The 60,500-nt window shown below is 48.1% G+C and overlaps 1 protein-coding gene across 1 annotated transcript; it reads left to right on the top strand.

Annotated features, from left to right (window-relative positions):
• Positions 1-8,051: 8,051 nt before the first annotated feature.
• On the top strand, positions 8,052-57,767 carry LOC144611800 (growth hormone receptor-like). The gene is made up of 11 exons (XM_078431060.1): positions 8,052-8,173; positions 10,356-10,510; positions 12,106-12,278; positions 17,982-18,144; positions 21,317-21,446; positions 29,193-29,362; positions 41,052-41,230; positions 43,080-43,233; positions 47,670-47,760; positions 51,778-51,847; positions 55,137-57,767. The coding sequence occupies exons 2-11, from the start codon at positions 10,390-10,392 to the stop codon at positions 56,052-56,054; spliced, it is 2,169 nt and encodes a 722-aa protein (XP_078287186.1). The 5' UTR covers positions 8,052-8,173; positions 10,356-10,389; the 3' UTR covers positions 56,055-57,767.
• Positions 57,768-60,500: the final 2,733 nt, after the last annotated feature.

The following is a 60,500-nucleotide window of genomic DNA, read 5'->3' as shown; positions in this document are numbered from 1 at the left end:
CAGAGATGCTGCCTGTCCCGCAGAGTTACTCCAGCATTTTGTGTCTGTCTTCTATACAATGCTCAGCATGGATTCAACAGGAAAACCTTTTACCTTTTATGGAAAACCAATCAATCCTTTGTCGAGGCAACAGAGAGTGGGCTCGGCTAATGTAATACATATAAACCATGTGGATTTTCAAAATATACTCGCATGCAGATAAATAAATCATCACAGAATGTGGAGTCGGGAGAAATTGCGGGATGAATGAATGAATTGCCAGTGGCATCAAGAGAGATAATATCTAGTGTACTGCCGTTGTGTAATAGTGTGCTGAGATCATGACACACAGTGCCAGCATTAGGACATTTGGCCCATCAGGTCCACTCCACTATTCGATTACGGCTGGTCTATTAAACAGGCTATTAAACACTACGACCTCCAAATAAGCTCTGAACTACATAGATGTGGGGGCCATTGGTTTTGTCTTTTTGCAATATTATTGTGTATGTGTCTGTCTATGTGTGTGTGTATATATATATATATATATTATATATATATATATATATATATAGCCAAAACATTATGACCACTGACAGGCAAAGTGAATAACATTGATTATCTTGTTACAATGGCACCTGTCAAGGGGTGGGGTATATTAGGCAGCAAGTGAACAGTAGGAAATGGCTCGATAGTAAGCATGTATTGACTTTCCGCTGACTGGATAGGAGCAGAATTAGGCCATTTGGCCCATCAAATCTACTCCGCCATTCAATCATAGCCGATATATCTCTTCCCTCCTAACCCCTCCTAAGTACCCAACAAAAGCTTTCCACTGTACCTCGGTATGTAGTTTTTTTGTATTTTGTGTAAGACGTTGGTGAGACCACATTTAGAATATTGTGTTCAGTTCTGGGCACTATGTTATAGGAAAGACTAGACCAAGCGGACCCATTGGGCCCAAACCTCTCCTGCATTGGTGCAGCACCCTCTCCTCCCCCCGCCCTCTCCCCTCCCCTCTTGCCCCCTTCACCCCTCCCTCTCCCTCCTTCCATCCCCCCTCCCCCTCCCCCCACCCTCATATATATAAGATAACAACAGTAATCTTAAATCACTATTGTTACCAAGGACTTCCACAGCAACTTCACTGACTAGTGGTGTGCCATTGAATAACTATTCATGCACTTTAGACTCCACAGCTCATGGTTTATAGCGATGTGTAGTTAACTAATAGTCAAACAAGACCACGTGATTTTTGTTTTTCACTGTAAATACTGCATCGCACTTGTTCTGTAAACACCCTTTAATGCACATCCTTTCTCCCCTCTTTCTTCCCTCTCTCTCCCCCCTCTTGACTTACTGATCAAGAACCTCCCATTGTCTGCCATAAAAATACCCAGTGACTTGACCTCCACAGCCACCTGTGGCAATGAATTCCAGATTCACCACCATCTGGCCACAGAGATATTGGAGAGGATCCAGGGAGGGGCCGGAACTGTTTACTATATATTAATGATTTGGAAGAGGGAATTAGAAGCAACACTAGCAAGTTTGCGGATGACACAAAGCTGGGTGGCAGTGTGAACTGTGAAGAGGATGTTAGGAGATTGCAGGGTGACCTGGACAGGTTGAGTGAGTGGGCAGGTGCGTGGCAGATGCAGTATAATATAGATAAATGTGAGGTTATCCATTTTGGCGGCAGAAACAAGGAGGCAGATTATTATCTCAGTGGAGTTAGGTTAGGTAAGGGGAGGTGCAGTGAGTCCTGGGTGTCCTTGTACACCAGTCACTGAAAGTTGGCGTGCAGGTACAGCAGGCAGTGAAGGAAGATAATAGAATGTTGGCCTTCATAACAAGAGGATTTCAGTATAGGAGTAAAGAGGTTCTTCTGCAGTTGGATAGGGCAGTTGTAAGACCACATCTGCAGTTGTAAGACCACATCTGGAGTATTGTGTACAGTTTGGTCTCCTAATTTGAGGAAGGACATCCTTGTAATTGAGGCAGCGTAGGTTCACGAGATTGATCCCTGGGATGGCGGGACTGACATATGAGGAAAGATTGAAAAGACAAGGCTTGTAGTCATGGATTAGTGAGTGGTGGACCTCATTACACTGGGAAGGATTAGTATAGATGCTTCTGAGGAGAAGGAAGGCAAGTTTATGAGGAGGAAGGGAACAGATAAACGAAGAAAGGCCCAGGTAGAACATGATGCCACCGTGCTCAGGGTGGCTGAATGGCCTATTTTGGCCATGTATATGCTAGATAATGGCACAGTTGCCTTCATCGGTCGGGGTTACACACAAAAAGCTGGAGTACCCCGGCGGGTCAGACAGCATCTCTGGAGAAAAGGATCACGTGATGTTTTGAGTCAAGACCCTTCTTCAGAATGAGAGTCGGGGTCGGGGTTTTGAACATGAGAGTTGGTTAGGCCACATTTGGAGTATTGTGTGCAGTTCTGATCACCTCCATTATGGGAAGGATGTGGAGGCTTTGGAGAGGGTGAAAAAGAGGTTCACCAGGATGTTGCTTGGATTAGACAATATCAGCTGGAGGAAGACGTTGGACTAACTTGAATTCTGTGCATTCAACCTGTCTATCCCCTCACGATTGTATACACTTCTATAAGATCACGGTGGCGCAACGGTAGAGTTGCTGCCTTACAGCGCTTGCAGCGCCGGAGACCCGGGTTCCATCCTGACTACGGGTGCTGTCTGTACGGAGTTTGTACGTTCTCCCCGTGACCTGCGTGGGTTTTCTCCGGGATCTTCGGTTTCCTCCCACACTCCAAAGATGTACAGGTTTGTAGGTTAATTGGCTTGGTAAATATAAAAAATTGTCCCTAGTGGGGGCAGGATAGTGTTAACGTGCGGGGATTGCTGGTCGGCGCAGACCCGGTGGGCCGAAGGGCCTGTTTCCGCGCTGTATCTCAAATGTAAACTAAAGTAAATCCCTCTGCCTCCTGTGCTCCAAGGGATAAAGTCTTGCTGACACAAGGAACTGCAGAAGCTGGTTCACCAATGGTTCAATGGTGCTTTGTTATCTCATGTGCCTAGGTGCAGTGAAATTCCCTTTATGCACACGGCTCAGTCACAATCTAGCTGGGCATCAGGCACAATCATACTTAAGTACAAGAGTGTAAGATTGTGGAAAAAGCTGCCCCTCCTGCTCCCATTACATCTTTCCACTTTCACCTTAAACCCATACCCTCTAGTTCTTGATTTCCCCTGCTCTGGCTAAAAGATTCTGTGTGTTCAACTTATCTATTCCCCTCATGATTTTATACACTTCGATAAGATCACCCTTCCTCCTCCTGCTCTCCAAGGAATAGAGTCGCAGCCTGCTCAACCTCTCCCTATAGCTCAGGCCCTCGAGTCCTGAGAGTATCATAGAAACATAGAAAATAGGTGCAGGAGGAGGCCATTTGGCCCTTTGAGCCAGCACCGCCATTCATTATGATCATGGCTGATCATCCACAATCAGTAACCCGTGCCTGCCTTCTCCCCATATCCCTTGATTCCACTGCCCCCCAGAGCTCTATCTAACTCTCTTTTAAATTCATCCAGTGATTTGGCCTCCACTGCCCTCTTGGGCAGAGAATTCCACAAATTCACAACTCTTTGGGTGAAAAAGGTGATACTAAGTTGGGGGTAGTGTGAATTGTGAGGAAGATGCAATAAGGCTGCAGGGTGACTTGGACAGGTTGTGTGAGTGGGCGGATACATGGCAGATGCAGTTTAATGTAGATAAGTGTGAGGTTATTCACTTTGGAAGTAAGAATAGAAAGGCAAATTATTATCTGAATGGTGTCAAGTTAGGACGAGGGGGAGTTCAACGAGATCTGGGTGTCCTAGTGCATCAGTCAATGAAAGGAAGCATGCAGGTACAGCAGGCAGTGAAGAAAGCCAATGGAATGTTGGCCTTCGTAACAAGAGGAGTTGAGTATAGGAGCAAAGAGGTCCTTCTACAGTTGTACCGGGCCCTGGTGAGACCGCACCTGGAGTACTGTGTGCAGTTTTGGTCTCCAAATTTGAGGAAGGATATTCTTGCTATGGAGGGCGTGCAGCGTAGGTTCACTAGGTTAATTCCCGGAATGGCGGGACTGTCGTATGTTGAAAGGCTGGAGCGATTGGGCTTGTATACACTGGAATTTAGAAGGATGAGGGGGGATCTTATTGAAACATATAAGATAATTAGGGGATTGGACACATTAGAGGCAGATAACATGTTCCCAATGTTGGGGGAGTCCAGAACAAGGGGCCACAGTTTAAGAATAAGGGGTAGGCCATTTAGAACGGAGATGAGGAAGAACTTTTTCAGTCAGAGGGTGGTGAAGGTGTGGAATTCTCTGCCTCAGAAGGCAGTGGAGGCCAGTTCGTTGGATGCTTTCAAGAGAGAGCTGGATAGAGCTCTTAAGGATAGCGGAGTGAGGGGGTATGGGGAGAAGGCAGGAACGGGGTACTGATTGAGAGTGATCAGCCATGATCGCATTGAATGGCGGTGCTGGCTCGAAGGGCTGAATGGCCTACTCCTGCACCTATTGTCTATTGTCTATTGTCTATTGTTTTAAATGGCCTCCCCTTTATTCTAAGACTGTGGCCCCTGGTTCTGGACTCCCCCAACATTGGGAACATTTTCTTGCATCTAGCTTGTCCAGTCCTTTTATAATTTTATAGGTCTCTATAAGATCCCCTCTCATCCTTCTAAACTCCAGTGAATACAAGCCCAGTCTTTTCAATCTTTCCTCATATGTCAGTCCCGCCATCCCAGGGATCAATCTCATGAACCTGCGCTGCACTGCCTCAATTACATGGATGTCCTTCCTAAATTAGGAGACCAAAACTGTAACACAATATTCCAGATGTGGTCTTACCAGGGCCCTATACAACTGCAGAAGAACCTCAAATGTGGCCGTCGCAACTTTGCGCTTAGCTGTAACATGTTGTCCTAACTCCTTTACTCATTACTCCGACCAAAGAAGCAAGCCTGCCAAACGCCTTCTTCACCACCTTGTCCGCCTGTGTCACCACTTTCATTAAACTATGAGCCTGTACTCCTGGGTTCTGCGATACTCCACAGGGCCCCAACCATTTACTGCCTGGTTTTGTCCACCAAAATGCAACAAAACACATCTCTCCGACCACCCCACAGACTGACCGCACTGCAGAGCCACATGTACCAACACTGCAGCAGCATGCAGCATCCCTCCACGCAGGTAATCTGCCCCTCTCCATCGGGGACCTGGGGTGGAGGGTATCGCACCGAGGAGTCCCTTGCAACTTGTCTCTCTAACGGTTCACAGACTCGCCGGCCACCTGCCACTGATGTGGACTGGAAGAGTCTGTGTACCACGTGTACATGGAGTGTGTGAGTCTGTGTACCACGTGTACATGGAGTGTGTGAGTCTGTGTACCACGTGTACATGGAGTGTGTGTCTGTGTACCACGTGTACATGGAGTGTGTGAGTCTGTGTGCCATGTGTACATGGAGTGTGTGAGTCTGTGTACCATGTGTACATGGAGTGTGTGAGTCTGTGTACCACGTGTACATGGAGTGTGTGAGTCTGTGTACCACGTGTACATGGAGTGTGTGAGTCTGTGTACCACGTGTACATGGAGTGTGTGTCTGTGTACCACGTGTACATGGAGTGTGTGAGTCTGTGTGCCATGTGTACATGGAGTGTGTGAGTCTGTGTACCACGTGTACATGGAGTGTGTGAGTCTGTGTACCACGTGTACATGGAGTGTGTGAGTCTGTGTACCACGTGTACATGGAGTGTGTGAGTCTGTGTACCACGTGTACATGGAGTGTGTGAGTCTGTGTACCACGTGTGCATGGAGTGTGTGAGTCTGTGTACCATGTGTACATGGAGTGTGTGAGTCTGTGTACCACGTGTACATGGAGCGTGTGAGGTTGCAGCCCCTGTTCCAATATACAGAGGGGCTGCTCCTTGCCTTCTGGCTGCACTTCGCACCCACCACCCTCTCTCTGGAGACCCTGTGCATAGGGGTGGGGGTAGTGCCGAGGATGTCCTGGTTGGGTTGCTCCTGGGCCTGGCCAAGCTGGCCATCCGTGAGTCACGGCGCCAGGCGGAAGAGGGCTCTGGCCGGCTGCCTGCCCCTTTTCCGGGGATACGTCCGCGCCCGGGTGGTGTTGGAGAGGGACAGAGTTGTATCGTAGTTATTTAGTACATTTGTAAAGATTGTAACAGAGTTGTTTGAAAATGTAATATCCAGTTAATGTGGTGGTCTTGTACTGTGGAGGTGGGCTTGTTACCACGGGTTTGTTTTGTATCGTGGTCGTAATTAAATAAATTATTTTTTGATACAAAAAAAAACACTGCACCAACTCAACACCAGCGTGGTTTAGTTTAGAGGTACAGCGTGGAAACGGGCCCTTCGTCCCACCGAGCCCGCACTGACCAGCTCAGTCACAATCTAACTGTACATTAGGCACAATCATACTTAAGTACAAGAGTGTAAGATGGTAGACTGAGGCAGTGCACAAGAGTTTAGTTTAGTTTAGTTTAGTTTAGAGATTAAGCGCGGAAACAGGCTCCGGCCCACCGGGTCCGCACCGACCAGTGATCCCCGGAATTATCCCCACACACTAGGGATAATTTTAACATTTACCAAGCCAATTAACCTACATACCTGTACATCTTTGGAGTGTGGGAGGAAACCAAAGATCTCGGATAAAACCTACGCGGGTCACGGGGAGAACGTACAAACTCCATACAGACAGCACCCGTAGTCAGGATGGAACCCGGGTCTCCGGCGCTGCATTCGTTGTAAGGCAGTAACTCTACCGCTACGCCACCGTGACGCCCACGTTATCATGTTTCTGCCACTGTTTTGCACCCTTCAAGTTCAGAATTGTTAAAAATTTTAGAGTCTTAGCTTGACAGCTCGTTCCATATACCCACCGCCTTCTGTGTGAAAACAGCTGCCCCTCAGGTTCCTGTTAGATCATTCCCCTTTCACCTTACACCTGTGGTTCTTGATTTCCCCTACCCTATATAGTCCAGGCCTGCCCAACCTCTACCCTATAGCTCAGGCCCTCGAGTACTGGCAACATCCTTGTAAATCTTCTCTGCACACTTCCCAACTTAATGACATCCTTCCGACAGCAGGGTGACCAACACTGAACACATTACTCCAAATGCTGCTTCACCAACGTCTTGTACAACCAACGTCTTCTCACTTTGGGAGGTTGGATTTAAGGGGAGAGTAAGACTCTCAAAGGCATTGTTGTACAGAGGGATCTTGGGCTCCAAGTTCCATGACATTGTTAATATTTCCCTGACTGATGAAAGGCAGCGTGCCAAAAGGCAGGGTGGCTCAGCGGTAGTGTTGCTGCCTCACAGCACCAGAGACCCGGGTTCCATCCCGACTATGGGTGCTGTCTATACGGAGTTTGTACGTTCTCCCCGTGACCTGCGTGGGTTTCCTCTTCTTCAGTTTCTACTTCCCACACTCCAAAGACGTGCAGGTTTGTAGGTTAATTGGCAAAATTGTAAATTGTTCCTTGTGTGTGTAGGGTAATGCTAGTTTAGTTTAGTTTAGTTCAGAGAAACAGGCCCATCGAGTCCACGCCGACCAGCGATCCCTGCACATTAACACTATCTTATATCCACTAGGGACAATTTTTACATTTACCAAGCCAATTAACCTACAAACCTGTACGTCTTTGGAGTGTGGGAGGAAACCGAAAATCTCGGAAAAAACCCACGCAGGTCACGGGGAGAAGGTACAAACAGCACCCGTAGTCAGGATAGAACCCGGGTCTCTGAAGCTGCATTCACTGTAAGGCAGCAACACTACCGCTGCACCCCCTGCTAGTGTACGTGATCGGTGGTCGGTGTGGACTCGGCGGGCTGAAGAACTTGTTCCGCACTGTAGTCTCTAAAAGCCTTCTTCCTCGCCCTTTCTACCAGTGCCGCCTCTTTCATGGAACTCTGCCCTTGTCTCCTAGAGTGTAGTCCTGTGCAAGTATTTGGGAAGTCAGAGATGAGTTGCAGCTGATCTCTTCCCTTTGCAGCACACCACCAAACCTCTCCTTTCTCCTCACCTTCCAAAGGGCCTCGGATCACAGAATGCCGCTCGTCGGAACAGGAAACCTTCTCGTGCAGCTGGAGCGCCGGACACGGGGTGAACCTGACTGACAGCGTACGGCTGAAGTTCTTCTACACAGAGGGGTAGGAGCTGCCGACGTCCACTCCCCGCCCGCCATGATTGTTTAGAATGAATTAATGATACTTTATTGTCACATGCGACAAGTTACGGTGATATTGGTTTGCATACCCTAGATATGCCGACAAAGTATCCCGTTTTAACACAAATAATTTTTAACATATTCCATTTGTGTTTAACGTATTCCCTTGGTTCTCGCCGGTTCCCCCACACCAGGTGCCCTTTGTTTAGTTTAGTTTAGTTTAGAGATACAGCACGGAAACAGGCCCTTCAGCCCACCGAGTCACATCCTCAATAACCTGGGATACATCCATCAAGTCCTGGGAATTTATCCAATTTAATGCTCTTGAAGAAATCCAGCACCACTTTCTCCTTAATCTCAAACTGCACATTACTGATCTAGTTTAGTTTAGAGATACAGCGTGGAAATAGGCCCTTTTGGCCCACTGGGTCCGCACCAACCAGCAATCCCCGCATACATTAACACTATTCTACACCCATTAGGGACATTTTATACCAAGCCAAGCAACCTACATACCCGTACGTCTTTGGAATGTGCGAGGAAACCGAAGATCTCGGAGAAAAGCCACACGGTCACGGGGAGTGATTTTGGCATTCGCTGTAAGGCAGTAACTCTACCGCTCCATCACCATGACCACCTTATCCTTCTCCTTGGTCAATGCAGATGCCACGTACTCATTCTCATTTGGTACATCGCTGACATCCGCACATTCCAAGCAAACACTCTCCCCTTTATCCTCCAGCTTTTGCCCTGGCCATCCATCCAAAATGTATGTATTTGAAGAGATTATTTGTTTGCATGGGTTTGGTTAACTTTTGACCTAGCATTTAGAATTTAAATTCACTTTGATCTTGTAGTTTATTTCACAATATCAGTCAGCAATAACCATGATACTGGCTCATTGCATTTGGACAATTAAGTTGGTGGTAATTATTGCTTGGAGGTCTGCATAGCTATCACCAGGATAATGCTTGTGTGTAATACTACTTCTCCAGAGTTTAGTTTAGTTTAGTTTAGTTTAGTTTAGAGATACAGTGTGGTAACAGGCCCTTCAGCCCACCGAGTCCGCACCGACCAGCGATCCCTGCGCATTAACACTACCTACACGCACTAGGGACAATTTTTAAAAACATTTATACATTTATACCAAGCCAATTAACCTACGAGTGTGGGAGGAAACCAAAGATCTCGGAGAAAACCCACGCAGGTGTGAAGGTACAAACTCCGTACAGACAGCACCCGTAGTCAGGATCGAACCCGGGTCTCTGGCGCTGTAAGGCAGTAGCTCTACTGCTGAGCCACCGGGCGGCCCAAACAGTACAGAAGCCAGCACTTTAATTAGTGGGAGGATTTAGTGAAGCAGGGAAAGTACAACTCAGGTACAAGTACTGACTTGACAGGCAGCGAACAATAAATTGCAAAAACTAGAATAGAGAGAATTTTTACAAAAGGTAACTGGAGTGAAAGGGGAGGTTCATAAATGATGGAGCAATGTAAGAGCAAGTCAAGAAGGTAACCATCAGCAAGACCAAACATAGACTGGGCGATCGCTTCGCTTAGTCCACCTGGGCCTTCCTGATCTCCCGGTTGCCAAACACTTTAATTCCCCCTCCCATTCCCACACTGACCTTTCTGTCCTGGGCCTCCTCCATTGTCAGAGTGAGGCCAAATGCAAATTGGAGGAACAGCACCTCATATTTCGCTTGGGCAGCTTACATCCCAGCGGTATGAACATTGACTTCTCTAACTTCAAGTAACCTTTGCATCTCCACTCTCTCTGTCACTCCCCCACCCTAATCCTTGAACCAGCTTCACTGTCGTCCTGGTGAGTCTCATTGTCTGTAACTCGTTTTCACCTAGCCCACAGCTAATAATGGCCTGTTTCCTTTATCATCGTAACTTTTTTGCCTATCTATCATTCATTAGTTCTACATCTCTTTACATCACCGCCTATATCTCTCGTTTCCCTTTCCCCTGACTCTCAGTTTGAAGAAGGGTCTTGACCCGAAACGTCACCCATTCCTTCTCTCCAGAGATGCTGCCTGACCTGCTGAGTTATTCTAGCTTTTTGTGTCTACCTAACCAGCGTTGCACTTAACTCAAGGGATCATTATTTGTTGATTTGTCTGAAGACTGGTGACGACTGATGGTTATTTTCTGTTCAGGAAAAGTGCCAGCTGGAGGGAATGTCCAGAGTATATGGCCAGAGAAAACTGCTGCTACTTCAATCAATCCCACACCTCCGAGACCGAATACTGTGTCCAACTAAAGTTGGACAACATCACACATGACCATCGCTGCTTTGTACTTGCTGAAATTGGTAAATATGCCACAAGTTCATGATGTTCATAAAAGATAGGAGCAGAGTTGTGCCATTCGGCCCATCAAGTCCACCCCACCATTCAATCATGGCTGATCTATCTCTCCCTCTCAACCCCATTCTCCTGCCTTCTCTACATAACCCCTACTCATCAAGAATTCTTCATCTCTGCCTTAAATACATCCACAGCCGTCTGTGGCAATGAATTCCACAGATTCACCACCCTCTGGCTAAAGAAATTCCCCCTCATCTCCTTCCTAAAGGAACGTCCTTTAATTCTGAGGCTGTGACCTCTGATCCTGGACTCTCCCACTAGTGGAAATATCCTCTCCACATCCACTCTATCCAGGCCTTTCACTATTCGGTAACACGTGATGAATTAGGGAATGCTCTTTTGCAGTATGCGAGACAAAATGGTTATCATGCGATTTTGATTGGGAACTGGAGGACCACTTAAAAGTTACTTTGGTAATTGGCTGGGGGAAAAGGCTGTCTTGGAAAAACAAACAGTCCGGTGGGGGAGAAAATTGTTTCCATGTAACCTCCCCACAGCAATCAGGCGGCATTGCCTCTTACTAGGTTAATTCCCGGAATGGCGGGACTGTCTTGTATACTAGGCTTGCGGCTAGGCTTGTATACACTGGAATTTAGAAGGATGAGAGGGGATCTTATCGAAACGTATAAGATTATTAAGGGGTTGGACACGTTAGAGGCAGGAAAGATGTTCCCAATTTTGGGGGAGTCCAGAACCAGGGGCCACAGTTTAAGAATAAGGGGTAGGCCATTTAGAACGGAGATGAGGAAGAACTTTTTCAGTCAGAGAGTGGTGAAGGTGTGGATGCTTTGGATGCTTTCAAGAGAGATCTGGATAGAGCTCTTAAGGATAGCGGAGTGAGGGGGTATGGGGAGAAGGCAGGAACGGGGTACTGATTGAGAGTGATCAGCCATGATCGCATTGAATGGCGGTGCTGGCTCAAAGGGCTGAATGGCCTACTCCTGCACCTATTGTCTATTGTCTATTGTCTATTGACTATTGTCAATTGTCTATTAAGAACACAGTCTGTCAGCTTCGCTTTGGGGATCATTGAAATTGACAGGCGATTGCTTCTATTGACACGTGCAATGATACAATGATAATCAATGTAACATGCAGCCTTGGTATTTCAGGCCTACAGTAACAAAAATAAACTTATTATTAACCAGAGCTTTATTTTTAATATATAACTTACTGGTTTTCACTGTAACGTGAGCAAATTACAAAGTGCCGGAGGTTCTCAGTGAGTCAGGCAGCATCTGTGGAGGGAATGAACAGTCGATGTGGTGAGCCATGTACAAAGTGCCGGAGGTTCTCAGCGAGTCAGGCAGCATCTGTGGAGGGAATGAACAGTCGATGTGGTGAGCCATGTACAAAGTGCCGGAGGTTCTCAGTGAGTCAGGCAGCATCTGTGGAGGGAATGGGCAGTAGCTGTTGTCTGTTCATGACATGCTGAGTTCCTCCGGCACTTTGTATTCTGCTCCAGATTCCAGCATCTGCTGGCAGCCTGTTGTGTTTCCATTTCACTGTAACATTCAGTATTATTTTCTCATTCTTGCAGTAAAGCCAGACACCCCAATCTCCTTGAACTGGTCGCTCTTGAACATCAGCCAGTCGGGGTTGTTGATGGACATACAGCTGTGGTGGGAAGTCTCAGCTGAGCTAGATGCCAGCACTGGCCGCTGTCAATTTGAAATCCAGTACAAGCCCAGCGACACAGAGCACTGGAATGTGGTACGTATCTCCAGTCAGGCCTATGTAAGGGAACAGATGCTTTACTTTGGGCCGTATAGTTTACAGATTCAGCATGGAAACAGGCCCACCAAGTCCACACCGACCATCGATCACTTGTTCACACACTGGTTCTCCGGTACCTCACGCTGCCTCGGCAAGGCCAGCAGCATCATCAAGGACCAGTCTCACCCTGGCCACTCCCTCTTCTCCCCTCTCCCATCAGGCAAGAGGTACAGAAGTGTGAAAACGCACACCTCCAGATTCAGGGACAGTTTCTTCCCAGCTGTTATCAGGCAACTGAACCATCCTACCACAACCAGAGAGCAGTCCTGAACTACTATCCACCTCATTGATGACCCTCGGACTAGCCTAGATCGGACTTTGCTGGCTTTACCTTGCACTAAACGTTATTCCCTTATCATGTATCTGTACACTGTAAATCGATCAATTGTAATCGCGTGTGAGAAGGAACTGCAGATGCTGGTTTAAACCGAAGACAGACACAAAATGCTGGAGTAACTCAGCGGGACAGGCAGCATCTCTGGAGAGAAGGAATGGGTGACGTTTCAGGTCGAGACCCTTCTTCAGACTGGTTAGGGATAAGGGAATCAAGAGATATAGACGGTGATTGATTCCTGGGATGGCAGGACTTTCATATGAAGAAAGACTGGATAGACTCGGCTTGTACTCGCTGGAATTTAGAAGATTGAGGGGGGATCTTATAGAAACTTACAAAATTCTTAAGGGGTTGGACAGGCTGGATGCAGGAAGATTGTTCCCGATGTTGGGGAAGTCCAGAACAAGGGGTCACAGTTTAAGGATAAGGGGAAGTCTTTTAGGACCGAGATGAGAAAGTTTTTTTTCACACAGAGAGTGGTGAATCTGTGGAATTCTCTGCCACAGAAGGTAGTTGAGGCCAGTTCATTGGCTATATTTAAGAGGGAGTTAGATGTGGCCCTTGTGGCTAAAGGGATCAGGGGGTATGGAGAGAAGGCAGGTACAGGATACTGAGTTGGATGATCAGCCATGATCATATTGAATGGCGGTGCAGGCTCGAAGGGCCGAATGGCCTACTCCTGCACCTATTTTCTATGTTTCTATGTGATGTGGAGAAATAAAGAACAATGAATGAAAGATATGCAAAAAAAGTAATGATGATAAAGGGATTTATTCACAAAATGCTGGAGTAACTCAGCAGGTCAGGCAGCATCTTGGGAGAGAAGGAATGGGTGACGTTTCGGGCCGAGACCCTTCTTCAGACTGATGTCGGTGGTGGGACAAAGGAAGGATATAGGTGGAGACAGGAATATAGAGGGAGGAGGGGAAGGGAGGGACAGAGGAGCTATCTGAAGTTGGAGAAGTCGACGTTCATACCACCGGGCTGCAAACTGCCCAGGCGAAATATGAGGTGCTGCTCCTCCAATTTCCGGCGGGCCTCACTATGCCACTGGAGGAGGCCCATGACAGAGAGGTCAGACTGGGAATGGGAGGGGGAGTTAAAGTGCTGGGCCACCGGGAGATCAGTTGCGTTAATGCGGACCGAGCGCAGGTGTTCAGCGAAGCGATCGCCGAGCCTGCGCTTGGTTTCGCCGATATAAATAAATTGACATCTAGAGCAGCGGATGCAATAGATGAGGTTGGAGGAGGTGCAGGTGAACCTCTGTCTCACCTGGAAAGACTGTTTGGGTCCTTTGATGGAGTTGAGGGGGGAGGTAAAGGGACAGGTGTTGCATCTCGTGCGGTTGCAAGGGAAAGTGCCTGGGGTTGGGGTGGTTTGGGTAGGAAGGGACGAGTGGACCAGGGAGTTACGGAGGGAACGGTCTCTGCGGAACGCAGAGAGGGGAGGGGATGGGAAGATATGGCTAGTGGTGGGGTCCCGTTGTAGGTGACGGAAATGTTGGTGGATGATATGTTGGATCCGCTGGCTGGTGGGGTGGAAGGTGAGAACGAGGGGGATCCTGTCCTTGTTGCGAGTGGGGGGAGGTGTGCGTTTTCACACTTCTGTACCTCTTGCCTGATGGGAGAGGGGAGAAGAGGGAGTGGCCAGGGTGAGACTGTTCCTTGATGATGCTGCTGGCCTTGCCGAGGCATCCTGCCCTTTCCATCCTGCCCTTAAATATACCTGGACTATCTCTGACATCTCCCTCCCGTTTCTGGACCTCACCATCTCCATCACAGGAGACAGACTAGTGATGGACATTTACTACAAGCCCACCGACTCGCACAGCTATCTGGACTACACTTCTTCCCACTCGGTCCCCTGCAAAAAGTCTATCCCCTACTCCCAATTCCTCCGTCTACGCCGCATCTGCGCCCGGGATGAGGTGTTTCAGACTAGGGCTTCCGAGATGTCCTCGTTCTTCAGAAAACGGGGCTTCCCCTCCTCCATTATAGATGAGGCTCTCACTAGGGTCTCTTCTACATCTCATCCTATGATGATAAAGGGAACAGGCCATTGTAAGCTGTTTGTGGGGTGAAAATGAGAAGCTGGTGCGACTTGGGTGGGGGAGGGATAGAGAGAGAGGGAATGCTGGGGCTACCTGGAGAGGTCAATATTCATATCACTGGGCTCTAAGCTGTCCAAGCCAAATATGAGATGCTGCTCCTCCAACTTGCGTTTAGCCGCACTGACAATGGAGGAAACCTGGGACAGAAAGGTCAGGGTAGGAATGGGAAGGAGAATTAAAGTGTCCAGCAACCGGGAGATCAGGTTGGTTCAGGCGGGCTGTAATCGTGTATTGTGTTTCTGCTGACTGGATAGGTCGCGACCAAAGCTTTTCACTGTACCTCGGTATACGTGACAATACACTAAACTAAAGACTAAGTCCCACTTTCTCATCCACTCTCTGCACACGAGGGGGAAATTAACCTGCAAACCCGCACGTCTTTGGGATGTGGGAGGAGACTGGAGCAGTGAAAGCCACGCGGTCACAGGGAGAACGTGCAAACTCCACACAGGCAGCACCAGAGGACAGGATTGAACCGGGTCTCTGGCGCTGTGAGGCAGCGGCTCGACCAGCTGTGTCACTCTGCCGCCTCTAGTCATTCCAAAGGAATGGCTGTGAAAGTATCAGGACTGGGAGGGTCACCACTCATAATGGTGTTGAGCGAGTGATGGAGACTTGCTCAGAACAAGTACTGAAGAAGGGTTTCGACCCAAAACGTCACCCATTCCCTCTCTCCTAGATGCTGCCTGACCCGCTGAGTTACTCCAGCATTTTGTGATACCTGTGATACCTCAGAACGTGATCTGTGTGGAAGAGAAGGGAGCGAGAGGGAGGACAGTGGCAGAAATGGAGGTTTTGAATCGGAAAGCCAGGCATCGCGGATGCTCCAGAGTTCTTCAGTGCCTGGTTCCCACAGTCCATACTCGGGAATTTCCTCCCTGTCCTTGAGGCCACCACAACCCGGGGGACCGATCCTGCAGCACCCCGTCCACACAGCGTTCAATGTTCCAACTACTGTGCTGTGGAGGAACATGCTGTCAATGTTGAAACCAATTACAGCCTGTTAACGTCTGGGATTAGAAATGTGGACCAATGTTTAACATCCTGCAGAGAACCAGTTATAATCATCACCATCAGCTTCACCGTATAATGGGCAGAGGCAGCACTTTTTCTGTAGACAAATTGTTCTTGTGTGTGTGTAATGTATATATATATATATATGTGTGTGTGTGTGTATGTGTGTGTGTACATACTGTATGTGTGTGTGTGTGCGTGTGTGTGTGCATATGTGTGTGTATATGTGGTGTATGTGTGTGTGTGTATGTGTGTAGATATGTGTATGTGTGCATATGTGTGTGTATACGTGTGTGTGTGTGTGTGTGTGTGTAGATATGTGTGTGTGTATATGTATGTATGTGTGTATGCATGTGTGATACCTGTGATACCTCAGAACGTGATCTGTGTGGAAGAGAAGGGAGCGAGAGGGAGGATAGTGGCAGAAATGGAGGTTTTGAATCGGAAAGCCAGGCATCGCGGATGCTCCAGAGTTCTTCAGTGCCTGGTTCCCACAGTCCATACTCTGGCCATATGTATGTGTATATGTGTGTGTGTGTGTGTGTGTGTATGTGTGTGTGTGCATATGTGTGTGTATATGTGTGTGTGTGCATATGTGTGTGTAAATGTGGTGTATATGTGCCTGTGTGTGTATATGTGTGTATGTGTGTGTATATGTGTGGGTGTGTGTATGTGTGTGTGTAGATATGTGTGTATATATGTATGTGTGTATGTATCTGCGCATATGTGTGTGTGTGTGTGTGTGTATGCGTGTGTGCATATGTGTGTATGTGTGTGCATATGTGTGTATATATGTGTGTGTACATGTGTGTGTATGTGTGGGTATGTATGTGTGCATATGTGTATGTATATGTGTGTGTGGATATATGTGTGTGTGTATTATTGTTTGTGTGTATATATGTATGCATGTTTGTGTGTGTTTGTGTGTGTGTGTACAATCTGAAGAAGGATCTCCTGCCTTCTCCCTATAACCCCTGACATCCGTACTAATCAAGAATCTCTATCTCTGCCTTAAAAATATCCATTGACTTGGCCTCCACAGCCTTCTGTGGCAATGAGTTCCACAGATTCAACACCCTCTGTCTAAAGAAATTCCTCCTCATCTCCTTCCTAAAGGAACGTCCTTTAAATCTGAGTCCTAGACTCTCCAATTGTTGACATGCATTTCATATTTGTTGGATGGTTGTTGGTCGGTGAGAGGTGACCTCAGTAACAGTCCGAGGGGATGGTGGGTCTTGCATTCAGTCCAGCTGAGGCATATCGAAGCACTGACATTTCCACCTCCGGAGATAAAACCAAAGCAATGATTGCAGAGGTGTTTCTGACAATCTGAGGCTGCCCCGTTCCAATTAAGTCCCGACCATCCGGTCTTTAGTTGAGTTTAGAGATACAGCGCGGAAACAGGCCCTTTGGCCCACCGGGTCCACACCGAGAAGTGATCGTCACACACTAACACTATTGTACACACACTAGGGACAATGTAATTTTACCAAAGCCAATTAGCCCACAAACCTGTACGTCTTTGGAGTGTGGGAGGAAACCGGAGCACCCGGAGAAAACCCACACAGGTCACGGGGAGAACGTACAAACTCCGTACAGACAGCACCCGTGGTCAGGATGGAACCCGGGTCTCTGGCGCTGCGAGGCAGCAAGTCTATTGCTGTGCCACCTGGTCGTTTCACCTCGTCCTTTGCAATAGATTACAATTCGGGGCAGTAGAGAGCACATTGACTGGTTGCATCATGGCCTGGTTTACCAACTTGAACATCCAGGAGCGGAAAAGACTGCTAAAAGTGGTGAACACTGCCCAGTCCATCACTGGCTCTGACCTCCCCACCATCGAAGGGCTCTACAGGAGTCGCTGCCTCAAAAAGGCAGCCGGCATCATCAGAGACCCACACCACCCTGGCCAGACACTCATTTCACCCCGGCTATCGGGAAGAAGGCTTGAAAACTGTAACGTCCAGGTTCAGGAACAGCCTCTTCCCGACAGCCATCAGACTATTAAACACCACAGCCTCAAATAAGCTCTGAGCTATATGATTATTTACAGTGTACGATGTTTATATATTCTGTGCTGGAGCAAGTGAGTTTCAGAAAGTCATTGTTCTATCTGGGCCACGTGACAATAAAACACTCTTGACTCCAGACACGTGAGATTGGTGAATTCCTGTCTTTGCAGATGGAAACCCTGCCTGGCCAAGCTCCTCCCCAGCCACTGTACCACTTTGCCACAGGGAAGCAGTATCTCATCCGACTGAGATGCGTGTATCATGACGTCGGCAATTACAGCGAATTCAGCGACGTGTTGAGCGTCTTCCTTCCAACACCGCAATCAGTAGGAGGTGAGGGGACGCTAGAACCCGTGGAATGTGGGAGTGGGCGCGGAAGAGTTTTCTGGAGACGGTATTTAAAGATTGTATGAGTTTGGCAGTGTTTCAGTGAGAGCTCTCAGTAGCAGACGTGGATGCAGACGTACTGTTGGGTAGAAGGTGCCGCATATAGAACATGCACACTCAGTGGGTTAGACGAGAGAAAGATTGCCAGGGTTTGCTGCTGTTATTTTCTTTACAAAATAGAGTGGCAAATATGGTGTAGGTGGGAACTGCAGGTCCTGGTTTAAACCAAGATATGTAGATATATACAAAGACATGTTTTTCCAGTTTTTTAGTTGAGAGATACAATGCGGAAACAGGCACTATGGCCCACCAAGTCCGCGGCGACCAGCGATCCCCACACATTAACATTACCTTACACCCACTAGGGACAATTTACATTTATACCAAGCCAATTAACCTACATACCTGTACGTCTTTGGAGTGTGGGAGGAAACCGAAGATCTCGGAGAAAACCCACGCAGGTCACAGGGAGAACGTACAAACTCCGTACAGACAGCAACCGTAGTCAGGATTAAACCTGGGTCTCCGGCGCTTCATTCGCAGTAAGGCTGCAACTCTACCGCTGCGCCACTGCGTCTGCCCATAGATATATATATATATATATATATATATATATACATACACACCCATATATATATACAAACACATATACAAACACACACAGGTGTATATATAAACATAGCACAAAAAGTAAGGAGATTTGTGTTTGGCAGATTATTTCTTTGTTGTAACAATGCTTCTTGGCAATAAATCTTATACCGTTGGAAAGCCTGTTTATTTCCCTTTTAAATGGTGCCACATTTGTAAGGAACATGCATTTGTGGGATGAGCAGCAGAGCTGAGTATGTGGGTTGCGCCCATGAAAAATCTGCCAAATCTTCTCTGCCAATGCCAAACAGCTTATTCTGCCATTGACTCTTGTTCGGTGTTGTTTGGTGGATTGGATGATTGAAGTCTGAAGAAACAAGACATATTGGCAATTTAACAATTTATTCATTTAATAAACAGGAGCCTCAGTACCGTGTGGAAGAACCATACACAGCCACAACAGCCTGGCACCTCCTCCTCATGCTGGTCACCAGCCTGGTCACACACTGTTGTGGGATGGCATCCCATTCTTCAACCAGCATTTGTCGCAAGTCAGCCAACGTGGTTGTGTTAGTCACTCTGGCACGAACAGCACGCCCAAGCTGATCCCACAAGTGTTCAATGGGGTTGAGGTCAGGACAGCTGTAACACACACACATAAATATACACGTGTGTGTTACAGCTCTCTATATATATACACACACACACACACACACACACGTGTATATATATATATATATATGTGTGTGTGTGTTACAGCTCTCTATATATACACACACACACACACACACACGTGTATATTTATGTGTGTGTGTTACAGCTCTCTCTATACACACACACACACACACGTGTATATTTATGTGTGTGTGTTACAGCTCTTTATATATATATATATACATACACATAGACACAAAATGCTGGAGTAACTCAGTAACTCAGCGGGTCAGGCAGCATCTCTGGAGAGAATGAATGGGTGACGTTTCGGGTCGAGACTCTTCAGACTGATATTAGGGGAGAGGGAAATATAAGATGTAGAAGGTGATGTGAAGAGATATAGAACAAATGAATGAAAGATAGGCAAAAAGTAACGCTGATAAAGGCAACAGGCCGTTGTTAGCTGTGGGCTAGGTGAAAACTTGGGTGGGGGAGGGGTGGAGAGAGAGGGGCTGCAGGGTTACCTGAAGTGAGAGAGATCAATGTTCATACCGATGGGGTGTAAGCTGCCCAAGCGAAATATGAGGTGCAGTTCCTCCAGTTTGCGTTTGGCCTCACTCTGACAGTGGAGGAGGCCCAGGACAGAAAGGTCAGTGTGGGAATGGGAAGGGGAATTAAAGTGTTTGGCAACCTGGAGATCAGGTAGGCCCAGGCGGACTGAGCGAAGGTGTTTAGTGAAACTATCGCCTAGTCTACGTTTGGTCTCGCCAATGTATAAGAGTCCACATCCAAAACAACAGGCACAGTAGATTTTCACAAGTAAGGTGTACAGTCGGCATTCTTTCATCAAACCTTCTTCTCAGGCTGGTAAAGTCAAAGGGTAGACGTAGCTACAAGGTGATGAAGGAGATGTGCAGGGCAGGTTTAGACAATAGGTGCAGGAGAAGGCCATTCGGCCCCTCGAGCCAGCACCGCCATTCACTGTGATCATGGCTGATCATTCGTGGCAAATAAACATCTGTTTATTAACAGAGAGTGGTTGAGGCCAGGAACAGACTGTTGGGGCTGCGGGTGGAAGTAGATTGGTGGTGGCAATTCAGAAGCTTTTAGATAGGAATGTCGACATGCAGTAGGGAATGGAGGACACGAATCAGAGGAGATGATTTAACTTGGCCTCATGTTCAGCACAGACATTGTGGACTGAAGGCTGTGGTGTGCTGTGTTAGAAAGTGTTTGTTGCCCATCACCTGCAGGTGAGATCACGCCCTCTCTTCCAAGTGAAGAAAGTGAACGCCGGTCCTTCCAGGTCACACAGCAATGGCATCTCGCCAAACAGCACAGATTATATTATTATTTATTATATAAGAGATACAGCGCGCAAACAGGCCCTTCGGCCCATCGGGTCCGCGCCACCCAGCGATCCCCGCACACTAACACTGTCCTACACACACTAGGGACAATTTTGACATTTACCAAGCCAATTAACCTACAAACCTGCAATCTTTGGAGTGTGGGAGGAAACCGAAGATCTCAAAGAAAACCCATGCAGATCACGGGGAGAACGTACAAACTCCGCACAGACAGCACCCGTAGTCGGGAAGGAACCTGGGTCTCCGGCGCTGCACTCGCTGTAAGGCAGCAACTCTACTGCTGCGCCATTGAGTTTGGTGGTGTTCGAGGCTTAGCGAGCTGTCTGCATAAATGCGTGCCCTTGTGCCCGATTGCAAACAGCATAGCACAGGAACAGGCCCTTCGGCCCACAATGACCCTGCTGAACATGCTGCCAAGACCAACACTGACTTGCCTTCATGGGATCTACAGTACATCCCCCCATTCCCCGCATCTCTCTCACGTTCTTCTTCTTCTTCTGCTGCAGTTCCTTTGGTGAGGCCGATCATCATTGAGTGCCGCTCACCAGAGCAGGAGACCTTCACGTGCCGATGGAGCCCCGGCAGTTACCAAAACCTGACACAACCAAGGCAGCTCAGATTCTTTTACACAAAGGGGTGAGTGATGATGAGGACACGTTATTCTGTGCACTGTTATTTTATTCTCCACGAATGCTTTGCCTTTGTGTTGATTTTGGCTTATTTTTGTCATGTATACTGAGGTACAGTTTAGAGATACAGCGCGGAAACAGGCCCTTTGGGCCCACCGGGTCCGCGCCGACCAGCGATCCCCGCACATTAACACTATCCTACACCCACTAGGGACAATTTTTACATTTACCAAGCCAATTAACCTACAAACCTGCACGTCTTTGCAGTGTGGGAGGAAACCGAAGATCTCGGAGAAAACCCACGCAGGTCACGGGGAGAACGTACAATCTCCGTACAGACAGCACCCGTAGTCAGGATGGAACCCGGGTCTCTGGCGCTACATTCGCTGTAAGGCAGCAACTCTACCGCTGCACCACCGTGACCGCCCAGTGAAGAGCTTTGTTATGCCTACTGTCCAATTAGATCAGATTGATTAGTACGAGTGTCAGGGGTTATGGGGAGAATGGGGTTAAGAAGAAAAGATAGATAAGCCACGATTGAATGGCGGAGTAGACTTGATGGGCCGAATGGCCTACCTCTGCACCTACAATACTGTACATAAATACAATCAAGTCATTCCCTCTTCCCCCCTCTCCCGTTGTGCAGGAAATACAAAAGCTTGCAAGGACGTACCACCAGATTCAGGAACAGCTGCTGTTATCAGACTACTGAATGCCCCAGTCCGAAGCCAGGGTGTAGTTCTGATCTTCCAACTATATTACATACTTAATCAGATACTACTGTACATAAATATTATCATGTCCAACTCAAGTACTACAGGTAAAAACAAGACTGAAGAGAGTAGAGTCACACAGCATGGAGACAGGCCCTTCAACTCCTCATTGTCGACCATCACGGGCGGCAGTCACGGTGGCGCAGCGGTAGAGTTGCTGCCTTAAAGCGAATGCAGCGCCAGAGACCCGGGTTCCCTCCCGACCACGTCTGTATGGAGTTTGTACGTTCTCCCCGTGACCTGTGTGGGTTTTCTCCGAGATCTTCGGTTTCCTCCCACACTCCAAAGACGTGCAGGTTTGTGGGTTAATTGCCTTGGTATAAATGTAAAAATTGTCCCTAGTGGGTGTAGGATAGTGTTAATGTGCGGGGATCGCTGGTCGGTGCGGACCCTGTAGGCCGAATGGGCCTGCTTCCGCTCTGTATCTAAACTAAACTAAAGTAAATCTAAAATAGTGCTATTTGCCCACCTTTGCTCCACATCTTTCCTGTCCAAGTACCATGGAGTCATACAGTATGGAAACAGGCCCTTGGACCAATTTGCCCACATCGGCCAACATGCCCCATCTACACGAGTCCTACCCACACGTTTGGCCCACACCCCTCTAAACATTTTCTAACCATGTGCAACTATCTTCTACATGTTATTATCGAACCTGCCTCAACGACCTCCTCTGGCACCTCGTTCCACATACGCACCACCCTCTGTGTGAAAAAGTAGCCTCTTGGGTTCCTGTCTGCGTTTTGATTTCCCTACCCTGGGTAAAAGACTCTGTGCATTCACCCCATTCCCTTCATGTCTTTGTACACTTCTGTAAGATCACCCCTCATCCTCCTGCGCTCCAAGAAATAAAGTCCCAGCCTGCCCAATCTCTCCCTGTAGCTCAGGCCATCGGGGCATGAAGTGGATAGTAGGCAGATGGTAATCTTTACAGAGGGATTGTATCAGATAGAGTCATAGAATGATACAGCGTGGAAACAGGCCCTTCCCCCAAACTTGTCCACACCAGCCAACATGTCCCAGCTACACTAGTCCCACCTGCCCGCATTTGGTCCCTAACCCTCCGTACCTGTCTAACTGTTTCTTACACGTTGGGATAGTCCCAGCCTCAACTACCTCCTCTGGCAGCTTGTTTCATACACCCACCTCCCTTTGTGTGAAAAAGTTACCCCCTCAGATTCCTATTAAATCTTTTCCCCTTCACCATTTGTCCTCTGGTCCTCGATTCACCTACTCTGTGCATCTACCCGATCTATTCATCTCATGATTTTGTACACCTCGATAAGGTCACCCCTCATCCTCCTGCATTCAGGGAATAGAGACCCAGCTTACTCAACGCTCACACCCTCTAGTCCTGGCAACATCCTCGTAAATCTTCTCTGCACCCTTTCCAGCTTGACAACATCTTTCCCATAACATGGTGCCCAGAACTGAACACAGTGTGTCATAGTCATGGAGTAACAGATATAAATAGTGCATGCCAATGTACTACGTGCTTTGGCTTGCAATGTTATAGTCTGGTTTACATGGAAAAAATTGATAATTTATTGTATATTTATCTGGTGTTAATTTTTTCGTTTAGTTTAGTTTAGAGATACAACGTGAAAACAAGCCCTTCAGCCCACCAATTCCACCCCGAGCAGCGATCCCCGCACACTAGTACTATCCTATGAACACTAGGGACAATTTACACATAACCTACAAACCTGTGAGTCTTTGGAGTGTGGGAGGAAACTGGAGATCTCGGTGAAAACCCACGCAGGTCACGGGAGGATCACACAAACTCCGTACAGACAAGCAACCATAGTCAGGATCAAATCCGGGTCTCTGGTGCTGTGAGGCAGCAACTCTACCGCTACGCCACTGCATTGCTGTTAATGACAGACACCCACACCACCCTGGCCACACACTCATTTCACCCCTGCCATCGGGAAGAAGGTACAGGAGCCTGAAAACTGTAACGTCCAGGTTCAGGAACAGCCTCTTCCCTGCAGCCATCAGGCACACACAAACTGTCTTGGTCACACTAGGGATTTGGGGCTTTTATGTTGGACAAACATAGGTTTTGAAGATAATTGATTGAACTTTTTTTGTCTCTTTTATTATCTATGAGTACTGCGTTTACAGACTTGTTTTGCTGCTGCAAGTAAGAATTTCATTGTTCAGTTTATGGTATACCTGACACTTAAACACTCTTACACCTGCAACGTTGCAGCAAGTGGGAATTTCATTTTTCCTATCCCTGTAATAATGAAACACTCCTGACTTGATGTAAAGCCAAGAAACAGTCCCTTGGAACCAGTGGGCCTGCGTCAGATTAAATCTCCTGTTTTTCTTCGGATCCTGACTCAGCCCATTGTATTCTCCCTACAACTTCCCCAGATTCCACCACCACCCACACACCAGGAGCAATTTACACCATTAAAGGGCATGTCCCAGTTAGGCCATTTTAAGGCGACTGCCGGCGACTAGGCTGTCTCCGAACGTTTGCCGGGGTATCGCGGGCATGATCGTGAGGTGTCTTCAATGAATCGTAGCGGATTCTATTTTCCAGATAAAAATTTCTCGGCGACAGCTGGCTTGTCGCCAGGTATCGTAGCTTATTGCGGGCGCTGTCGCATGCTGTCCCCAGGTTAGCTAGGTTGTCGCAGATGCATTTAGAAACACGTAATATTAAATTAAGAAAAGGCATTTGAAGATACCAGAAGATAGTTTTCTTTAACCAATTTATTTACCGTCAGGACATTTGACAGGTAGATTGGAGATGTCAGTTTGACGGTCAGGTAAGCGTGGGAATTTCGCCAGGTGCAAGTTTCACACAAAAATTAACTTGTATCGAACTGACTCGGCATTGTCGCTGTCATTGTCGAAGGGTAAAAGAAAATTTTGGCGATCTGCTACGACTTTGACAGTCGCCGTCAGTCGCCTAAAAAATCGCCTAAGTGGGACAGGCCCTTTACCCTCTGACCCGCATTTCTTTGGGATGTGCGAGGAAACTTGAGAGACTGGGGGCTTCACAGCTTGGTTTGGGAACAGCTCCATCCAAGGCAACAAGAAATTGCAGCCAATTGTGGATGAAGCCCAGACCATCACACAAACCAACCTCCCTTCCATTGACTCCATCTACACCTCACGCTGCCTCGGCAAGGCCAGCAGCCCAGACCATCACACAAACCAACCTCCCTTCCATTGACTCCATCTACACCTCACGCTGCCTCGGCAAGGCCAGCGGCATAATCAAGGACCAGTCTCATCCTGGTCACTCCCTCTTCTCCCCTCTCCCATCTCCCGCAGGCTTGGGTCGGCCCGCGGCGGACCTTCCACCGTCCGGCGCGGCCTGGAACCACAACAGCCTGACCGCTGTAGAAGACGGCAGGGGAAGGGAAAAGATTATGGCCTTCCATCACAGTGAGGAGAGGACTGGAGGAGACTCACTGTGATGGATGTTTCTTTTTTTGTGTGTTGGTTGGGGTTGTGTAATTTGCCTATTTTAATGCTTTTATTGTGTAATTTGCCTATTTTAATGCTTTTATTGTTGGACTGTGGGTGACTGAATTTCGTCCAAAAAAAATGTTTTTTTGAATGATAAATAGTGATATCTTGAATCTTGAATCTTGAATCGGGCAAAAGGATTAGAAGTGCTAAAATGCACACCTCCAGATTGAGGGACAGTTTCTTCTCAACTGTTATATTAAATTAGAAAATACAGCATAGTGTGGAATCATGCATTTTGGTAGTAAGAATAAAGTCGTAGACTCTTTGCTCTAGTGAATTTCATCTGCCACTTCTCTGCACTCTCTCCTGACCTGTCCAAGTCCTTCTGCAGAGTCCTTCCTTCCTCTACACTACCTGTCCCTCCAACTATCTTAGCATCATCCGCAAACTTGGCCACAAAACCTTCAACCCCCTCATCCAAATCATGAATATACAACGTGAAGAGTAGCGGCCCCAGCACCGAGCCCTGCGGAACTCCACTAGTCACTGGCAGCCAACCTGAAAAAGTGCCTTTCAATGCAACTCCTTGCCTTCTGCCACCCAGCCAACCTGATATCCATGCTGGTATCTGCCCTTTGATATTATCTTAATGGAGTTAGGTTAGGTAAGGGGGAGGTGCAGCGAGTCCTGGGTGTCCTTGTACACCAGTCACTGAAAGTTGGCGTGCAGGTACAGCAGGCAGTGAAGGAAGCTAATGGCATGTTGGCCTTCATAACAAGAGGATTTCAGTATAGGTGTATAGGGCCCTGGTAAGACCACATCTGGAGTATTGTGTACAGTTTTGGTCTCCTAATTTGAGGAAGGACATCCTTGTAATTGAGGCAGTGCAGCGTACCGTAGGTTCACAAGATTGATCCCCGGGATGGCGGGACTGTCACATACCGGGCGGCACGGTAGCGCAGCGGTAGAGTTGCTGCTTTACAGCGAATGCAGCGCCGGAGACTCAGGTTCGATCCTGACTACGGGTGCTGCACTGTAAGGAGTTTGTACGTTCTCCCCGTGACCTGCGTGGGTTTTCTCCGAGATCTTCGGTTTCCTCCCACACTCCAAAGACGTACAGGTATGTAGGTTAATTGGCTGGGTAAATGTAAAAATTGTCCCTAGTGGGTGTAGGATAGTGTTAATGTACGGGGATCGCTGGGCGGCACGGACTTGGAGGGCCGAAAAGGCCTGTTTCCGGCTGTATATATATGATATGATATGATAAGGAAAGATTGAAAAAATTTGGCTTGTATTCACTGGAATTTAGAAGGATGAGACGGGGATCTTATAGAAACATATAAAATTATAAAAGGACTGGACAAGCTAGATGCAGGAAAATGTTGGGCGAGTCCAGAACCAGGGGCCACAGTCTTAGAATAAAGGGGAGGCCATTTAAAACTGAGGTGAGAAAAAACTTTTTCACCCAGAGAGTTGTCAATTTGTGGAATTCTCTGCCACAGAGGGCAGTGGAAGCCAAATCACTGGATGGATTTAAGAGAGAGTTAGATAGAGCTCTAGGGGCTAGTGGAATCAAGGGATATGGGGGAAAGGCAGGCACGGGATATTGATTGGGGACGAACAGCCATGATCACAATGAATGGCAGTGCTGCCTCGAAGGGCCGTATGGCCTCCTCCTGCATCTATTTTCTATGTTTCTATGTTTCTATATCATGGGCTCTTATCTGCTTTAGTAACCTAACTTGGCACCTTATCAAAGGTTTTCTGAAAACCTGAGTAAACAACATCTACTGCCTCTTCTTTGGCTGTCCTGGTATTTACTTCCTCAAAGAATTAGTGGGCCGAAAGGACTGTTCCCGTTCAGTCTCTCTAAACTAATCAAGTTTCATACAATAAAATCCTTCACCATAGCAAAAAAATTAGCATTGAGCTGAAAATGTGGAGAAGCCCTGTAATTATGGAGCTGGACTGAGGCAAACATGCTGTGAGTTGCCGACAGTGAATGGTATCTGATTGGATCTGTTGTAAGTTCTTTCACACTGGAGATTGTTTCTGGCCCTCGCAGAATCCTGGCAGTGCCTCATTGCGGGAGCAAAGGGGAGATAATTATGAAATTTCTGAATGGAATCTGTCAGTGCCCAGTCCTGTTGCTTTCTGAATGCAATGATGAGGTTTGGCTGTGAGATCGACTTCTTAGCACCAGTAATTGGCTGTCACTGATACCGAGAAACAGTCAGAGAGCAGTTTGTCAACACGTAACCTTGACCAATATATGAAATGCTGAAGGCACACAGCGGGTGGGGCAGGGGAAGGGAAAGACCACGTGTCGTGGCGGGATCCCCTTTCAGACCAGACCCCGGGGAGGGGGTGGGGGGAGGAGAGGGTGGGGGGAAAGGGGGGGGTGGGGGAGAGTGAGAGTGGGGGTGGGGAGGAGTGAGTGGGGGAGGGGGTGGGGGAGGGTGGGGGGAGGAGAGCATGGGGTGGAGAGTGGGGCTGGGGAGGAGGGCAGTGTGGGGTGGGGAGAAGGGAAGATTGGGGGTGGGGAGAGAGTGGGGTGCGGGCAGGGAGAGTGGGGGTGGGGGGAGGGGAGGGAGGTGGGGGTGAGGGGGAGGGGGGATTAGGGGTTGGGAGAGGGGAATGGGGGTGGAGGCAGGGTTGGGAGGAGTGGGGGTGGGGGCAGGGGAGGAGCAAGTGGGGGCAGGGGAGGTGCAAGTGGGGGTGGGGTAGGGCGGATGGCGTGGGTCAGTGGGGGGAGGAGGGGGGGATAAGGGGGTTTGAGTGGAGGGGTTGAGGGTGCTACACCAATACAGGAGAGGCTTTGGGTCCAGGGCTCACTCAGTGACACCCTCTCCCCTTCCCTGTCCCCCCTCTACGAGGAATGGGCCCAACGGGTCCACTTGGTCTAGTATATATATATATATATACACACACAAACATATACATACATAAGGTATCACAAAATGCTGGAGTAACTCAGCGGGACGGGCAGCATCTCAGGAGAGAAGGAATGGGTGACGTTTCGGGTCAAGACCAGAAAAGTCACCCATTCCTTCTCTCCTGAGATGCTGCCCGTCCCACTGGATTACTCCAGCATTTTGTGTCTACCTTCGTTTTGAACCTGCATGTGCAATTATTTTCTATCTACACACATACATACATACATACATACATATATACATACATGCATGCATGCATGCATGCATTCATACATACATACATACATACATACACACAGACACACATACATACATGCATACATACATACATACATACATACATACATACATACATACATACATACGTACATATGTATCCGTACATATACACGTATTTGCCCACACGTAAACATACATATATGCAGTTTATAAATAATTATCCAAATTATATGTACAACGCAAATATCACACTGTGTCAATGAACTCAAACTTAACCGTCATCACAGCCCTTCCTCATTCTTGCACCTCTGGAAGATAATTTTGAGCCATTTTAATGTTTTAGAATAAGTTCTTGTTTCTTCAAGTTCTAACCGATGATTGTCCCTGCAGAAGCAACGCGGATTGGAGAGAATGTCCGAATTACTTGCCGGACAAGGACTCCTGCTACTTCAACCAGACGTACACCTCCATCTGGGTTTCATACTGTGTCCAGCTCAAGTCTGACATTCAGGACCAGAACATCATTTTTGACAAACGCTGTTTCTCCATTGATAACATAGGTAAAGCTCGGTCTTTCAGAGAGTGCTTGGGCAGCAGGAATAATGACCCCAGACTAGTGTGCACACTTGCCTTTGGGAATGTGAAATGGCTTCATAGGTTCATAAGTGATAGGAGCAGATTCGGTTCATCAAGTCTACTCCGCCATTCAATCGTGGCTGATCTTTCCTTTTATTTAGTTTAGTTTAGTATAGAGATACAGCGCGGAAACAGGCCCCATCGTCCCACCGGGTCCGCAGCGACCAGCGATCCCCGCACATTAACACTATCCTACACGCACTAGGAACAATTTTTACATTTACCAAGCCAATTAACCTACAAACCTGCACGTCTTTGGAGTGTGGGAGGAAACCAAAGATCTCTGAGAAAACCCACGCAGGTCACGGGGAGAACGGACAAACTCCGTACAGACAGCACCTGTAGTCGGGATGGAACCCGGGTCTCCGGCGCTGCATTCGCTGTAAGGCAGCAAATGAGTTCCACAGATTCACCACCCTCTGGCTAAAGAAATTCCTCCTCCTCCTTCCTAAAGGAACCTCCTTTAATTCTGAGGCTAACTCTGGTCCTAGGCTCTCCCACTAGTGGAAACGTCCTCTCCACATCCACTCTATTTATCATCATATCATATATATACAATACAATACAATACAATACAATATATCTTTATTGTCATTGTACCCAGGGGTACAGCCGGAAACAGGCCTTTTCGGCCCACCAAGTCCGTGCCGCCCAGCGATCCCCGTACATTAACACTATCCTACACCCACTAGGGACAATTTTTTTAAAAACATTTACCCAGCCAATTAACCTACATACCTGTACGTCTTTGGAGTGTGGGAGGAAACCGAAGATCTCGGAGAAAACCCACGCAGGTCACGGGGAGAACGTACAAACTCCTTACAGTGCAGCACCCGTAGTCAGGATCGAACCTGAGTCTCCGGCGCTGCATTCGCTGTAAAGCAGCAACTCTACCGCTGCGCCACCGTGCCGCCCTTTAGAGGCTTCTGCAATGGTTGGGGAGGAGAGGGGATGGAGACAGGTGACGGGATGTTGTTGAAGATAGTATGTTTTGTGGAGAGTGAGTTGTTGATTGGGGTGGAAGGTGATGGCCAGGGGAAGTCTATATTCAGTGTCTCTGGAGAAAAGGAATAGGAACGTTTCTTACCCCTAAACCTTTGTCCCTCAATTCTGAAGCTATGTCCCCTTGTTGGAATCTTCCCCACTCTCAAAGGGAAAAGCCTACCCACGTCAACTCTGTCCGTCCCTCTCAAAATTTTAAAAACCTCTATCAAGTCCCCCCTCAACCTTCTACGCTCCAAAGAATAAAGACCCAACCTGTTCAACCTCTCTCTGTAGCCTAAGTGCTGAAACCCAGGCAACATTCTAGTAAATCTCCTCTGTACCCTCTCCATTTTGTCGACATCCTTCCTATAATTTGGCGACCAGAACTGCACACCATACTCCAGATTTGGCCTCACCAATGCCCTGTACAATTTCAACATTACATCCCAACTTCTATATTCGATGCTCTGATTTATAAAGGCAAGCATACCAAACGCCTTCTTCACCACCCTATCCACATGAGATTCCACCTTCAGGGAACAATGCACAGTTATTCCCAGATCCCTCTGTTCCACTGCATTCCTCAATTCCCTACCATTTACCCTGTACGTCCTATTTTGATTTGTCCTACCAAAATGCAGCACCTCACACTTATCAGCATTAAACTCCATCTGCCATCTTTCAGCCCACCCTTCCAAAAGGCCCAAGTCTCTCTGTAGACTTTGAAAATCTACCTCACTATCAACTACTCCACCTCTCCTCAGACTGAGAGTCAGGGGAGAGGAGTATGAGATAACATAGAACATATGGAAACTTACCGAATAGTGAAAGGCTTGGATAGAGTGGTTGTGGAGAGGATGTTTCCACTAGTGGGAGAGTCTAGGACCAGAGGTCATAGCCTCAGAATTAGAGACGTTCTGTTAGGAAGGAGATGGGGAGTCATTTCTTTAGTCAGAGGGTGGTGAATCTGTGGAATGGGGTGGAACTTGAGGGCCACGGGAAGTCTATCCTCAACGGGTCAAGCAGCATCTATGGAGAAAGGCTCAAACTCGACCTGAAACAATACCTATTCCTTTTCTCCAGACATGCTGCCTGACCCGCTGAGTTACTCCAGCTTTAGGGTCTGTCTTCGGTTTAAACCTGCATCTGAATTAAATTGAATTAAATAAATTTTATTAGCGAAGTATGTACACATACAAGGAATGTGCCTTAGTGCTTTGCTCACAAGTAACAACACAACATACAGTAAACAGTTAAGAATAAAACATTATACTTTAAACATGTGAAGAATGAAATAAAATACCAGGGCAAAAGGAGGCTATAGACTTTTAGTTGTTGAGTAGACCTACTGCTCGTGGAAAAAAGCTGTTTTTATGTCTGGCTGTGGCTGCTTTGACAGTCCGGAGTCGCCTTCCAGAGGGAAGTGCTTCAAAGAGTTTGTGGCCAGGGTGAGAGCGGTCAGAGATGATCTTGCCCGCTCGCTTCCTGGCCCTTGCAGTGTACAGTTCGTCAATGGGGGGAAGGTTGCAGCCAACAACCTTCTCAGCTGATCGAACGATGCGCTTCAGCCTCATCTCTGCAGCCTGTAGTTCCTCCCTACTCAAGGAAGTCCATCCTCGTTCTGTCCCGGAGGAGAGGGGTGTGGGGCAGTGGTGCGGGAAGTGGCTGGGAAGTGGTCAAGGATTCTGTGTCCAGTGGCAGAGGGGAAGTTACAGTACCAAAGCATCTCCATGGAAAGTCTGTGTAGGAAAATAACTGCAGATGCTGATACAAATCGGAGATATCACAAAAAGCTGGAGTAACTCAGCGGGTCAGGCAGCATCTCAGGAGAGAAGGAATGGGTGACGTTTCGGGTCGAGACCCTTCTTCAGACTTTCCATGGAAAGTCTCATCGTTGGAGAGGCCGGGACGGGGAGGATGGAACAGGAGAAGGGATGGGGTGGGGAGTAGCGGAGAGAGTCAGTAAGCTTCAGTTCAGTTTAGTTTATTGTCACGTGTACCGAGGTACAGTGAAAAGCTTTTGTTGCGTGCTAACCAGCTAGCGGAAAGACAACACATGATTACAATCGAGCCATTCATAGTGTACGGATACTTGATAAGGGAATAGCGTTTAGTGCAAGGTAAAGCCAGTAGAGTCTGATGAAGGATAGTCCGAGGGTCACCAATGGGGTAAATAGTAGTTCAGCACTGCTCTCTGGTTAGAAACATAGAAACATAGACAATAGGTGCAGGAGTAGGCCATTCGGCCATTCAAGCCAGCACCACCATTCAATATGATCATGGCTGATCATCTTAAATCAGTACCCCATTCCTACTTTAACATATATAACATATAACAACTACAGCATGGAAACAGGCCTGTCCGGCCCTACCAGTCCACGCCGACCATTCTCCCTGACCTAGTCTCATCTACCTGCACTCAGACCATAACCCTCCAATCCCCTCCTATCCATATACCTATCCAATTTACTCTTAAATAATAAAATCGAGCCAGCCTCCACCACTTCCACCGGAAACCCATTCCATACAGCCACAACCCTCTGAGTAAAGAAGTTCCCCCTCATGTTACCCCTAAACCTTTGTCCCTCAATTCTGAAGCTATGTCCCCTTGTTGGAATCTTCCCCACTCTCAAAGGGAAAAGCCTACCCACGTCAACTCTGTCCGTCCCTCTCAAAATTTTAAAAACCTCTATCAAGTCCCCCCTCAACCTTCTACGCTCCAAAGAATAAAGACCCAACCTGTTCAACCTCTCTCTGTAGCCTAAGTGCTGAAACCCAGGCAACATTCTAGTAAATCTCCTCTGTACCCTCTCCATTTTGTCGACATCCTTCCTATAATTTGGCGACCAGAACTGCACACCATACTCCAGATTTGGCCTCACCAATGCCCTGTACAATTTCAACATTACATCCCAACTTCTATATTCGATGCTCTGATTTATAAAGGCAAGCATACCAAACGCCTTCTTCACCACCCTATCCACATGAGATTCCACCTTCAGGGAACAATGCACAGTTATTCCCAGATCCCTCTGTTCCACTGCATTCCTCAATTCCCTACCATTTACCCTGTACGTCCTATTTTGATTTGTCCTACCAAAATGCAGCACCTCACACTTATCAGCATTAAACTCCATCTGCCATCTTTCAGCCCACCCTTCCAAAAGGCCCAAGTCTCTCTGTAGACTTTGAAAATCTACCTCACTATCAACTACTCCACCTATCTTAGTATCATCTGCATATTTACTAATCCAATTTGCCACACCATCATCCAGATCATTAATGTAAATGACAAACAACAGTGGACCCAACACAGATCCTTGGGGCACTCCACTAGACACTGGCCTCCAACCTGACATACAATTGTCAACCGTTACCCTCTGGTATCTCCCATTCAGCCATTGTTGAATCCATCTTGCAACCTCACTATTAATACCCAACGATTTAACCTTCTTAATCAACCTTCCATGTGGAACCTTGTCAAATGCCTTACTGAAGTCCATATAGACAACATCCACAGCCTTGCCCTTATCAATTTCCCTGGTAACCTCCTCTTCTTTAATCCTCCTAATTTCCATCACTACTCTGCTTGTTTCGCTTACCTCACATAATTCAATATCCTTCTCCTCGGTAAATACCGAAGAAAAGAAATTGTTTAATATCTCCCCCATTTCTTCCGGCTCAGCACATAGCTGTCCACTCTGACTCTCTAATGGACCAATTTTATCCCTCACTATCCTTTTGCTATTGACATATCTGTAGAACCCCTTGGGGTTTACTTTTACATTACTTGCCAAAGCAGCCTCATATCTTTTTTTCGCTTTTCTAATTTCCTTTTTAAGATTCCTTTTACATTCTTTATATTCCTCAAGAACCTCATTTACTCCCTGCCGCTTATATTTATTGTATATCTCCCTCTTTTTCCGAACCAAGTGTCCAATTTCCCTGGAAAACCATGGCTCTTTCAAATTATTATTCTTTCCTTTCCACCGAACAGGGACATAAAGACTCTGTACTCTCAAAATTTCACCTTTAAATATCCTCCATTTCTCTATTATATCCTTTTCATAAAACAACAATTTCCATTTCACTCCTTTTAAATCCTTTCTCATCTCCTCAAAATTAGCCTTTCTCCAATCCAAAATCTCAACCCTTGGTCCAGATTTGACCTTCTCCATAATGATATTGAAACTAATGGCATTATGATCACTAGACCCAAAGTGCTCCTCAACACATACCTCCGTCACCTGACCCATCTCATTTCCTAACAGGAGGTCCAACACTGCCCCTTCTCTGGTAGGCACCTCTACGTATTGCTGCAAAAAACTATCCTGCACACATTTTACAAACTCCAAACCATCCAGCCCTTTAACAGAATGTGATTCCCAGTCTATATACGGAAAATTGAAATCACCCACAATCACCACTCTGTGCTTACTACTAATATCTGCTATCTCCTTACATATTTGCTCTTCCAATTCTCGTTCCCTATTTGGCGGTCTATAATACACCCCTATAAGTGTTGCTAAACCTTTCTCATTTCTGAGTTCCACCCAAACAGCCTCCTTAATCGAGCCTTCTAGTCTGTCCTGCCAAAGCACTGCTGTGATATCCTCCCTGACAAGCAATGCAACACCCCCACCTCTTGCCCCTCCGATTCTATCACATCTGAAACAATGAAATCCTGGAATATTTAATTGCCAATCGCAACCCTCCTGCAACCATGTTTCACTGATCGCCACAACATCATACTTCCAGATGTCAATCCAGGCTCTAAGCTCATCCACCTTTCTTACAATGCTCCTAGCATTAAAATATACACATTTAAGGGACCCATCATTTCTTATTCTCAGTTTATTTCTTTTCCCTTCTTTCTCTCCTACATATTGGGTCTGAGTGTTTCCCTTTTCTGCCTCCTGCCTCACACACTGCCTATTAGCTATCTGTGTTTGAGTCCCTCCCCCCAACCGTACTAGTTTAAAGTCTCCGCAGTTATTTTAGCAAATCTCCCCGCCAGGATATTGGTTCCCCTCGGGTTCAGATGCAACCCGTCCTTTTTGTACAGGTCATACTTCCCCCAGAAGAGGTCCCAATGATCCAGAAACTTGAAACCCTGCTCCCTGCACCAGTTCCTCAGCCACGTATTTATCCTCCACCTCACTCCATTCCTATTCTCACTATCGCGTGGCACAGGCAGTAAGCCTGAGATTATTACTTTGGAAGTCCTTTTTTTTAACTCTCTTCCTAGCCCCCTGAATTCTCCTTTCAGGACCTCTTCCCTTATCCTACCTATATTGTTGGTACCTATATGTACCACGACCTCTGGCTCCTCTCCCTCCCCTTTCAGGATATCCTGGACACGCTCAGACACATCCCGGACACCGGCACCAGGGAGGCAAACCACCATCCGGGTCTCCCGACTGCGTCCACAGAAACGCCTATCTGACCCCCTCACTATAGAGTCCCCTATTACTACTGCTCTCCTCTTCCTTTCCCTACCCTTCTGAGCAACAGGGCCGGACTCCTTGCCAGAGGCCCGGGCACCGTCGTTGCCCCCAGGTAGGCTGTCCCCCCCAACAGTACTTAAACAGGAGTACTTATTTCCAAGGGGTACAGCCACCGGGGTACTCCCTAGTCCCTGCCTCTGTTCCTTGCCCCCCCTAACAGTGACCCACTTGTCTACCTCCCGTGGTCTAGGAGTGACCACCTCCCTGTAACTCCTATCTATAACCTCCTCACTCTCCCTGATCAGACGGAGGTCATCAATCTGCCGCTCCAGGTTCCTAATACGGTCCCTTAGGAGCCCCATCTCGTCACACCTGGCGCAGATGTGGATGTCTGGAAGACTATCAGACTCCCAGATTCCCCACATCTGACACCCAGAACAAAAAACTGCCCTGGCAGTCATACTCTCCAAACAAAGCCCCGCGCTCGGTTACTAAACCTACCGCCCGGCCGCTACTCCAACCGCTCCAACCGCCCACCCAAAAGAACTGAGTGATCTCCTGGGAGAGGCGAAAAACCGGATAAAAAACCCAGGCCAATTTGGGAAAAAATCCGGGAAATTCCTCTCCGACCCCAAGCTAGGCGATCGAAACTAGTCCGGGAGATCACACAGGTCTTACTCCTTACTATCCCCACACAATCCCCACACACTACTTCCCAAGCAACACAGCTAGGTGCTGCTTGCTACTGCTGCTTGCTGCTGCTGCTGCTGCTACTTATGATTGCTGGTGTTGCTACTGCTGATTGCTGCTGCTGCTGCTGCTGCTGCTACTGCTGATTGCTGCTGCTGCTACTCTTGTCCCAATTGGAGGAACAGCAAATTGGAGGAACAGAATCTCATATTTCGCTTGGGTAGCTTTCACCCCAGCGGTATGAACATTGACTTCTCTAACTTCAAGTAGCTCTTGCTTCCCCTCTCTCTCCATCCCCTCCTCCTTCCCAGTTCTCCCACCAGTCTTCCTGTCTCCATCTGTGCGAGATAATCACTTATGAGGTGTTTGCGCAGTAATCAACCAGAACCAGAACTACATCTTAACTTTGTCCCGTCCCCTCCCCGACATCAGTCTGAAGAAAGGTTTCGACCCGAAAAGTCATCCATTCCTTCTCTCCTGGGATGCTGCCCGACCCGCTGAGTTACTCCAGCATTTTCTGTCTACCTTCGATTTAAACCAGCATCTGCAGTTCTTTCCTTCACAAAATAATTTGTAAGTTTATTATCGCATTCCTATATGTGGGAGATTGTTTGACACAGATTGCTGCTACTTAATGTGCATTGGCTACACTTCAAATAGTACTTAATCTGCTGCCCAATGCATTGGGACATCCTGTTCTGTGATTGTAAATATAAGCATAGAAATATAGAATACATACATAGAATACATAGAAACATAGAAAATAGGTGCAGGAGGAGGCCATTTGGCCCTTCGAGCCACAATTAATGATTCATTGTGATCATATCATATCATATCATATCATATCATATCATATCATATATATACAGCCGGAAACAGGCCTTTTCGGCCCACCAAGTCCGTGCCGCCCAGCGATCCCCGCACATTAACACTATCCTACACCCACTAGGGACAATTTTTTACATTTACCCAGCCAATTAACCTACATACCTGTACGTCTTTGGAGTGTGGGAGGAAACCGAAGATCTCGGAGAAAACCCACGCAGGTCACGGGGAGAACGTACAAACTCCTTACAGTGCAGCACCCGTAGTCAGGATCGAACCTGAGTCTCCGGCGCTGCATTCGCTGTAAAGCAGCAACTCTACCGCTGCGCTACCGTGCCGCCCATCATGGCTGATCATCCACAATCAGTAACCCATGCCTGCCTTCTCCCCATATCCCTTGATTCCACTAGCCTTAGAGCTCTATCTAACTCTCTCCTAAATCCATCCAGTGATTTGGCCTCCATGCCCTCTGTGGCAGAGAATTCCACAAATTCACAACTCTCTGGGTGCAAAAGTTTTTTCTCACCTCAGTTTTAAATGGCCTCCCCTTTATTCTTAGACTGTGTTCCCAATGTTGGGGGAGTCCAGAACCAGGGGACACAGTCTTAGAATAAAGGGGAGGCCATTTAAAACTGAGATGAGAAAAAACGTTTGCACCCAGAGAGTTGTGAATTTGTGGAATTGTCTGCCACAGAGGGATATGGGGAGAAGGCAGGCACGGGTTACTGATTGTAGATCTTCAGCCATGATCACAATGAATGGCGGTGCTGGCTCGAAGGGCCGAGTGGCCTCTTCCTGCACCTATTGTCTATGTTTCTGTGACACCAGAGCACCCGGCCAGGTGCGGAGCGCGTGTGATCCCGTAGCTGAGGACAGTTAGGCCCCCGCTATTACACAATGACTGCAGATGTGAGGCGGAAGGGCAAGTGCGTTGTCTTCACAGTAGGGTGGCGCGGTGGTGCAGCGGTAGAGTTGCTGCCTCACAGCACCAGAGACCCGGGATCAATCTTCACTACGGCTGGTGTCTGTACGCAGTTTGTACATTCTCCCCGTGACCTGCGTGGGTTTTCTCCGAGATCTCCGGTTTCCTCCCACACTCCAAAGACGTGCAGGTTTGTAGGTTAAGTGGCTGGGTATAAAATGTAAGCTGTCCCTAGTGTGTGTAGGGTCGTGTTAATGTGCGGGGATCACTGGTTGGCGCAGACTCGGTGGGTCGAAGGGCCTGTTTCCGTGCTGTATCTCTAAACTAAATTAAACTAAAACGCTGTCAATATTTATCTGGAATATAGAATGTGTTGAATGGCTATTACCACGATACACTGACTCTCAGTAGTCATTGTTTGATTAAATACACCACTAATGGGCTTCTTTTATAGGTTAATTGGCTTGGTATAAATAGAAGAATTGTCCCTAGAGTGGGAATATGTGTTAGTGTGTGGGGAGCGCTGGTCGGTGCGGACCCGGTGGGCCGAAGGGCCTGTTTCTGTGCAGTATCTTTTTAGTTTAGTTTACCATACCATACCATACACATACAGCCGGAAACAGGCCTTTTCGGCCCACCAAGTCCGTGCCGCCCAGCGATCCCCGCACATTAACACTATCCTACACCCACTAGGGACAATTTTAACATTTACCAAGCCAATTAACCGACAAACCTGTATGCCTTTGGAGTGTGGGAGGAAACCGAAGATCTCGGAGAAAACCCACGCAGGTCACGGGGAGAACGTACAAACTCCGTACAGACAGCGCCCGTAGTCGGGATGGAACCCGGGTCTCTGGTGCTTTAAGAACTGTAAGGCAGCAACTCTACCGCTGCGCCACCGTGCCACCCTAAAAGGCACGTATCTCTAAACTAAACTGAAACTAAACTAAAACACATTGAGGTGAAGAGAACAAAGAAGGTGGGTTTCTTGTGTCTGGCCTGCTGAGTTCCTCCAGTTTTTGTTTTCTACTTTTGATAAAGGTGGGTGAAATTATGGCATTCAAAAGATATTTGGAAAGGTACATGATGGAAAATATTTGGAGGGATTTGGACCAGGCTTGGGCAAGTGATACTTGAACAACTTGGGGGCCAGCATGAACAGGTTGGGCCGAAGGGGCTATTTCTGTGCTGTATAACCAGGGCTCCCCCCCCCCCCCCCGCAAATTCATATTGTTCCGATTCAAAACGTGTCTGCACATTCCCTCCACAGATGCTGCCTGGCCCACTGAGTTCCTCCAGCACTTTGTGTCTTGCTCAGGATTCTAGCGCCTGCACTTCATTCTTCTGGAGGAACTGCATCACTCTGTGGCTGGTGGACATGTTGGGTCAAGACCCTTCTTCAGACTGAAGACCTGTCCATAGCCTCCACAGATATGCCTAACTCACTGTTTCTTCCAGCACTGATGCTTACTTGAGATTCCAGCATCTGCAGCCTCTTATGCCATCTACACTAGTCCCATTTGCCTGCATTTGGCTGCTACCCTTCCAAGCCTATCCTGTGCCTGTCCGTGTCTTTTAAATGCTGTTATTATACCTCCAACTACCTCCTCCGCCAGCTCATCCCATATTCCCACCACCGTCTGTGTGGAAAAGGTTGCCCCCTCAAGTTTAGTTTAGTTTAGTTTAGAGATACAGCACGGAAACAGGCCCTTTCGGCCCACCAGGTCCGTGCCGACCAGCGATCCCCACACACTAACAGTATCCTATACCCACTAGGGACAATTTTTACATTTACCAAGCCAAACCTGTACGTCTTTGGAGTGTGGGAGGAAACCGAAGATCCCGGAGAAAACCCTAAGGCAGCAACTCTACCGCTGCGCCACCGTGCCGCTTTTGTTGATAAGTTCATAAGTGATAGGAGCAGAATTAGGCCATACGGCCCATCAAGTCTACTCTGCCATTCAAGCCTCTTACTGCTACGTAAAGGCCGCCGACAAAGTTACAAAAAGTCCCTCTTCCTCCTCCCCTAACCCCATCCTCCACCGACCTCCAGGTTCACAGGGGTGCCGGCTCTCCAGCAGTCCTCCACTCTCTCCAGCGGCCCTCTTGCTCGTCGACGTCTCTCCTAGCTCTGCTAACGACCAGGCCCAGTGTTGGTGGTCTCTGTGCCCTGACAGTTGGGCCCGGTCCATCACATCTGCGCGGTATTCGCCGGGAGCTCCCCTTTGATTAGGGTTGCCCCGTATTATCCGGGACATCCCATACATTGGGCTAAATTGGTTTGTCCCGTATGGGACCGCGCTTGTCCCGTATTAGGCCCAGGGGCCGCTGTAGGCCTGGACACTGTAGGCCTGGACACTGTAAGCCCGGGGGCTGCTGTAGGCCCAGACACTGTATTCCCGGACACTGTAGGCCTGGGGGCCGCTGTAGGCCTGGACACTGTAGGCCCGGACACTGTAGGTCCGGACACTGTAGGCCTAGGGGCCGCTGTAGGCCCAGACACTGTCGGCCCAAGGGCCGCTGTAGGCCTGGACAGTGTAGGCTTGGAGTCCCAGGCACCGCCTAACGGAGCTTGCATAGCAACCCGCCTCCCGGCCCGGGCGACCACTGCTGGTGGAGCGGGAGCACGTGGCCGCTGGCTCGGTGAGGTCACGCGGGGTGGTGACATCACCTTTTGTCCCTTATTTGGGAGTGAGAAAGTTGGCAACCCTACCTTTGATTGACTTTTCTTCCTCCTCTCTGCAGTGAAGCCGGACCCTCCGATCTCCCTGAACTGGACTCTGCTGAACGTCAGCCAGTCGGGACTGCTCGCGGACATCCAGATGTGGTGGGAGCCCCCGCCCAGCGCGGACATTAAAAACGGCTGGATATCCCTCAAGTACGAGATCCAGTACAGAACCAGTGAGAGCAACCACTGGGATTCAGTAAGTCCAAATCTATTCAAAGTGTTCCTTATACCAAATATAAACAGGTGCATGGAAAGGACAGGCATGGAGGGATATGGGATATATGCAGGCAAGTGGGAATACAGATGCCCCTCGACTTACGATGGGGTTATGTTCCGATAAACCCATCGTAAATCGGAAATATTGTAAGTCGAAAATGCATTTAAGACACCTAACCTACTTAACATCATAGCCACCTAACCTACCCAACAGCATAGCCACCTAACCTACTTAACATCACAGCCACCTAACCTACCCAACATCATAGCCACCTAACCTACCCAACATCATAGCCACCTAACCTACTTAACATCACAGCCACCTAACCTACCCAACATCACAGCCACCTAACCTACTTAACATCATAGCCACCTAACCTACCGACATCATAGCCACCTAACCTACCCAACCTCATAGCCACCTAACCTACCGACATCATAGCCACCTAACCTACCCAACATCATAGCCACCTAACCTACCGACATCATAGCCACCTAACCTACTTAACATCATAGCCACCTAACCTACCGACATCATAGCCTAGCCTAGCCTAACTGAAACCTGCTCAGAACACTTACATTAACCTACAGCTGGGCAAAATCATCTAACACAAAGCCTATTTTATAATAAGTGTTATCCAGTACACTGTAGAGTGTGGGTTGTTTACACTCATGGTCGCGAGGCTGACTGGGAACTGCGGCTCGCTGCCATTGCCCGGCATCACGAGGGAGTATCGTCCTGCATATTGCCAGCCCGGGAAAAGATCAACATTCAAACTTCCAAGTACGGTTTCTGCTGAATGTGTATCACTTTTGCACCATCGTAAAGTCAAAGTACCGTAAGTCGAGGCATGGTAAATCGAGCAGCACCTGTCGTGCAGATGGGACATGTTGGCCGGTGCAGGCAAGCTCGGCCCAAGGCCCAGTTTCCTGCGCTGTCTGGCTCTTAAAAAAAATTGTACAGCGTCATAGTCATACAGCATGCAAACAGGCCCTTCGGCCCAAATTGGCCGTGGCGACCAAGATGCTCCTGAAAGTTATTGAAGTTATATTTCCATCTCATTAAATCTCGCCTGGATAGCTGATCGTGGTCTCAGAACCACCCCTTAAGTATTGGTGAGGAGGGAGTGCACCAGAAAGTTACCCTGTACCTCAGTTAAGCGAGAGTGTACTGGGAGCTTTACTCTGTATCTGCACATCACTCCTCGAGTTCAAGTTTATTGTCATGTGGCACAGTGGTGCAGCAATAGAGTTGCTGCCTCACAGGCTTCGATCCTGACCACGGGTGCTGTCTGTATGGAGTTTTCTGTTCTCTCCGTGACCTGCGAGTGTTTTCTCCAGGTATCTCCGGTTTCCTCCCACGCTCTAAAGACGTACAGGTTTGTAAATTGTCTCTATTGAGCCGGATGGTCACATCACACAGTGAATCGGCACAGATCTACTTGCACTTTATTCTGTTTTAGAACTGTTCCAATTTGTTTCATTGGGTTGTTTAAATTAATACTGACTAGCTAATTAATTTATTGCATCGTATGGGAGGCGCATTCCCAATCTCGTTGTACCCCTGTACATAGACAATAAAGATATATTGTATTGTATTGTGTGTGTAGGATAGTGTAATAGTGTGGGGATCGCTGGTCGGCGCGGACTCGGTGGGCCGAAGGACGTGTTTCCACGCTGTATCTCTAAAGTTATTTGCATGTGTACAGTGAGCTACAGACGCAATGGAAAGCGTGTTTGCGGCAGGATCGCAGGCACCTGATCTTTCAGATGTTTTATTTGAAACATCTTTTGCTGATGTTTTGTTTCTCTCACCTTTCTCGTCACAGATCGAAGCAATCGCGACCTCCCATCCGGTGTATGCTCTGGCCACTGGCAAGAGTTACGAGATCCGTCTCCGCTGTAAACAGATCGCCAACGGGGACTTCAGCGCATTCAGTGAACCGCTGACCATCTTTATCCCTACTCCCCCCTCAGCAGAAGGTAGGCAGACCCAGAAACCATCGCCTGTTCTCTCCACACCACAGCTCAACAGGGTGGCATAGAGGTAGAGTTGCTGCCTCACAGCGCCAGAGACCCGGGTTCCATCCCGACTACGGGTGCTGTCTGTACGGAGTTTGTACGTTCTCCCCGTGGCCTGCATGGGTTTTCTCCGAGATCTTCGGTTTCCTCCCACACTCCCAAAGTTGTACAGGTTTGTGGGTTAATTGGCTTGGTAAATGTAAAAATTGCCCCTCGTGGTTGTCGATAGTGTTAATGTGCGGGGATCGCTGGTCGACGCGGACCCGGTGGGCCGAAAGGGCCTGTTTCCGTGCTGTATCTCTAAACTAAACTAAAACAAAAAAACAACAAATGATGGTGTTGTTGTTGGTTGAGATTTCTGAAACTTGCCGAATAGTGAAAGGCCTGGTAGAGTGGATGTGGAGAGGATGTTTCCACTAGTGGGAGAGTCTAAGACCAGAGGTGATAATCTCAGAATTAAAGGATGTTCCTTTAGGAAGGAGATGAGGAGGAATATCGTTAGTCATTTGATGACACAGGGTCTGTTCTCGCTGGAGTTCAGAGGGATGAGAGGGGACCTCATTGAAACCTAGCGGGTACTGAAAGGCCTGGATAGAATGGATGCAGAGAGGATGTTTCCACTAATGGGACCCTTGTCATTAATTTATAAATATAAGCCCTTGTGTCTAAAACCTCTGAAGCTGAGAGAGGTATGAGAACAGCCGTGATAACATTAGGTGTATAGTTTTAAAAAGGGTTCAAAACAACTGGAAATCACATTTACAAATGACCATTGGGCAGGGCAATGATGTGGCTTATGGAGCTGTTACCTCGGACAAGGGTTCAATCCCGACCGGGGCTGTTGTCGGTGTGCAGTTTGCACATTCTTCCTGGGACTGTGCAAGTTTCCAGCTCAGTTTAGTTTATTGTCTCGTGTACTAACAAGCTTTTGTTGCGTGCTAACCAGTCAGCGGAAAGACAATACATGATTACAATTGACCCATTCACAGTGTGCAGACACATGATAAGGGAATAAGGTTTAGTGCAAGGTAAAGCCAGTAAACTCCGATCAAAGGTAGTCCGAGGGTCACCAATGAGGTGGATAGTAGTTCAGCACTGCTCTCTGGTTGTGGTGGGATGGTTCAGTTGCCTGATAACAGCTGGGAAGAAACTGTCCCTGAATCTGGAGGTGTGCGTTTTCACACTTCTATATCTTTTGCCTGATGGGGGATGGGAGAAGAGGGAGTGGCCAGGGTGCGACTGGTCCTTGATGATGCTGCTGGCCTTGCCGAGGCTGCGTGAGGTGTAGATGGAGTCAATGGAAGGGAGGTTGGTTTGTGTGATGGTCTGGGCTGCTGGCCTTGCCGAGGCAGCGTGAGGTGTAGATGGAGTCAATGGAATGGAGGTTGGTTTGTGTGATGGTCTGGGCTACGTCCACAACTCTCTGCAATTTCTTGCGGTCGTGGATGGAGCTGTTCCCAAACCATTCTGTGATGCATCAGGATGAAATGCTTTCTCTGGTGCATCTGTAGAAGTTGGTGAGAGTTGTTGAACCTCAGAACAAAAGGACGTTCATTTTGGAAAAAGATGAAGAGGAATTTCTTTAGTCAGAGGGTGGTGAATCTGTGGAATTCTTTGCCACAGAAGGCTGTGGAGGCCGTCAATGGATATTTTTAAGGCATAGATAGATAGATTCTTGATTAGTACGGGTGTCAGGGGTTGTGGGGAGAAGGCAGGAGAATGGGGTTAGGCGAGAGAGATAGATCAGCCATTATTGAATGGCGGAGTAGACTTGATTGGCCAAATGGCGTAATTTTCCTCCTATCACGTATGACCTTATGAAGTGACAAATCGATGAGGGTAGGGCAGTGGATGTTGGCTACATAGAGTTTGTAAAGTCCCTCATGGTAGACCCAGAAGATGAAGGCACAAAGATGTTTACACACTGTATCGCTCTATGGGGAATTCTAGTTATTCACTCTCGCTCCATTAAAGATCATGGTAACATTCCCTCTTGAACGCTTGTACCTACATAGTTACTGTCTACCCCCAGTGACCCGGTGCTGGGACCGCAGCTATTTACAATATATATTAATGACTTAGATGAAGGGATTAAAGGTAACATGAGCAAATTTGCAGATGACACAAAGCTGGGTGGTAGTGTGAGTGTGAGGAGGATGCTATGAGGATGCAGGGTGACTTGGACAGGTTGTGTGAGTGGGCAGATGCATGGCAGGTGCAGTTTAATGTGGATAAATGTGAGGTTATCCACTTTGGTGGAAAGAACAGGAAGGCAGATTATTATCTGAATGGTGTCAAGTTAGGAAATGGGGAAGTACAAAGAGATCTGGGTGTCCTAGTTCATCAGTCACAAAGTTAGCATGCAGGTACAGCAGGCAGTGAAGAAAGCTAATGGCATGTTGGCCTTTATGAGAAGAGGAGTTGAGTATAGGATCAAAGAGGTCCTTCTGCAGTTGTACAGGGCCCTAGTGAGACCGCACCTGGAATACTGTGTGCAGTTTTGGTCTCCAAATTTGAGGAAGCACATTCTTGCTATTGAGGGCGTGCAGCGTAGGTTCACTAGGTTAATTCCCGGAATGGCGGGACTGTCGTATGTTGAAAGACTGGAGCGACTGGGCTTGTATACACTGGAATTTAGAAGGATGAGAGGGGATCTTATTGAAACATATAAGATCATTAAGTGATCGGACACGCGAGAGGCAGGAAACATGTTCCCAATGTTGGGGGTGTCCAAAACCAGGGGCCATAGTTTAAGAATAAGGGGTAGGCCATTTAGAACGGAGATGAGGAAAAAAAAATTCACCCAGAGAGTTGTAAATCTGTGGAATTCACTGCCTCAGAAGGCAGTGGAGGCAAATTCTCTGGATGCTTTCAAGAGAGAGCTAGATAGAGCACTTAAAGATAGCAGTATGGGCAGAAGGCAGGAACGGGTTACTGATTGTGGATGATCAGCCATGATCACATTGAATGGCGGTGCTGGCTCGAAGGGCCGAATGGCCTCCTCCTGCAGCTATTGTCTATTGACCCGGAACCCATGATCCCTCAAATACCGAACAGGGATGCTATGCTGAGGCTCTATAAGGCTCTGGTCAGGCAATATTTGGTGTATTGTGAGCAATTTTGGGCCCCATATCTAAGGAAGGATGTGAGGGGAGAAGGCAAGAGGGGAGGAGTATGGTGTTAGGAGGGATATCAGTCATGATTGAACGGCGGAGTAGACTTGATGGGCCGAATGGCCTAATTCTGCTCCGATCACCGATGATCTTATGACTTGACTTTCTTCCCATCAGGGACATGACCTTCCACCTCCCAACACCGTCTCGTGCCTGCTTGCACTATCTCTGCTCACCTGAGACGGCTGCAGAAGCGGGCGTGACCAATGTGGCGGCTCTCTCGTTCTGTAACCTGCGGATTTGTTGCCCTTAATTCCACCTTCCTATCCAGTTTAGATTAGTTTAGAGATACAGTGCAGAAACAGGCCTTACAGCGCTTGCAGCGACTAGAGACCCGGGTTCCATCCCGACTACGGGTGCTGTCTGTACGGAGTTTGTACATTCTCCCCGTGACCTGCGTGGGTTTTCTCCGAGATCTTCGGTTGCCTCCCACACTCCAAAGATGTACAGGTTTGTGGGTTAATTGGCTTGGTATAACTGTAAATCGTCCCTGGTGTGTGTGGGATAGTGTTAGTGCATGGGGATCAGCGCAGAGAGAGAGGGAGAGGGCGGACTCGGTGGGCTGAAGGGCCTGTTTCCATGCTATATCTCTAAATTAAACTAAACTAAAAAGTCGATGGGACACTTTGACTTGCAATGTAATAAGTGAACTCTGAGTCTTAACACATAACTGTTCTAATTTATTTACTTATGTTATTTATCCGCGAAGCATGATTAATAAACATATGTGCCGTGTCAGAGGTTGCTGTATGCTGTACCAGTGCAAACCATCACAACAAAAGCACCAGCAGGATGGATTTAATTTTGATTTTGATAACGAACATCTTTTCTCTAGTGGATGAATGATCACCCGCCTAAAGGCTACCTTGGTTTCTTTCCTCAAAGATAGCCACTGGCCTGCTAATGTGTGGGAAGGAACTGCAGATGCTGGTTTAAAACGAAGATAGACACAAAAAGCTGGAGTAAGAGTTCTCTGGAGAGAAGGAATGGGTGACGTTTCAGGTCGAGACCCTTCTTCGGACTGAGAATCAGGGGAGAGGGAAACGGGAGATATAGACGGTGATGTGGAGAGATGGGGGAAAGGGAGAGGTGATGTATCTCACCTATCATTGTGAGAGATGAGAGGTCCCTCTCACGATGAGGTATCTCTCAGTCTCAAGAAGGGACTGACCTAATGATTTCTACCATTCTGTGATTTCACTTTTCTTATCTTGTTTCTTCCAGAAGCAGGCCTTTTGTTCAGACTATTCCTGATTTTCGCCTCATTGGGCACAACCCTGATGCTATTCTTGGTCCTCTACACCAAGAACCAAAGGTAGGCATGACGTAGACACGGTGAGAGTAGGGTTGCCAACTTTCTCACTCCCAAATAAGGGACAAAAGGTGACGTCACCGCCCCGCGCCCCACGTGACCTCACCCAGCCAGCGGCCACGTGCTCCCGCTCCACCAATGGCAGCCGCCCGGGCAAGGAGGCGGGTTGCTACATAACCTCCGTTTGGCGGCGCCCGGGCCTCTGGGCCTACACTGTCTGGGCCTACACTGTCCGGGCCTACAGTGTCCGGGCCTACATTGTCCCCCGGGCCTACAGTGTCCGGATCTAATAAGGGACAAACCAATTTAGCTCAATATACGGGAAGTCCCGTCTAATACGGGACAGTTGGCAACCCTACCTCTGTGCTCCATTGCCATCTTAGGTCAGAACTATTAGCAGCACAGAAAGAGGCCATTTGCCCATTGAGTCGGACCCATTCCTGTTCCCCGCCAACGTTTGCAACCCTGCTTCCAAGATGGCGCCCAACCCAGCTGACTATTTGTGTGCTAGCCACAGAAGCAGATCTACAATCACGTATTATGTGTGTAAGATCATGAGAGGAATAGATCGGGTAGATGCACAGAGTCTCTAGCCCAGAGTAGGGGAATCAAGGACCAGAGGACATAGGTTTAAGGTGAATGGGGAAAAACATAGAACATAAAACAGCCCACATGTTGCCAAGTTAAGCTAATCTCACCAGCCTGCACATGATCCATTTGCTTACATTCCTTGCATATCTAAAAGCTTCTTAAACACCACTATGGTATCTGCCTCCACCACCACCCCTGGCAGTGCGTTCCAGGCCCCCACCACCCTCTCTCACCAGAACGGTATACCCACCAGTATGTGGCATTTCCACCCTGGAACAAAGGTTCTGGCTGTCTATTCTATCCGTGTCTCTCATAATAATATATACTTCTATCAAGTCTCCAAGCTCGAGAGAAAACAATCCAAATTTGTTCTCCCTCTCTTTGTACAGTGCCCTCCATAATGTTTGGGACAAATACCCATCATTTATTTATTTGCCTCTGTACTCCACAGTTTGAGATTTGTAATAGAAATAAATCACATGTGGTTAAAGTACACATTGTTAGATTTTATTCAAGAGTATTTTTATACATTTTGGTTTCACCATGTAGAAATTACAGCTGTGTTTGTACATATTCTTGCTATGGAGGGCGTGCAGCGTAGGTTCACTAGGTTAATTCCCGGAATGGCGGGACTGTCGTATGTTGAAAGGCTGGAGCGATTGGGCTTGTATACACTGGAATTTAGAAGGATGAGGGGGGATCTTATTGAAACATATAAGATAATTAGGGGATTGGACACATTAGAGGCAGGAAACATGTTCCCAATGTTGGGGGAGTCCAGAACAAGGGGCCACAGTTTAAGAATAAGGGGTAGGCCATTTAGAACGGAGATGAGGAAGAACTTTTTCAGTCAGAGAGTGGTGAAGGTGTGGAATTCTCTGCCTCAGAAGGCAGTGGAGGCCAGTTCGTTGGATGCTTTCAAGAGAGAGCTGGATAGAGCTCTTAAGGATAGCGGAGTGAGGGGGTATGGGGAGAAGGCAGGAACGGGGTACTGATTGAGAGTGATCAGCCATGATCGCATTGAATGGCGGTGCTGGCTCGAAGGGCTGAATGGCCTACTCCTGCTCCTATAGTCTATTGTCTATAGTCCCCCATTTCAGGGCGCCATAATGTTTGGGACACATGACTTCACAGGCGTTTGTAATTGCTCAGGTGTGTTTCATTGCTTTCTTAATGCAGTTATAAGAGAACTCTCAGAACTTAGTCTTTCCTCCAGTCTTTCCATCACCTTTGCAAACTTTTATTGCTGTTTATCAACATGAGGACCAAAGTTGTGCCAATGAAAATCAAAGAAGCCATTAAGAGACTGAGAAACAAGAATAATTCTGTTAGAGACATCAGCCAAACCTTAGGCTTACCAAAATCAACTGTTTGGCACATCATTAAGAAGAAAGAGAGCACTGGTGAACTTACTAATCGCAAAGGGACTGGCAGGCCAAGGAAGACCTCCACAGCTGATGACAGAAGAATTCTCTCTATAATAAAGAAAAATCCCCAAACACCTGTCCGACAGATCAGAAACACTCTTCAGGAGTCAGGTGTGGATTTGTCAATGACCACTGTCCGCAGAAGACTTCATGAACAGAAATACAGAGGCTACACTGCAAGATACAAACCACTGGTTAGCCGCAAAAATAGGATGGCCAGGTTACAGTTTGCCAAGAAGTACTTAAAAGAGCAACCACAGATCTGGAAAAAGGTCTTGTGGGCAGATGAGACGAAGATTAATGTATATCAGAGTGATGGCAAGAGCAAAGTATGGAGGAGAGAAGGAACTGCCCAAGATCCAAAGCATACCACCTCATCTGTGAAACACGGTGGTGGGGGTGTTATGGCCTGGGCATGTATGGCTGCTGAAGGTACTGGCTCACTTATCTTCATTGATGATACAACTGCTGATGGCAGTAGCATAATGAATTCTGAAGTGTATAGACACATCCTATCTGCTCAAGTTCAAACAAATGCCTCAAAACGCATTGGCCAGCGGTTCATTCTACAGCAAGACAATGATCCTAAACATACTGCTAAAGCAATAAAGGAATTTTTCAAAGCTAAAAATGGTACATTTTTGAGTGGCCAAGTCAATCACCCGATCTGAACCCAATTGAGTATGCCTTTAATACGCTGAAGAGAAAACTGAAGGAAACTAGCCCCCAAAACAAGCATCAGCTAAAGATGGCTGCAATATAGGCCTGGCAGAGCATCACCAGAGAAGACACCCAGCAACTAACTGGTGATGTCCATGAATCACAGACCAAGCGGTCATTGCATGCAAAGGATATGCAACAAAATACTAAACATGACTACTTTCATTTACATGGCATTGCTATTGCTGTGTCACAAACATTATGGTGCCCTGAAATGGGGGGACTATGTATAAACACTGCTGTAATTTCTAAATGGTGAAACCAAAATGTATAAAAATGGCCTTTATTAAAATCTGACAATGTGCATTTAACCACATGTGATTTTTTTTCTATTACAAATCTCAAATTGTGGAGTACAGAGGCAAATAAATAAATGATGGGCCTTTGTCCCAAACATTATGGAGGGCACTGTAGCTAATAACATCTAATCCAGGCAGCATTCAGCCAAAGGCACAAGATGTATTTGTATATGACAAAGAGTTGTACAGCACAGAAACAGACCCTTCAGCCCAAATCGTCCACGCTGACCAACATGTCCATCTGCACTAGTCCCATTTGCCCAAGTTTGGCCCATATGACTCTGATAAACCTAAAGAGATATTGAGAGGCAACTAGGTTACTCTTAGATAGACAAAAATAGCTGCAGTAACTCAGCGGGACAGGCAGCATCTCTAGAGAAAAGGAATAGGTGACGTTTCGGGTCGAGACCCTTCTTCAGACTGAGAGTCACGGGAGAGGGAAACGAGAGATATAGACGGTGATATAGGGAGATATAGAACAAATGAATGAGAGATATGCAAAAAAGTTACGATGATAAAGGGAACAGGCCATTGTTAGCTGTGGGCTACGTGAAAACGGGTTACAAACAATGAGACTCAACAAGACGACTTTTAACTTAGTATAATAACTAGGGTGGGGGAGGGGTGGAGAGAGGGGGTTGCAAGGGTACTTGAAGATAGCGAAAACAATATGCATACCGCTGGGGTGTAAGCTACCCAAGTGAAATATGAGGTGCTGTTCCACCAATTTGAGCTGGGCCTCACTCTGACAATGGAGGAGGCCCAGGACAGAAAGGTCAGTGTGGGAATGGGAGGGGGAGTTAAAGTATTTGGCATCTCTTTGACTGGCACAGAAAATTGACAGCGGCATAGCTAAAACCTGAGTGGATGAATCCCACCCATCCTGACATATACAGTTGTCGGACTTGAGGATGGTCTTAGAAATTCATTCCAGGCAGGTCATTTTAATGGGCGACTTGACATCCTAAAATATTTCTTTTCAGACTGAAGCTGTTCTTTCTGCCTCCTGTTCCTGTGCCCAAAATCAAAGGGATTGATTCAGACCTTCTTAAGGTAATACAAATCTTTGAAAACGATATAAATTCTGTAAAATGCAGAAAGAAGGAGTCTTAACGCTGTTGGAAATGTACTGTGGGCCTTGAAGCAAGAGATAGATGAGCTAGAATCGAGGGGTAAACTTCTAATCTGTCTTCAAGATGGAAGAAGTGCAGATACGACTCGTCAGGATGTGTAGGAAGGAACTGCAGATGCTGGTTTACACCGAAGATAGACGCAAAATGCTGGAGCAACTCAGCGGGACAGGCAGCATCTCTGGAGAGAAGGAAAGGGTGACGTTTCGGTTGAAGTCTGAAGAAGGGTCTCAACCCGAAACATCACCCATTCCTTCCAGCCAGAGGTGCTGCCTGTCCCGCTGATACCCAAGCATTTTGTGTCTAGATTCGCCAGGATGTTACCTGGGCTTGCCTGCTGGTTGGGTAGGCTGGGACTCTTCCATTTTCAGCGAAGGAGCCTGAAGGTGACCTTATTGAGGTGTACAAGATCATAAATGAAGTGAACGTTCACGGTCCCTGTACCAGGGTCGAGGATTTTAAAACGAGAGGACACAGGCTGAAGGTGGGAAGGGAGAGGTTCAAGGGCGGCACGGTGTCGCAGCGGTAGAGTTGCTGCCTTACAGCGAATGTAGCGCTAGAGACCCGTGTTCCATCCCCACTAAGGGTGCTGTCTGTACGGAGTTTGTATGTTCTCATCGTGATCTGCGTGGGGTTTTTCCGAGATCTTCGCTTTCCTCCCACACTCTAACGACGTACAGGTTTGTAGGTTAATTGGCTTGGTAAATGTAAACATTGTCCCTAGTGTGTGTAGGATAGTGTTAGTGTGCGGGGATCGCTGGTCAGCGCGGACCCGAAGGGTCTGTTTCTGCGCTGTATCTCTAAACTAAACTAAGGGGGAGCTCACGGGTGGCTGTTTCACTCAGAGGGTAGACAAAAAATGCTGGAGTAACTCAGCGAGTCAGGCAGCATCTGTGGAGAGAAGGAATGGGTGACGTTTCGGGTCGAGATCCTTCTTCATTCAGAGGGTAGTCTGTATCTGAAAGGACGTAGAGCCATAGAGTGATATAGTGTGGAAACAGGCCCTTCGGCCCAACTCGCCAACAATGTCCCAGCTACCGTAGTCCCAACACAGAGTGCTGGAGTAACTCAGCGGGTCAGGCAGCATCTGTGGAGAACATGGATAGGTGACGTTTCACAGAGTGCTGGAGTAACTCAGCGGGTCAGGCAGCATCTGTGGAGAACATGGATTGGTGACGTTTCACAGAGTGCTGGAGTAACTCTGTGGGTCAGGCAGCATCTGTGGAGAACATGAATAGGTGGCTTTTCACAGAGTGCTGGAGTAACTCTGTGGGTCAGGCAGCTTCTGTGGAGAACATGGATAGATGGCGTTTTGGGTCATCAAGTCATATAGTGTGGAAGCAGGCCCTTCAGCCCAACTTGCCCACACCGGCCAACATGTCCCATCTACACTACTCCTACCTGCCTGCATTTGGCCCATATCCCTGCAAACCCGTCCTATCCATGTACATGTCTAACTATTTCTTAAATGTGCTATAGTCCCAGCCTCAACTACCTCCTCTGGCAGCTCGTTCCATACACCCACCACCCTTTGTGTGAAAAAGCTACCCCTCAGATTCCTATTAAATCTTTTCCCTTTCATCTTGAACCTATATTCCTACATTCAAGAGAAGGTTTGCTAAGCCAGCATACACGAGGGGGCGCAGTTGTGACATTAATATTTGGGAATGGATCCGGGCACATGGGAGGACTATCAGGAGAGTAGGTTTTATCGTTCCATTAGATTTAATATAGTCACGAAATAGGGCAAATATGATCTTTTTTCTATTGATGCGTTGAGATGTAGACATCCTTGGGTAGGGCTAGACATTTATTGCCCATCACCAATTGTCCTTGGGAACACAAGGAATTGCAGATGCTGGAATCTAGACAAAGGCACGAGGAACTCAACGGGTCAGGACAACGATAGGACATAGATATTTGAGGACAAAGATCAAAGAAGGGATCCGATCTGAAACGTCACCTATCCATGTTCTCCACAGATGCTGCCTGACCCGCTGAGTTACTCCAGCACTCTGTGAAATGTCACCTACCCATGTTCTCCAGAGATGCTGCCTGACCCACTGAGTTACTCCAGCACCCTGTGAAATGTCACCTATCCATGTTCTCCAGAGATGCTGCCTGAACCGCTGAGTTACTCCAGCACTCTGTGAAACATCACCTATCCATGTTCTCCACAGATGCTGCCTGACCCGTTGAGTTACTCCAGCACTCTGTGAAACGTCACCTATCCATGTTCTCCACAGATGCTGCCTGAACCGTTGAGTTACTCCAGCACTCTGTGAAACGTCATCTATCCATGTTCTCCAGAGATGCTGCCTGACCCACTGAGTTACTCCAGCACTTTGTGTTCTCAGTTCAGTTTAGTTTACTGTCACTTGTACTGAGGTACAGTGAAAATGTTTTGTTGTGTGCTCACCAGCCAGCGGAAAGACAATATTTGATTGCAATTGAGCCATTCACAGTGTACAGATGAATACATGATAAGGGAATAACGTTTAGTGCAAGGTAAAGCTACTAGAGTCTGATCAAAGGTAGTCAGATAGTAGTTCAGCACTGCTCTCTGGTTCTGGTGGGATGGTTCAGTTGCCTGATAACAGCTGGGAAGAAACTATTTCACACTTCTATACATTTTGCCCGATGGGAGATGGGAGAAGAGGGAGTGGCCAGGGTGAGACTGGTCCTTGATTATGCTGCTGGCCTTGCTGAGGCAGTGTGAGGTGTAGATGGAGTCAATGGAAGGAAGATAGACACAAAATGCTGGAGTAACTCAGCGGGACAGGCAGCATCTCTGGAGAGAAGGAATGGGTGACGTTTCGGGTCAAGACCCTTTTTCAGACTGGAGGGAAGGAAGGTTTGTATGTGTGATGGTCTGGGCTGCATCCACGATGATGGCATACATTGTGGGACAGCTTTATACAGGTTCACTGACATCTGACCTTGGAATGGGCAGCATTAATCACCATTAGAAAATAGGTGCAGGAGGAGGCCATTTGGCCCTTCGAGCCAGCACCGCCATTCATTGTGATCATGGCTGATCGTCCACAATCAGTAACCCGTGCCTGCCTTCTCCCCATATCCCTTGATTCCACTTGCCCCGAGAGCTCTATCTAACTCTCTCTAATTCATGCATTGTCAACGCTGTTTTGCTAACACTGCGGTTTTCCCCGGTGCCTCCTTAAAATCCTTGTGAAATATTTGTTCTGTTGCAGAAAGGTAAAATGGATGAAGTGAACTCGATCTTTGCGAATCACCTGAGCTACAAGTCGGACCTGTACATCGACGACCCGTGGGTGGAGTTCATCGACATTGACCTAGACGGGGCAGATGGGAAGATGGAGGTGCTGGATACGGACAGGCTGCTGGGGCCAGGCAGCCCGAGAGTGGACGCCAAGGACGACGACTCTGGCCGCGACAGTTGCTACGAGCCGGACGCTGCCGAGGTGGCAATGGCGGCGGCCGTGGCGGGCTGCAAGGAGACGGGCGGCCAGTTGGCGGGCTTTCAGCTGAAGGGCGGCGGAGGCGGGGACGTGACAGCTGAAGCCGTGGCCGCTGGAGGGGACGGTGAGGGCGGGCGGGCGCTCGGCGAGGCGGAGCAAGCCCAGGCCCTGGCCCAGGTTGCTGGGTGTAGTCCCAGGCCGCCCACCAAGAGCGATCCGAGCCCAGCGGCCGGGCCCAGCCAGCCCGGCAGCCACAACTCGTTCGGCAAAATGGACTTCTACGCGCAGGTAAGCGACATCACCCCCGCTGGGGGAGTCCTCCTCTCCCCAGGGCAGCTGAGCAAAGCCGAGCTGCTCCCCGACAAAGGACCCTCGGCCGACAAGAAGCCAACGCGGGCGGACAGGCACAGGGAGGACGACTGCTCCTACACCTCGGAAGGGGACATGAAACAGCTGTGCGGCGGGGAGAAAAGCCTGAACCGGAGCAACTATTTCACCACAGACACCCTTGCAAGCACTAAGCTTGGTGATACCAGGCGGCCAACGTTACCTGTCCCGGATTATACATCTATCCACATGGTGGACTCTCAGCAGAGCCTGTTGTTGAACCCAAACGTGCCTCCCAGCAAGTGTCAGGCCAGCCTTGCGGGGTACCTGATGCCTGAACAACTTGGCAATGTCATCCCATAACCACACTGTACCTCCTGCGATCAGAATTGTCCCACCGACCGTGTACAAAATGACATGAAAGTACCCGCTCATGGAAACACACACACACACAACGGTACAAGCAGTGAGAAATATTATGTGACAAATCAAGGCTCAGAATTATTTTTAAATGTCAGCTATATTTGTTAGTGAGAAAAGGCTGTATTTTTATAAAGCAAGAACAATTCCCGTGGCGAAGCTGGAGCGTAATTGGAAGAAAGTTCTCAGACTGCGAAGTCTGTTCTTCAGCAAGACCAGTTCTGTAATTCTGGTGAATGCCTGCTATAAATTTGAGGGAATCGTGGAGAGGAGCAATGCCCTGAAATCTTGCGTTCCTAACGTGTCAAACCCGTCCGTGGAAGTGAATATACGGTGCGTTTAGTGCGCGTAGCCAGTGATGGGCGATGGGCCTGGAGCGATGGAGGCCCGGGACCACGGTGCTCACAATGGCAGAGTCACCACTGGCCCCCGGAAGGGGATCAGTCTGCAGTATGCTTCTGCTCATGGTCGACGGGAATGGCAGGAGTGTCAAACAGAAGCTTTACGTACAACGAGGCGATCTCAGGAACTAAGCTAATATCACTAATACAGCACCCTCCCGTGGAATGGAAACGTGCATAACGAGGCTGCTTAATAGAGAACATGAGGGGAGGTTCACTCTGCAGAATGCTCTCTCTAATGGGACTTACAGTGGACGAGCAGGGAAGCACAATGCAGCTGAGCTTGGCTTCACCTGTTGAGTGCATGGTATGGGAGTGAAATTCAATGAAACAATGCAGTGCCAACCTAGTTATTAACTGAAAATCTCCTCTGCCTTCTACTCGAGCCAACCAATCCTCCAAGCAACTTATTTTGCACAGAAATCCTCTCCTACATATCAGCCATGTGCCTCCACTGCAGTTTATAGTCAAGTTGGACAAACTCTTTGTACCCCACAAGAGGCGTGATTCGGGTAAATTCAGCAAAGAATCTCAAACTGGGTTCTGGATGCGGCTCTCAATGCTTTCACCTGCAGGGAATGGATGGATACAGAGCATGTGCTGAGTTATAGAGTCACACAGTGATCCAGCGTGGAAACAGGCCCTTCAGCCCAACTTGCCCACGCTGGCCAACATGTCCCAGCTACACTAGTCCCACCTCATAGAGTCATAGAGTGATACAGTGTGGAAACAGGCCCTTCAGCCCAACTTGCCCACACCGCCCAACAATGTCCCAGCTATACTAGTCCCACCTGCCCACGTTTGGTCCATATCCCTCCAAACCTGTCCTATCCATAAGTTGCGGCTAGTTTAATTTGACGTCATGATCGGCACAGATATTGTGGGCTGAAGGGCCTGTTCCCGTGCTGTACTGTTCTGCGTTCACAGTAGAGGCTCCGTCCGTTCAACCCTTGTCTAAGATGGTGGTCTGTTTGAATAGTTGATTGGGTGGTAACCTCACTTTGCACGCAGTGGGATTAGTGTTGTCAGTGGGATCCTTGACATGGTCTGCAGTGGGAGTTGAAAGTATTGCTGGCCTTGTGACCAGACGGCAAACTTTACAACACAGCACGGTGGCGCTGCGATAGAGCTGCTGCCTTACAGCGCCAGAGACCCGGGTTGCATCCTGACTACGGGTGCCTGTCTGACTCGCCCCACTCAGTGAGACATTTGGCCAGTGAGAAATTTGGTCCCGATACTAAAATGTGAAAAAAGATTTTGCTTGGATAAATTGCGGAAATACTTTAAACACGACCGGCACGGTGGTGCAGTGGTAGTGTTGCTGCATTACAGCACCAGAGACCCGGGTTCCATCCCGACTATGGGTGCTGTCTGTACGGAGTTTGTACGTTCTCCCCGTGACCTGGTGGGTTTTCTCCGGGTGCTCCGGTTTCCTCCCACACTCCAAAGACATACAGGTTTGTAGGCTAATTGGCTTGATATAATTGTAAAATTGTCCCTAGTGTGTGCGGGATAGTGTTAGTGTGCGGGGATTGCTGGTCGGCGCGGACTCAGTGGGCTGGAGAGCCTGTTTCTGCACTGTATCTCTAAACTAAACCAAACTAGAACTTGTTTTGTCAGCTTTCCTTTTTAGTTTTGATGAGGATTTGAGGGAAGGTGCTTTAATGAACCTGGGGAAGATCACACCCATCCAGTACTGATCTCTGCCTGAGATCGCCCAGCTAATTGTGGATCCTGTTCACCAGCGTGCCTCAGAGGCCTTGTGCCTAAATGGTTAAAAGGCAATGTTAACCCTGTCTTTGAAACGCGGTGATATTGAACCAAGATAAAGAACCAAATTGAACTCTTCAATAGTCAAAGAACTACAAATGCTAGGGGAAGTCTGGCATAGAAACAGGTTGCTGGAAACACTCAACAGATCAGCAGGAGAGAGAAACAGTTAACATAGAACGGTACAGCACAGGGACAGGCCCTTCAGCCCACCATGTCTGTAGAATAGGGTTGCCAACTGTCCCGTCTTAGCCGGGACATCCCGTATATTGGGTTAATTTAGTTTGTACCGTACAGGACCGCCCTTGTTCCGTATTAGGTCCGGGGGACGCTGTAGGGCCGGACACTGTAGGCCCGGACACTAGGCCTGGACGCTGTAGGCTCGGACGCTGTAGGCCCGGACGCTGTAGGCCCCGACACTGTAAGCCCGGACGCTGTAGGCCCCGACACTGTAGGCCCCGACACTGTAGGCCCGGACACTGTGGGCCCCGACACTGTAGGCTCGGACGCTGTAGGCCCGGACGCTGTAGGCTCGGACGCTGTAGGCCCGGACGCTGTAGGCCCGGACGCTGTAGGCCCCGACACTGTAAGCCCGGACGCTGTAGGCCCCGACACTGTAGGCCCGGACACTGTGGGCCCGGACGCTGTAGGCCCCGACACTGTAGGCCCGGACGCTGTAGGCCCGGATACTGTAAGCCCGGACGCTGTAGGCCCCGACACTGTAGGCCCGGACACTGTAGGCCCCGACACTGAGGCCCGCACACTGTAGGCCCCGACAGTGTAGGTCCCGACAATCTAGGTTACTGAAATTTTAGCTCCAGCCAGTCGAGGTCTGGAGCCCCGGGCGCCGCCTAATGGAGGTTGCGTAGCAACCCGCCTCCCGGCCCGAGCGGCCGCCTTTGGTGGAGCGGGAGCACGCGGCCGCTGGCTGGGTGAGGTCACGTGGAGCGCGGGGCGGTGATGTCACCTTGTCCCGTATTTGGGAGTGAGATAGTTGGCACCCTTAGAACATGATGCCAATCGAAACTGATCCCATCTGCCTGCATGAGGGGTGATCTTACAGAGAGAGGTGTATAAAATCATGAGAGGAATAGATCGGATAGACGCACAAAGTCTCTTGGCCAGAGGAGGGGAATTGAGGACCAGAGGACATAGGTTGAAGGTGAAGGGGAAAAGATTTAATAGGAATCTGAGGGGTAACTTTTTCACACAGAGGGTGGTGGGTGTATGGAACGAGCTGCCAGAGGAGGTAGCTGAGGCTGGGACTATCCCAATGTTTAAGAAACATTTGGACAGTTACATGGATAGAACAGGTGTGGAGGGATATGGGCCAAACGCGGTCAGTTTGGACGAGTGTAACTGGGACACGTTGGGCGGTGTGGGCAAGTTGGGCCTAAGGGCCTGTTTCCACGCTGTATCACTCTATGACTGTGATCCATTTCCCCCCATCTCTGTGTCCATGTGCCTATCCAACAGCCTCTTAAAAGCCACGCTCGTGATTGCCTCCACCATCACCACCCTACCTTGTCTCACTTGTCTCCTTTCATCTTTGCCCCTCTCACCTGAGAGTTATGCCCTGCAGCCGTGAACATCTGTATCCAGGGACAAAGCTTGTGACTATCCACTCTGTGCCTCAAATAATTTGATGCACATCCGTCAGGTAGCCCATCCTGCTCCCTCCATTCTCACAGACACATAGAAAATAGGTGCAGGAAGAGGCCATTTGGCCCTTCGAGCCAGCACCGCCATGCATTGTGATCATGGCTGATCATCCACAATCAGTAACCTGTGCCTGCCTTCTCCCCATAGCCCTTGACTCCACTAGCCCCTAGAGCTCTATCTAACTCTCTCTTAAATCCATCCACTGCCTTCTGTGGCAGAGAATTCCACAAATTCACAACTCTCTGGGTGAATTCAAGTATTTTATATAGATTACTAACAACAATGGTTTTAGCTGCATCCATGTGGTATACTACCCTAGTGGTGTAGGAAGGAACTGCAGATGCTGGTTTAAACTGAAGATAGACACAAAATGCTGGAGTAACTCAAACAAGCCAGACAGCATCTCTGCAGAAAAGGAATAGATGATGTTTCGGGTCGAGGCCCTGCTTCAGAAGGTTATGTGAAGTTAGAGAAATCAATATTCATAGTGCTGGGTTGTAAGCTGCCGTCTCTCGCCCAACCAGCTCGCCGTGCCAGCTTCAAGTCAATAGACAAT

Source organism: Rhinoraja longicauda, chromosome 3, assembly GCF_053455715.1.
Source record: "Rhinoraja longicauda isolate Sanriku21f chromosome 3, sRhiLon1.1, whole genome shotgun sequence".
Taxonomy (NCBI): Eukaryota; Metazoa; Chordata; class Chondrichthyes; order Rajiformes; family Arhynchobatidae; genus Rhinoraja; species Rhinoraja longicauda.
This window is presented reverse-complemented; position numbering and strand designations above follow the sequence as displayed.

Bases quoted from the DNA above. Each gene is read 5' to 3' on its own strand.
- LOC144611800 (XM_078431060.1), top strand. From the start codon at position 10,390: ATGGCCAGAGAAAACTGCTGCTACTTCAATCAATCCCACACCTCCGAG. The intron at 10,511-12,105 runs GTAAATATGCCA...TCATTCTTGCAG, and splicing joins CTTTGTACTTGCTGAAATTG to TAAAGCCAGACACCCCAATC. The intron at 41,231-43,079 runs GTAAGTCCAAAT...TTCTCGTCACAG, and splicing joins AGAGCAACCACTGGGATTCA to ATCGAAGCAATCGCGACCTC.